General features: G+C 48.0%; 2 protein-coding genes across 2 annotated transcripts; both read right to left on the bottom strand.

Moving 5' to 3' along the window:
* Nucleotides 1-10,446: 10,446 nt before the first annotated feature.
* On the bottom strand, nt 10,447-25,345 carry LOC116834156 (5-hydroxytryptamine receptor 3A). The gene is made up of 9 exons (XM_032796069.2): nt 25,266-25,345; nt 18,222-18,388; nt 17,423-17,467; nt 16,330-16,439; nt 14,650-14,819; nt 13,855-14,015; nt 13,138-13,348; nt 12,231-12,464; nt 10,447-11,583 (listed from the first exon to the last, which is right to left on the bottom strand). The coding sequence occupies exons 1-9, from the start codon at nt 25,330-25,332 to the stop codon at nt 11,285-11,287; spliced, it is 1,464 nt and encodes a 487-aa protein (XP_032651960.1). The 5' UTR covers nt 25,333-25,345; the 3' UTR covers nt 10,447-11,284.
* Nucleotides 25,346-40,144: 14,799 nt separating this feature from the next.
* On the bottom strand, nt 40,145-49,061 carry HTR3B (5-hydroxytryptamine receptor 3B). Its single transcript, XM_032796134.2, has 6 exons — nt 48,952-49,061; nt 48,061-48,230; nt 47,297-47,454; nt 41,813-42,023; nt 40,567-40,764; nt 40,145-40,476 (listed from the first exon to the last, which is right to left on the bottom strand). The coding sequence occupies exons 1-6, from the start codon at nt 49,059-49,061 to the stop codon at nt 40,205-40,207; spliced, it is 1,119 nt and encodes a 372-aa protein (XP_032652025.2). The 3' UTR covers nt 40,145-40,204.
* Nucleotides 49,062-70,763: the final 21,702 nt, after the last annotated feature.

Raw genomic sequence — 70,763 nt, 5'->3', positions numbered from 1 at the left:
CGCACGACCCCACGTGCGGTACCCTCGCCAGGGCTCCCGAGCCAATCCGTGGAGTTCTGGGAAATTAAAATGCGGTTAAATGTTAATTACGGGGAAGCTCCAGGGCAATTAGTGTCACTTAATGTAAAGTGCTATTTATATTTTAAATGATTGATGAAATACGTAGTCATTATCTTGGGCTCCAGCAAAGCATAGTGTGTTCCAGGGTCCTGCATTGTTGTAAACAAGGTGAGGAGCATCCTGCCCCAAAATCTACGCCCAGACCGCCCAAAGTGCCCTCCGGGGATTTGGTATCCCCTCTTAACATCTCCCTGCCTCTGTTGGTTGTCGTGTTTCAGTCTTCATGCTGAAGCATTTGGGGATACCGCCCATGCATGGCGCTGTGTGAAGTGTGACAGCTTTGTCTCTGCGTGAGAGGCCTGTGCTCAGCACCTTTCACAATCAGGCCAGAATTTCCCGAGTGCCTAGTGACTTTGGGTGCTGAGCAATAGGACACCTGAAAAGAGCAGGTGCTCAGCCCACTTGGAAAACCAGGTCCCCAAGCCGAGTGCCCAGAATCATGAGTCATTTTTGGAAAATCTCAGCCCAAGGACTTAATCCCAAGCTTTGGAGGTTGCTAAATATCAAGTCACACAAGAGTCAGTGGCAAAGAACCCATGAGTCCTGACTCTCAGGCCTGTGCTCTACCTACCAGTCCATAGCTTCCCCGGAGGTGCCGATAGCCAGGAAAAGAGACCAGTGCCTTGCTGGGAATGGACAGTGAGAAGAGCTCTCCCCCAGCCCTCTGGCTTTGGGCCTTGCAAAAGAGAATAGTCACCTAGCACGTTAGTGCCATTCTTAGTGCGCCGCCCCCCGAATCTTGCTGGATGGTGAGGGGGAGCCCCAGCCTGGCCCCTGCAGCCCAGCATCCCAAGGAATATTTCCATGGGCCTCAAGAATCAGCATGGCTCCTCGGAGAAAGCTTCCACCTTCCTTGTGGATTCAGGCAAAAGCCAATGCGAGGTGGCACAATTCCAGCCCAAGCAAATGGCTGAGCAGGCTTGTTTCCAGCAGGCCTCACTCCCCAGGCTTTAGCCCCCAGTTATGCTGCGTTAAATCTAGGCTGCAGCCTTCCCTCTCATGTCCCCTTAATCCACACACACACCCACAGCACCATAATCCACCAGGATCCCCCACACAATGGCTATAAAATCCTTTGGGCTAGTTAGCCTATTAGCAAAGGTCCTTGGGACAGACGCGCGGCTGCCTTGTGCTGGAAGGAATGCAGACTATTTATACTCCTGCTGGAGTGACCCACATTCCTCCCGGAGACCACCCAGCTCTCCGCACAGGCAGGGGCGCTGAGGGAGGGGGCTCGGGCTGGGTGAAACACCCAGGTCCTTGTGAACACATGCGGGGCTGATGGGTCAGGCCTCCCAGCAGCTCCATGGCACTTGCCACCCTGAGCCCGTTTGTGGGGAGATTGTATTGCTGAGGCTTCTCTGGAGCTGGTTATTGTAGGGTTGCCCTGTGGGGTACATGAGCCGGTTTGTTTATTGTGGGGTGGCCCTGTGGGCTACCTGAGCTGCAGAGGCTAGTTCTGTGTTTTGCCACCAGGCCATAGTGCCCAGCTCTGGCCAGAGCCTCTGGCCAGAGCCCCTGGCCAGCTCCAGTGCCCACAGGCACCGCCACAGCCCAGAGTGTTTTCTCTCCTCTGGTCAGTCCCACTGGCACTGCGGCTCCTGTCCTGCTCTGGAGAAATGCTGGGCTCCACTGCCACCGTGTGGGGAAGGAGAGCAATGGTGTGGAAACACTCTGGCCTGCTGGCGAAGGCCCGGCAGGAGACAAGCAGGCCTGTGGGTTGGTGTTTATTAGCATTAACTGACTCAGTGCTCCATTCACATTCCCAGTTAGCTGCTGTTCTGCTGCACAGTTTAGACCCAGCTGCCCTGGAGGCTGGGCCACTCAGCTCTGACTGCAGCATCCAGAGAAATGAATTTTTCCCACCTCCCCTGGGCTCCTACAGATTGCAGAGTCGTGGAGGGGGGAAGGGGGCAGTCCTGCGACACGGGGTGCAGATTGCAGGGCTGTGAAATGCTCCGGGCTCTGGCGGGGTAGAGGTCTAAGTCTCTGCTGGCTGGGCTGTGGGAGCAGAAAGGAAGCTATAGGGGGCTGAGAGCTAGGGAGGCTGGTGCCTCTGCTCCAGGTTCAGGTGCTTCTTTCAATGGCAACTTTGGCATGCAGGGGGCCACGGCCTCATTGCCTAGAGGAGGAGCTGATAGGCTGGCGTGACCCAGGGATCCATAAGTACTAGAAGTCTGAGGGGCTCACTGCATAGACCACTCCCCATCCCACATACAAGTCAACTGTTTCCTTGTGTCCATCAGCTGCAAAGGCTGATGGTTGAAACCAGCTTTCGCACCTTACTCTGGGCCACAGCCAGGACAGAAACCAGATGGAGAGGGATCCAGGAAACTCTCTGTATCTGGATTGGTGCCCAACTGCTCAGCATTCTGGGACCTTTCTGGGCCCGTCAGTCTCTGCATAAAAAATGGATCCACCAATAAGATGAGGGAAAGACATGATGAAGTTCCCCCTCCCCCCCCCCCCAGTAAATTATAATCAGACAATATTAGCATTGCTGCAGATAATCCCACTGTTGACATGGAAGCCATGAGACCCCCAAGCGTGGCTGAGGAGCACAGACCCAAGCAGAGGCTGGTAGACAAGGGGTTAACGCTCTCCTAGCTAGAGGAAGGAGGATAGCTGCTTGCCCTGAGTGCAGAGCTTTGCTGGGTAGCAGGGCTGGGCCAGCTGTGGGCAATTAATCGCCCCTCACTGCCCCTAAGGAAGGGTGCTGTGGGGGGTTGAGTCTGGCAGTGAGCATCAGGGCGCTGGGATTGCTGTGGCGCGGGAGAGGAGAATTAGGACGCACTCCCTTTTCCACTGGGCTTGAATGCAGTGAACCACACTAGACTTCTGCTGGTTAGTTTGGCTGGGGAAAGAGTTCTTGGCTCTTAAAAGGTCAGTGGATTTTCTGCTTCTCTGCTTCGTGGCAGAGACTTTGAAAGCCTGCCTTGCCACACCCACATTTGGGCTGGGGCTTGTCCCATCGAATCAATATGCTAGAGCCATCGGGTGCTGATGATGTCCCACTCAAGGGCCAGACCTGACATGGACTTTGCATTCTGGTGACAGTGGAGCAGTCCTGGACAAAAGGGGTGACCTAGATAGTGCATTGCTTTAGCCACAGTGGAATCTGGAACAGCCAGTCAGACTTCTGGGTGAATGAGCCTTAACCAGGGACCATTAAAATCCCAGCCACTCAGAAACCAGTTTAACTTTCCAGAAGGCTCTTTGATGGCTGTCTCAGATTGACTGAAGCCAACTGGAACACACGCTGTCAGCCAACTCGAGGCTAAGATATTGCCATGGCAGGTTATGTGAAGATGGTCTAAGATCAGCCCTTGATCAACAGCCTCTTGGAGCTGCTTTACCATGAAGCATTTTCCTATAGCCATTTTGGTTAGAAAGTTAGAAAATTGTTCCCTGGAATGGGGCAGTGGCTAAATTAAATTAGGCTCAATGAGCGACTGGCTCTCTGCTGCACCAACCCCCCTTGGAGAGTGGAGATGAAATCCTTCCAAGCATTTGGCCTAACAGAAAGGAAGTTATTATAATAGGGACATTGTCGTAGGATCAAGGCTTTGTCTGCGCATTCACGGAGCAGCTGGGAGCGATTATTCTGCGACAATGTTCTGTTCCATCAACATTATGTCCTCATTAAACCTTTATTAGTAGATTAGATTCAGATTTATTGATTTTTTTTTTAAGAGGAAAATCCAGGCTCGTGATCTCAAGGAGATGTCTCCAACTTTCCCTCCACTTTGAACTTTTCCAAATTGTCTAGAAGGGAAAAGCTTAACCTTGAAGAAAAACATCAGAGCCCCTTGTGCAACCTTGGTGCCCGACTTTCCATGTGGGGCTGCCCTTGGAGTAGATATGTGTTAATAGCATAACTGTTTGGCAGTGTTTCAGTAATAACCCTTGTATTGAGGGAGACGCTATGGTCTAGTGGCTTGGGCACTGAAGTGGGACGCAGGAGAGTTAGATCTAATCTCCGCACTGCCACGAATGTGGTGGTGGTCGTACAAATGAGTAACCTAATGAAGAAAGGTCATTAGTGGTCTCCCTATACAGATGGAGAAACAGAGTGGAGAGGTGACTTGTTTAATGTCACCTGGTGGTCGATAGCAGAGATGATCCACCAGCCCATGCTGACGCCCTTAGTAAAACAGCATGGTTCCAGTGAGAGCAGTTCCTTGTGGAGAGGAACTGGAGACAAAGGTTGTAGCTGTGCGGGGGTTGCATGAGTTATGGGGGAATGGACGGTAGTTTGAGAAGCAGATGCAGAAGATCAGGGCATGCTCATAGCATGTAGGGGACAGACCCATACAGAGCAAGAGCCCCAAGTGGAGAAACAGGAGGGGGTCAGGTTGTGGGGGAGGAAGATGAGTAGCTGGGAGGGATGAGCACCAAGGGGCAGGTTAGAACTCAAGTAGACTGAGTTTGGCATTGGGAGGAAGAGGACAGGGAGCTCACGTCGGATCTTGTTGGCCTTTCCTTTGAGAAAGTCCCTGAGATCTTGCTTGGAGAGGGCCAGGGCCTTGAATCGTAGCTGTAGTGTGTACGTAGCTCCTTGCACCGGAGGAACCAACTCCCATCCCCACAGATAGAGATTCTAGTGGTCATGGGACCACGGGTTGGGGTCACACTTGGGCCAGTCTGACTTGACATCCCTAGCACTACTGGGGATTCTGGGGTGAGGAGCATGCTCCCTTGGCCACACGGGGCTCATTGGTGAGTGTCCCTGGGAGTGCTACTTGGGAACAAACGCACAGGATGCTTGCTGCTTAAGCAGCAAGGCACAGCCTAATATCACTTCCCCGAGCCAGATGTGCTCGGAGATTGCCATGGTTGGGATCTGCTCCAAACACCTTGGTATGATCACCACTCTTGACCCATCTTGAAAGCCCGGGACTCCTAGAATGGGCCGTGGGCCCCAGGAGCCCACAGAACCATCTCAACTCCTTACCTCTCCTTTTGCAGCACCTTTTGCCCTGCCAAGTGCCCTCACTTGCTCTGCCTGCCTCCTTTCTCTGCCCCCTGCCAGTTCCCAGCCTGGTAGTTGGGATGAATGGGAGTTCCCTGGGGGTGGAGAGCACAGGCTGGGGTTTGGTGTGGGTTCCTACAAGCAGGGGAGGAAGGCTGCTCTGCTCAGAGACCAGCGTGAGAATCAGGCAGTTGGGCAGCAGGGTCCAGCCCAAGCTAGAGCCTGTCCTTGTTCCCTAGCCTCAGTGGGTTTGTCTATACTGCAGCTGGGAACGAGGCACCCAGCCAGGTAGACACAGACTCAAGATAGCAGTGTGGCTGTTGCTGCACTAGTGGAGACTCAGGCCAGGCACCAAGCGCAGATCAGGTGTAGCAATGTCCTGCTAGCATGAGCCCCGCTGGGACAAGTGCACCTGCCTGTGCTACCTTCAAAGGGGAGTTCAGTCTCCATGGCTCATTCAGCCATTGCTCTTTCTGCTGAGGCTACCAGCGAGGGGGCAGCTGGTGCCACTCGGGAGGATGGACACCTGCCTGCTGCGTCTGGAGATGAGGCACTCTGAGCACAGGCCAGCACGGAGATTCTCGGATTGTGAACCTGGCCACACCGTACAGCTAAACAGATCCTTCCCTAAGTAAGCGATTACCAAGATGGACTACATTTTGCAGCTGTAATCCTGCTAGCGATATAATTGCTCCGTGGCTCCAGTCTGAAGAAGGGTGGATTCCTGCCCCTCTGTTTGTTCGGCCGACTTGTCCCACACAGGAATGGTGGTAGCACATGGCTATGGACTTCTGGCATGGCCCTCCCGTGTGATGCACGAGGGGCAGGGATGGATTCTGGCTGAGCCTTGGTTCTTTGAGAGCTTGAGCTGAGCATGGACAGCAGCTTTCTCCTGAGTAGGTGTGAGCAGGGCTTGTATCAGAGGCCTTGGTGTGGGTGAGAGGTGCATGGCATGGCTCTGATTTGTCAGCCCTCTGCAGTGGGATTAGCACCTTCCAGGGGCCCTGAGACCAAGCAGAACTGACATGATTCCCACCATTTTCTTTCTTTTCTTTCTTTCTTTTACCCCAGTGTCTACTAAAAGGTGGGTTAGCGTTCTTCTCCCAGCCTAAGCCCACATGACAGGGGCAGCTCCTCAGAGACCTGTAAGCTGCCTTGGGTGGCAGTGGGGATGGGGCCTAAAGCCTGTCCAGGAGATATCTGCTCATCCACTATCTGACTTCAGTGGAGTCGTTGGCTTTCCTTGTTGCAGCTGTATTGTCTGGTTGCATGGACGTGCACCTATAACAGGTGGTTTGGACTCCCTCCATCCCTTGCCCCAGATGCCCTGAAGTGGGGTACATCCTGGCTGCATAAGCACAGTAAATATTATTTGGGGTTACTCTCGTAGAGCAATCAAGTGGCTTGGCACAGAGCTGGTCTTAGCATTTGAAGGCAGCAGGTGAAACATGCTTCCCCTCCTCCTCTCAAACATTCCTGCCCCCTAAGATCTGGCCTGAGCATTGTGGGACTGGCTAGAGGATGGTTCCTTGGGTTCTTTCCAGGGTACCCCACAGCTGTGGGCTTTGCTGGACAGGCAGCACCTGGGGATGTTCCAGTGAGGTGAGTCCCAAGCGTCTCCTTTCCAGTCCCCAAAGCATTCGCTCAGGTGGCAATTATCTGCTGCGCAGGGGAGAGGAGGTTGGAGCCAGAAGGGTGGAATGTGTCCCTGTTCCCATTTTACATGGTTTGCGGGAGGCTAGTGGGAGAGGTGAGTGCCCAAGTAAACAGGAATTAATGGGGGCTGGGGAAGGAGATTAAAATGTCTATTGTTCTAGTTAATCTATAAAAATTCCTCTCCCAGGGTAGCAAATGCAGCCCCCAGAGTCCCAACTCAACCCAGTGCCATAGGAGACCCAGCTGTGGGGGGAGACTGGGGCCTCCTTGTACATCAAGGAGCTAGAGCAGAGTCCGCATGCCTGCTCTGGGTATCCGCGTAGGCCGTGCAGATTTATAGTCCCTGTGGTGGGAGAGCCTGGTTCAGTGGGCCGATTGGATTTGTCCATTGAAGCATTTGATGTTACATGAAGGCAGCTCATTCCAGAGGATGTTAATTGCCCATTGCAGTGATCAGGTCTGTAGCACCATCGATCTCACCAGGATCAATGGGCTGATTTAGTGTCTTACTAACTCTTTAGCTGGACACCTCATCAATAGCCAGCCACTTACCGACCATCAGCACATTAACACAGGTCATGCTGCCAAGAACCCATTCTGCCCTGGTCCCCAGCTGTCACTCATGGCTGAGTTTTCTTGCAGGTGAAGGCTTCAGGAGGCCATGTGCTCAGTGACCTAAGCTATGGAGCCAGGCCAGCAGCCATCCCACAAATGGAGATGACACCCAGCTGAGACCAGCTCACTGCAGTTTCTCATGGCTCCCCTGGAATAGCTGCTGCCTACGGACCACGATGCTTGAGAGTGAGCTACATGAGCGCTTGGGGGAGACCCCTGAGGACCTGGAGACTGGATGGGGGATAAGGTGGCAGGCTAAGTTGAGGAAGAAAGGGCACGGATGGGAGCAGGAGGATCTGGCCCGTGGCCTTGTCTTTGTTAAATAAGGGGTCCCCCCGGCGTGGCGGACAATAGCTCAGAGTTGTAAGCTATGTGTCTTCAGGAGCACTGCACTTTCTCCACAAGCAGTGTTCAGCGGCTATGACCCTGGAGCACTGACAGCATCAGGCAGCACTGGGAGCTCAATTGCCTGAGGACTCTTTGCCTTTCTGATTTCTGCTTTGTGCCCACAGTGAGGAATGTCGGAGGCATATGGGGCTACTCATGTACCAGGTGATCAGCAGACAGTGGCCCACTCCTCAGGGCATAGCTTCGAAAGGCTGGGGTTTTGGCATAACCTGAGGTGGGGAATTTGCATTCACCTCTCCCTAGAGATGCCCCAGGAAAACTGCTTCACGCTGTTGTGTTCTTGTCTGGACCATTGTTCAGTATAGTCCTTTTGAGCTGCCAAGTCTTGCATCTATCACATCTGCCCCCTTAAGAGGTTACACAGGATCCCGGCCCACAATAATATGTAAACCATTCATTTAATACAATGGCCCCCAAAGATACTTACATGGACTTCAATAAGGTCTCCCAAGGATATGGCAAGAAATTGTCATACTTGTCACATTCTCCTCAGCCTAGAATGCTAGGACAAACTAGAGTGTGCTTCTGGAAACAAGAGCAGGCATGTCCTTTCATCTCCAGTCTTTTTGTGGATAGCCATGGTTCTGGGAGCTCAAGTATGTGGCCAGTGGAGTGAGCCGTGTATGAGGCTTCACAGGGTCTAGCTGATACATCCCCATGTCAAGGGCAAATGGCAACAGTCTTCCTGGAACTCTGGGAAGTTTGACAGACCCTGAAAGGCCCCAACCTCATTCATTCTTGTTCCTTCTACTGCTCCCCTGCCCAGAAGTGTGTGCATGGATCTGAGTGGGCCCTAATGACTCGTCCTTTGGAGTCTTGGCACAGCTCCCTCCTTTGGTGCTGCACACAGTGGAATTACCTCCTCAACCCAGGGCAGCATTGCACCTTGGACCCGGAGGAGATGGAGAGTGATCCTGTCAGACCTCTGATTTGTTAAGCTGAGTCTGTCATCACTCTGTTAGTGCTTTCCAGCTACCATACAGCAGAGTGAGAGTCTGAAGGGGTTTTGTCGGCCAAGCACGCAATACAGGCAGGCGGGGGAAAGAAACATGCAAAGCCTGGTGAGCAGCTGGTTCTGATGAAATGGCAGGCAAGAGAGGGTAAGAAACAGGCCCAGGTGCTTTATTCTGTGCTGCTGGAATTAGTGAGAGCACCCACAGGACTGCAGCTGAAGTGAATGGAGTGAGGGGAAGGAAGGGACACTTGGGAAGGAACTGGGCTGGCTATGCAGGCAATAATAGATGCTAGGTGGGGTCGGTAAACAATGAAGAGCACTAAGATGGGACAATGGGAGGCAGGTCCTATGCTCCCCATTCCCACTTTGCTCCATTTCTTCCTGCACTGGCTTCAGCTTTGGTCACCTCTGGAATGTCTAGTCCTCTCCACCTCACTCCCCATCCCACCACATAGCCTCACCCCTTACGGCTGCAGAAGGCAGATCTCTCTGAATCAGCCTTGTGAGACAACACGTAGATAGAAAGCCCTGTCTCCAGGGACTGCAGAAGTGACCTGTGGCTGCAGGAGGCTCAGTGTTTCTGGATCCATGAGAATTAAGTATTGTGTCCTCCAGCTTGGTCCTGATCTCGCCCAACCTCTGCTCTTCTCTCCTTCATGGCCAAAGCAGGTCATTTCACTGTCTGTGCTTGTAGGGTAGGAGCTGCAGGGCCATGTGCCATGCAGGCTTTAGTATAAAGCCCAAGGGTCCCCCTAGTGAGGGTGGGAGAGGGGGCGACACTGTGGTGGTCTGGGTTACATGTGTGAAGTGTGCACTTGGGGCTCTGCTGTGCCAATGCTATTAGGCAGCACTGGGCAATGTGCCAGGTGGCAGAGGGGCAGGAACGGTGGAAGTGACAGCACAGTATTGACCCCAGTCTATGTGGCTTTGAACTCCTGGCCTTCAGCATCCACCTGTGCACATTGCTATGTGGATTTCATGTCCTACAACAGAATCAATGGGCAAAGAGAGCTGCTGGGATAAGCTGACCAAGGAGCATAGAGCAGATGGAAGTAGTGACATACAAGTGGTCTCTCCATGACCAGCACCTCCACAGCCACCCCAAGGGCTTATTCAGATTGTGGTCACACTGAGGAACCCCAGTCCTGGACCAGGAGGCCACTGGGCTAGGTGCATGAAAAGTTGGTCCCTGCTCTCCACCCCTGTGCCCAGCAGTGTGTAAACCTGACACAGCACCATGTCAGTGGGCTGCTGCCTTAATCTGGCTTAAAGGGAAGGAGCAAGAGTCTCCTCGGGAAAGTTGGGAAGCATTTAAACAGCCCTTCCTTCCTCCCCGCCACACCCGCCCTTCAATCCCTGCTCTTCTCCTGTGGGCTCTGTCCCTGGTGCTGAACTCTCCTGGCTCACTCTTCACTCCAGTGCCAGTCATGTAGGGCAGAATGTGCGAATGTGTTCAGCATTGGACTCTCTCTGCTCCCATGGGAGCAGGGTTAGGCCAGTGCCGAGTGACCTTGCTGGAGAAATTTTCCAAATATCCTACCATGCTTTCCTGGGGTCACCTTGCCGAGTGAATTTATCCAACTCCCACGTGCCATTACATGAAGTTACACTCTGTCCTCTTCAGTTTAGTGACTGAAACATCCAGTTTATTATTTAGTTTTCTGAGGTCTCTTGGGTAAGACCATTGCAACTGGTAACAACCCACCATACACAGCACATAGACTACGTGGGATGCTATTGACAAAAGAGCCATGCCATCAAATTACCAGCTGTTCCTGGCAGCATGCAGCTATTGAACCTTCACAGAGACTTGCTTACTTGCTGCACAGTAGCCTGAAAGAAGTACTCAAACAAGAAAATCCTGCTTGCTAAAACGTATGGTAAGAGCTGGGATAAGAAGTGTAAGAGGCTGAAAAAGCACATGGATTGCCATAGATGTCAGGAAAGCACCCGTCAGAGCCAGCAAGGCACTGAAGTGGCATGGACAGGCTGGGGTCAGGTGGCTGAGAGCCTCCCCCCGTAAACAAATGAATGGGTGTGAACCTTCCCCCTCACTTCTGTTTGGGTCTGGACTGGGATTGAGTCACCCTCCAAGGGCTCTGGTCAGCTCAGAGGTGTGTGAGCCTGGGAACTGTGAATATTCAGGCTCCCATGATATTCTCCTGCTCGCGCTGTGGCAGGATGCACAGGGAGGCCAGCCTGTGTGTGGGACATTGTTCTCTGTGTCCTGATGGAAATGAGAGAGGAGCTGGAACAGGACTAGGGGAGCAGGTGTGCGGCATGCGAGTGGGAAGGGAGTTAACTGGAGGCCGGAAAGGGGGTTAGGCTAAACTTAATGTTGACTCAGATTTAATTAAATCTTGTTCATCCTTCTCTAACCATCTCCCGGCCATGGTGTTTGGAGCCCAACCTATGGTACATTAGTGCTGCTGAAGAACTGTTAGGCCCTGGATCTCTGTGGTTAGAATATACAGGGGAGTCTGTGGAGCTGGGAATGACCCCTTTAAAGCGTGGCAGTGGAGCACCCTGTCACTCTTTCCTGCACAGGCCAGCATGGCTCATGCATACTGCCAGACGGACCAGAGGGTGCCCAGCGTGATGCTATAGGCCAGCACAGCCACCAGGTACACCCGGAAAAGCAGCACGTCCAGCACGTAGCCCACCTGGAGCCATTCGCGGGCAATGTCGCGGAACTCGTCGCGCTTCTCCAAGAACTGGCGGATGGCAGAGATCTCCTGCAGGATGCTGGCCATCACCGGGGAGCTCTCTCCTTGTGCCGGAGGTGCCGGCAATGGCCTTGCACCCGCCACTCTTTCATACTCACGGAGGTTCTCGCAGCCGTAGTGGTTCAGCTTGGCTGCAGGAACAAGACAGAGAGGGGCAGCCTCTAAGAGGATCCAGCTCTGCACTGCTGAGCTTGGCTGTGCTGGGCATTATACCATCCCAGAAATTCTGAGCCCCGCTCTCCAGTCTCTGGCCCAGACCAAACAGTCCTGGGCGTGGGCAGGGGGGGTTAAATCCAGTGTGTCCCTTTTCTCTAAATGCTAGGCCAAGGGACTTGAGCTCCAAAGAGGGGTCATGCTCTGGCAAACTTGCCCCGGGGCCAGCAGGGAGTGAAGATGCCAGCGTGCCTTTGTAAGCCTGTGCAATAGGGCCAATGTCCCTGAGCTGTGTGGCCCAAAGGGGATCCTGCTCCATTGCTCCTTCATGTGCCACATGGACTTCCTGGGCAGAGCTGTTCCCTGGGGTCCCGCTGAGAGCAGTGGGGTGCCCCTTTCATGTTTTGGGGCTAGAGGCCTGAGAGGATTTGGGCTGAACACTGGCCCCATCATGCAGGCTCAGATCTTTTGCTGTGCTGCACCATGGTCCAGTTCCACTAGGTGAGCCCTGAGTTCTTTCTAACCCTATGCAGCTTATTCCCCCTTGGTGGTGGTAGTAACGTGCAGCCAGAGTGCCAGCTGCCTGCAGCCCTTCCCCCCCATTTCCCAGTGCCACAACTCGTACCTGTGCTGTCATTGTTCTCCAGGTGCCGGCTGATGTCTGAACTCTGTGTCCTGCTAGGGTAGAATTGCTTCCTGTCACGGATGCAGAGCAGGATGGTGGCTCGTTCCAGCACCAGATGCTTGACCCAGTCGGGGACATGAGGCTGCAGGTCCTGCTTGTGGACCAGGCGCACGATCAGGATGGTCTCGGTCAGGCTGATGACCAGCAAGGCCATGCACACAACAAAATAGACACCTGACGGGGGAAGGCAGCAATGGACCATGGTCAGTCTCTCAGCTTGAGCTAGGCATGGCACAGGCCAGGCCTGAGTGAACTCTCTGTACCCATGTCTTTCAATGACATTAGGTCTTGCTCACATGTTGTACCCACTCCTGCTCCAGCCCTACCAGGACCCCTGGCAGCTTAGCATATCACTTCCGCCCTGACCCAACCAACATCCTGGCTATTCCTGCCCTAGTTGCCGCACACCCAGCTCTGACAATGCCCCTCACTCCTGATGCACCACTCTTGTTGTTCCACTCCTTGAGTGCATCTGGAGCTGTGCAGATGCCCTGTAATTCTGACCCTCAGTAGATCCTGCTACTTCAGTCTTGGCCTCCCTAGCCCCACACGGCTCTGCCAGGACACCTCAACCAGGACCCACAGCCCCCATCTCTTGCTATCTTAGTTCTGGTCGTCTCCCTCCCACAGCTCTGCTAATAGTCCTTATGCCCAAACCACAGCACTCACCCCCAACACTTCTGTCCAGTGCACTGTCCTACCAGCTCCTCCGGCCATACAGTTCATCTGCCCCACACTATCATCACCCAGCTCCTTCTTGGCTCGACTCCGTGAGGGAGACCAATGCTAGATTTCAACCGGGGATGTGTGCGCACCTAGGTAACCATGGTGACGGGCGCTATCGTACTTATCAGTGGGGTCCCAATGGCAGTGGCCGGCAGCGTGTCAGACACGATGATCAGGAAGACAGAGTAGCCCAGCAGGAGGGTGATCTTGAAGGAGACCCTCTCCCCGCTGTCGGGAGGCAGGTAGAACCCCACGATGTCCATGACCATCAGGAAGATGCTGGGGAGCAGCAGGCTGACGGCGTAGAAGAGGGGGCGTCTCCGGATGACTACCTGCCAGCACAAGAGGGGGTGGAGGAGTGTGCAGAGATCCCTATCTGGAGGAGCCCACCTGGCTGAGTGGCTGTTGTGCTCCTCAGGCACATACAGAATCGGCCTTGACGTGTTCCTCTCTGTGGCTGCCCTCCTCATTTGCTGTGGGGAGCCAGCCATAGGTAGGAGCCATGCTGAGTGACCTCATTTGCCTCCCGTTAGTGAACCAGGTGGGAGCTGCACTGGAGTGGACCTAGGCTGGGAGCTCTGTCCCCTCGCATGGGTGATGTGCTGCACCTTGTGTTGCAACAGTCCTTGCTATCCTCACCATTAGTATGCTGCTCCGCACATACTGTGGGGTTCGCTTAGCAATCCCTCTGCACACTTTAGAGCCAGGAGATCAATTGCACAAGTAGAGAGAAAATGGCACAATTTGCCTTCTGCATCTTGGTGCTTCCTTCCCCCACTCCACGCTTGCTCTGTTCTCCCCTCCCCGACCCCACGCCCAAGCAGGGGAGGGGCCTTACATAGAACTTCATCTCGGCGTAGCTGTCGCTGCCCTTCACACTGAACTCCTGGAACTGGCTGAGTACATAGAGGAGCTCCCACTCTCCCTGGTTCATGAAGACGCTCTTGTCAAATTTCACCAGCTCCGGCTGCCGCCACAGCGAGATGTTGATGTCGTGGACTGTGGGGTGGAAGAGAGGTGGGCATCAGGGCTGGGGGCCTGAGGGGAAAGGGCATGGTCCCCCAAAACTGCTGGTGTGCTCCATGCCCACAGCCACCCTATGAGATCTGGTAGCTTCACACTCCTCCCTTCCAGGCCACATTCCTCTTCTCTCCTTGTTCTCAAGGATGGATTGGCCTACGTGTGTTCCCTCTTTACTAGGGCTGTTTAGGGGGGTGAGGCATAGCCTGCACTGAGCCAGCGTGCTCCCAGAGGCTCTGATTGCTCCATTGCCACCTTCCACCCCACTAGCTCTTGCCCCGCTCTGTCCCTTCTTGGGCGCCCATGGGCTGGAGGCAACAGCAATACAAGCTAACCCCAGGCTGCCTGTGCCAATGAGCCCCAGCACTGACCCAGTGAGCCCAGCCAACTCACTCTTTGCTCTCCCTGCTGGTAAGAGGGCCATTTTGTGCCTTTTGCAATGTCCACTGGGAATAAAAAAGACCCGCCAAGTGGCTGAGCACTATGGAGTCCCAGACCAGGTCATATTGACTCCCCACACAGCTGGAGGCTTTCTTAGGTGGCCTGATCCCTCTCTTCTCAGGCACCTGGAGGGCAGGGTGCAGCGGGGAAGGCAGTGCAACCCGTCACGTACTGTTGTGCAACCAGCTGGTGAAGGTGAGCGAGCAGTTCTGCACGTCGAAGGGGAAGTTGTAGATGTCCAGGCTGCAGGCAGTCATCACCTGGATTGGCTTGAGGTTCTGGACCTCCCCGTGGTAGCTGACGTAGACGTATGGGATGTCCGGGGACTTGCCCACGTCCACGCTGAAAGGCACAAAGAATGGAAACATCTCCATCAAAAAAACCAAAAACAACAAAAACACACAAGGTGGAGCCCTGTGGCTCTTTTCTACCACGATGAAATGCCGGCAAACTGCAGTGGCTGGGAGCGCCTTGAGCGCAGCTAGCCAGGACAGCTGGAAGTGCCTCTGTTAGGAATGGTAGCAGCTGTGATACCTGCTAGTGTGACCCTCGGGTTCCTGGCAGGGTACTGGGCAGTCTGAAGTCAGCAAGCAGAGGTATCTGTTTACAGCCTGTGCTGCCAGCTGAGTCCTGCCCAGGAATCTATCCAAGAAGCCAAGCAGCCCATCCTATCCTTTCCCCAAAGAAACCTGCAGGTTTATTGACTCTCCAGCTCTGTGGACCCGTCTCTTCTTTCCCACCTTAACCCTTCCCGCAACCGGTCATCCCTCATCTTCTGTTACCAGCATCACCTCCACTCAGCCAAGCTATAGCACCGAAGCCTCTCTCAATGGGTGACTGGTCTATTTCGACTGTTAGCTCTGCAGGGTAGGGCTTTCTGTTACTACCTGTACGTACAGCACCCAGCACTGCGGGGCCTCGATCTCAGCTGGGGCTCTAATACAAATACTTCTAGTAAACACAGTAAACTATGGCAGACTCCCTAACGTTCAAAGGACAGACCCATACAACAGTTACCTTTGGTGACAAGGCTCTCTGATGCGTATGGGGTTACTGGATTTGTGTCTGTCACATGGTTATGGAAGGAAGGAAGGAAGTGGTGCCAAGGAGAATATCCTAGAGGAAAGCTGTGTTCTGGGTCCTCCCAGCTGGCTGGGGTTGGAAAGGCCTCGGAGGGGCTGGTGAGCTGATAGTTGGGGGTTGATTTGTTTTGGTTTTGTGTCATGTGTTTGGAAACACAGTAAACCTTGAAGAAAATGACTTTAACTGGGGCTTTTTCTTGTTCTTTTTTTTTTTTTAACTTCCCTAGCTGGTGAGTTTTCACACAGGCCTACACCATTGCATCTTGTTAGCATTACCATAGGACTCTCTGTATGGACACACTCCCTCTGATTAGTACCGGGAATGCCTCACTGAAGTTATCACACTGCACATAGCAAAGCTGTAAAGTTTTTAAAGGGTGGCAAGTTCCTGAGATCATGGAAGCTCCTGAAATCTGAGCAGAATACAGATGGTTAAGAACAATAGATTTCTTTCCCAAGGAAGGGTTGGCAGTTCTGCAGCTGCCCCTGCATTGTGTTTCCTGTACAAAACCTTCCTCTGAATATCTGAATTCCACCCCAAATGCAGCAAGGGTAATTATGAACATTTATAGTCAGCCAGCATTGGAAATGTCCCAACTCCTGAGCTATTCCCATCTGCAGTGTATGGTACGCGGGGATATTGCCAGCTCTGTGCACGCCAGCAGCAGTGCTGGGAATATAAAATGGGATGTAAACTTGCGGGGGAGGAGGAAAAGAGTTAAATCTCCCAGGACCTGAGGGTTGTTGCCTGAAAACTTTGCTGCACTTACAACTCATTGATGAGGATGTCTGGTACCCAGATGCTCTGGGTGGGGAGGGACATCTGCGTGATGTTATCAAAGTCCTCTGGATTCCACCTGAGAAACTCGTCGATCCAGTGCTGCAGAAGTGAGATAAGAGGGGACTTAGGCAGCAGGATCAATTCCAGGCCAGTTCCCCACCTCTGGCAGAATATTATAATACAAAGCAAAGCCTGTCTTCCCAGTTACTGTACTTGCCCAACTGTACAAAGCTTAAAGCATTCACCCTTCCCCTCTAATCCTATAGCTCTGTCCCCCACATGCTACTTGTTATCGTCTGATGGTTTTGGCCTCGCTGCACTAAGCTAGTACATTATCTTCCATGTGCACACACTCTCAACCACCGGTCTCTCTGCTTTCCAGAGGGTGCTGGGTTTTATATATTGGCTACACACTGCATAAGGGGATGTCATCTTGGTCTTGGAGCAAGTCTGTGCACAGTTTTAATCTTCTGGAGACATATCCATGTCCCAGCTATTCATTTAGCTGCATTGCTCATTTTGGGATGAATTAGGTTAGCTGATAACTAGCAGGAGCTCATAGGGCTCTCTCCTCCAGGCAAATGCATAGCCAACGAGAAAAGGATGGTGTGCTCAGGGAGCTCTGGGTGAAAAGAAAGTGAGAACTCTCATGTGGATGCCAAGGGATATTCTCCACTGATTTCAATGTCCCAGTACTCTCCTTCTGTCCTGGAGTTGTGGGAGTTGGAGTAAACTCCCTCCTCCTCATGTGGAAAATGGATGTTGGAATACAAGTCGGTAGCTGGCCAGATTGTCCTTGTCAAGTGATGGCTGCTTGAGCAGCAGAGGTGCCTGAGTTTCCTTTGGTGAAGCAGGCAACATGCCTCCCTTCACAGAGGCATTGACAATCTCCAGTAAAAAGTCCCCGCAAGCCAGCACCAGGCCAGCGTCCTGAGAAATCGCCATGTTCTGTGGGTGCTGCTGCTGCAGAGATAAAAGCTACTAACTGTGGAAAGGTCCTGGGAAAGTCCCACCAAAGGAGAATGGAAGAGAAAACCATTGATTCAGAGCTTCATAAAGCTGGGAGGATTCCAGCTGCTCACCTGCCTGTACCAGATGTAGGTTGTCAGCACCTGATTTTTTTCATCCTGTTGGAAATAAAAAGCAAAGGTGAAACTGGCAAAGGGCATTTTACAGCTCAAGGGTTACTGATATTGACATTAGCTGTTGTTAATGCAGAGGGCCCAAAGTTATCAGAAAGGGTTTGGATACAAATGATCACCAGGTTCCAGATGTCAGTGGGGATCAATTGGCAAGAACACAAGAGGAGAAGGTGAGGAGATGACAAAATAACAAGCAAAGGATCCTCTGATTGCAGATCCTTTGGGACACTGATGGACCTTCTTACGTTCTTCAGCTTTTCCCACCAGAAGGCCTGACTGTCCTCTAACTGCTCTGTTGGCAGAGGAGCCTTCAGATACAGTCACTGATCCAGCACATTTTAAAGCAAACTTCTTTCAGTTAGGAGTAAGGGGCGTGTGTGGATGGCTTCTTGTAGCAACTCAACCCTGTCTGTGGTCAAACATTTCTGGGATGGTGCATTGAATATTATTAAATTATACACAGAGCCAGGTTTCCAAATCATCTCAGCATGTTGGGTGCTGAGAACTTTGGAAATCTCACCCTTAATTAGGTGCTTAAATGGTTTCTGAGCACTTGAAGTCATGGCTCCAAGTGATTTGCCCTAGTTTACCTAAACAGGATGTCTCTCCTCACTTCATCCTGGATGTGGAAAAACTTAGTGACATATGAACCCTCCCTAGGCTCAGAGGTACCTACCCTCACTCCTCAGCCCCAGAGATGTTAGGCGTGCTGGGCTCTGTGGCAAAGCAGAGGACTTACCACGCTGAGAATGGCATATACCATGACATCAATGGCTACATTGGTTGTCCTTCTCCAGTCCTGAACTGGCCGGACACCCTTTCTGTAATGAGTCAGCAGGTAGTCAGAGAGCTGGAGCAGGGCTGGCTTGGCAGAGTTCAAAGTCCTGTTGTTCCCTTTCCGAGCAGCTAAGGGGGGGAAAAAAATCACATTTCCCTGGACTCATTTCTGGGCATGAACCCGCTCAGTGCATCACCTTCCCCATTCCCTCCCTCTCTATGCTGCTGTACAATCTACGCAAAGTGACTTGGCTCATGGGAAGCAGACTCCCAGCAAATCATGGCTCAGTCTGACTGAAGTAGCTTCCAGCCAAGACCAGCTCAGTGCAGCGCTGCCTGGTCAGCTCAGATCAGGAGTGACTCCCACCCAGGACTGGCTCGGTGTGGCTCCTGTTGACTAGAGAACAGAGAAGCACTTTATTGTCTCACCATGTGGAACTGCCTCCCCCATGGCACATGGCCTGGGCTTGAGACCCTGCAATGCAGTCTGGCTGCGGAATGGGGAGCTCCACTAATCTGAATTAGTGCAGCCTACAGCCTGGCCCCCAGCTGCTCAAGGTACTGCAGGCACATCTCTCTGCCTCTTAGATCACTTTGGGGCATCCTTGGCAGTGCCCCACACATACTCAAAGAGGTTTGAGCTTTCTTCTATTCAAAAAGCATATTGCTGGCGTAACAGGGTGGCCTGCCTCATGGGCTGCAGAGCCTGGAGCAAAGCCAACCCTGATTATAGAATCAGCCCCACCTGAAAGGAATCAGGTGATTCTAGTACAAAAGGAGCAGGAAGCTGCAGTGAAGAGGAAGCTATGTCTGCAGCTGCTGGAGGGTGTAAGAAAGCTCCTGCCGGGCTCTGTGTCAGCAGGAGAAAAGCTCAGAAGCAGGGCAGAGCGAGTGCTCTCCAGGCAGGTAGGCCTGGGAGAGACCCTGTCCAAGCAGGGAAAAGACTGCAGTAGCCCAACTGGAAAGGACTGTGGAGAAGAACAAACTCCAGGCAGGAGGAGCTGCGAGCAGAAAGACAGGCACTTAGGGTGGTAGGGGTGTGCCCAGCTGAAACTGGGAGGAAGACTGAGTTTGTGTTCTGGTTTTCTGAAAGGTTCTGTGGGGTTTTGGATCAGGAGAGACACACTAAAGTGGGGTTGGGGCCTGGAGGTCCATCGTGTACCAGAAGACTAAATAAATAGGCCCCTTTGTGGCGATTGTTTGAACTGCCTGTGGACTGTGAATTTCTCCAGGGCTCTGAAGAGGGGGAAACAGAGGCTGGGTGTCTTAGAGGGGCCTCTGGTCACAAAGGGGCACTCGGGAGGTGGCTGCCTATGTTACCAGGATTTACAGGAAGACTGACCGCATGGTTAATGTACATCTTCTTTCCATAAAGCCAGCCTGCTAGCTCAGTGCGTGGATAGCTCCAAGCCCTTCTCCCTGGGCTCTCTGTGGGAGCTGGATGCAAGGTGATGTGTGAAGGACCTTTTGGCTTCCAGATCTGTCATCTCCAGGTTCAGCATGGACAAGGATCAATGGGCAGAGGTGAGACTATTCCCATCCGGGGATTATTTAAAATTTCCCTCAGTATTTTTTTTAAATAAAATTATCCCAGGGAAATGGAGGGGGCAGGAGTAGGGGGAAGAGGCTGAAGTTAAGAGAAACCAAGATGTTTAATTCATTTACCTTTTTTAATTAAAAAAACAAGAGTATTTATGTAACTGAAGGCCTGATCTAAAGCCCATTGAAGTCAATGGTAGTCTTAGCATGGACTTGAATTGACTTTGGATCAAGTTCTGAAAGTTTCATATATTGTGAAAGCTTCCAAATGGTCTTGGCCAAAGTTTTTGCAGCCAGACTTTTTCTTGGAAAGCAACAGCAGAGCAGCTGGTTTTCCTGGATATTGGTCAAATATCCACTGCTTGGCCAGTTAACTCCCTCCTTGGCTGCCCCCATAATCAGCTGTGATGTGGGGGTGGTTTAAGGTCTTGCTCTGGCACCACTGAAGTCAACGGGAGCCTTGCATTTGACTCCAGTGGTGCCTCATCAAACCCTGGGAGCTTAGATTTTCTACAAGCCATTTCCACACAGCATCCTGGCTTTCATTACTGCTCAGCAAACATGCTAACTGGGCTCCTCCTCTCCTTCTGTGTTGAACTGAAAAAAGGAAAAGGGCTACGGATTGTAGCTCTCTTTGCCTAATACGTGTTAGCAGAGCTGGTGTGATTAAAAAATGAATGAGGGACCCATCACAAGTTGTGATAGCTGTGATTTCATGCCTTAGCAGGGTAGTAATGAACACTGCTCCCTGGATGGAGTCTTCACACCAGTCAGTCGCAACATTACCATCAATCCCCCAGGAAGAGTCTGGCAATGGGGCGGGGACAGGGATAGAGAGAGAGAGAGAGTGAATTTCCAGGCACTGGCCTGCAGCAAAAGGCTGTGTTTAAGGAAGCGTGGCTTGGTTGGTTTGTTCCTGCCAAGAAAGCTTTTTCAAATATTGCAGCAGAAAGTTGAAGCGCAAGGACGGTGTTGTGGTTAAAGTGCTGGTCCGGGAATTCCAGAAATCTGGCTTCAAGTTCTCCCCCCACCACAGAATCCCTGTCTGATGCAGGCAAATCACTTAATTTGTGTCTGTTTTCTAGCTGTAAAATGGGGACAATAATCCTTCCTTCCTTTCTCCCACCCCAAATGCAGCAAGAGTAACTGGTGAGGCATAGCGAGTGTGAGAAAAGGTTATTCTGCCACTGCCTGCACTGTACCTATCCTGGACATGGGGATCAAGTTCTCACTTACCCGTGCTCTCAGTTTGGAACCTTTCAACTCACTTTAATACTTAGAGTTGTTGGTCTCTTGAAAGTCAGGTCTCTAAACAGTCCTGCAAGCTCTCTGCATTAATGCTGTGATTGCCCCCAACACAGCGCTCCTGTTTGCAAGGCAACTTGTGATGTGAAAGTCAAGCCAAAGCCACAGAACCCTGTTTGCAGCTCCGCCTGCAGACATGACTGTCTAACACCAGAGCACAATTCACATGTAACAAAAGGAGCTAATTGGAATAGATCTGCGGGAACTTGGGAAAAGCTGCCTGTGAAGGGGCCTTTCATCTTTCTTTAAAAAAACAAAAAACCTTTACATAGGAGCTATAATGCCTCCAAGTTAGCTGGGCTTGCAAGCCCCAGCCAGGTCCATAGAAGACAAAAGAGGATGTGAGGGGGGGGTGAGGAAAACACAGGAGAGCTGCAGAAGGAAAACAGGCTGTTTGGTAGTTGTGCTGTAGACTCTGTCGCATTCTCTTCCAAGTGACCCTTAATGGTGCAGCCGATCATAGTTGGCTCACAAAGGTTTACTTTTGGGGCTTGCCCTGCCAAAGTCTGCATTTGCAGGGTTGTTGTAGCCTTGTTGGTCTCAGGATATTAGACAAGGTGGATGAGGTAATCTCTCTTACTGGGCCAGCTTCTGTGGTGAAAGAGACAAGCTTTCGAGCTCCACAGAGCAGTTCTTCATGTTAGCTCTGGGTAAGCTCAGAAGAAAGAATTTGGTAGAATTCAGACACCTCAGTAGATAACCTAGTCTTGCCAGGGGTGGGTGCGTGTGTAAGAGAAAGAAGAAGAAGAAAAAAAGCTGTGTGGGAAATGATTTCCCATCCTGATAGTTCAGAATTTGATTATTTTTTTCTTTCTTCCTGAATGGGGGTGAAAAATCAAAATCCCAAGTCAATCTCCTTCTCCCTCAAATGTTGAGGTGAGTCAAAGGGTTTAACAGCAATCATTCTGAAACACTTTGATTTTTGAATTGTTTTTCATTATTTCAACTTTTTCCCAATCTAATTTGCTTAAGTTTGGAAATGAAAAGTTGTTTTGACCCAGAGAATTGAAATTTTTTGTTTAAAAAATGTCAAAACAAAACACTTTGACAAGGTCAAAGCTTTTTATTTCATATCGGGAGTTTCCACTTAACACTTTTTTGCCTTTTTCATTTTTTAAAAAAAAAGCCATTTGTCAAATTCCTGACTTGCTTTAGTGTTGAATCACCACACATTGCCTGGTCCCAGAGGGTGTGTCTACACTGCAGCTGGGAGTGAGCCTCCCAGGCTTGTTAGCAGAGCTGGTGTGCTAAAATAGCAGTGTGTCCTGCACTGCACCTTGGGCTAGCCATTGAAGCTCAGACCCAAGAGGCTGGGCCTGCTTGGATTTGGATGGCTGCAACATCTGCATTGTTAGGTTTAGCATGCTAGCTTGGGCAGAGCTAGTGCTTGTCTAACTACTTGGCCTGGGAGGCACGTTCCAGGCTGCAGTGTAGACATATCCTGAGTGATCAGCCCTGCCAAGCTGAGAAGTTCCAGTCATCAGGAGTTTTGCCTTTGGGCCTTTACCTCTTGCATGCAATTTTGGTATGAAAACACATGATGCCAGCCCAGCTCTTCAGCAGCCTTGTTGCTGGACAGCTCCCAGTGGCAGCTGCCTGGAGCAGCAGAGAGGGAGGGAAGCCAGGACGCAAAGACCACACAGAAGCCCTAGGAGACAAAACCAGTCAAGGTGGCTGCGGGATAACTTCTCATTTACGGTGACAGTGACTCCAGTGCTGAAAAATTAGCCCACACCCTATGCAGTACTTACATCCTGTTTAAGCCTTCAGTTAATGGTGCATTGGCCTCAGGTAGCATCTTTGAAGAGGCGAACCCTTTGTCAGCCCCCTTTTTCATTAGACTAGAGTTTTGGACCACAGATCTTTGCTGCAGAATTACTCAAATCAAATCAAAACTAATCAACCACAATCTTTCTGCAGGAATAACAGCCTTAAACTTGCACCTTTGCAGGTTCATTAGATTTCTAAAGAAACACCAAGGTCTGATTTGCTGGGACACTTCTTTTTTTCTCCATTGCCTAGCTATGTTGGGAGAAATCTCACTTTTCCGCATCAATCTCAAAACAAAGAAGCAGCTTTTTTCCTTCCAGGTGTTTTCTATTGTGGCTTCATGCATAGGTCTCCTATGTGTAGAAATGAGACCAATTCAGGCTTATTAGATGGTGAGTTTTCCTAGAAAATCTGTATTGTTCATTGGCACATGTTGGTAGTCCTACCACTGTGATCCTGAGAGAAAATTCAGTTTTCAGTAGCCCTGTGGCTTATCTCATTGTAGGATCAGAAAACAGAAATTGTCAGATGTCATCTAGTCCTGTATCTTGCCTCCAAATGCTTTAGGGGAAGGTGCAAACTCCCAGAATGAACAACGAGGCACTGCAAATGCTCTGGAGTGTGTATAAAGCAGGCTCCATGGATGTGATTTTTTTTTTCCCTCAAGCTTTCTGCTGAAGTTGTTTCTAAAACTCTGTGTTTCCTTGGGTAACCAGAAGCACTTAGGTAACAGACACAAGGAGAGTAGAGCTCAGAAGAAGAGAATGGGCTTGGCTGCACACTGAAGATGGAGGGTAAGTGCTCAAAGCTTATTCATCATTTTCAAGCCAGATGTTAAAACTAGACTTGGCACTAAGACGAGGCTGCGATCTGTATTATCTATGGAATGTAACTGAAAATAGCTTTGCCTGGCATGGAAGGAGGGACTCTGAGCACAAAGGAGGCAGGTCCACAGTACAGGAACTGCATTTTGTGTATGTTTTCTTTTTGGTGAGTGCAAAAAGGCATAAAAGTTGGTGTGAAATTCTTGCTGGTTGATTGAAATTAGTTTCCTCAGACACCCTATGGATCCTGCATATGCCAGTAGGGAGTGGGTGCCTTAGGGAGCTGGCTGCAGCTTCCCAAACTTTCAAAGCGAGGAACACCATGAACAATGTTGGTTGCCGGCGGGGCCGGGGGTTAGATGATATGACAGTAGCTTTTAGCAGAGCAACCCATTAGTGAAACATAAAGTGATCAGGGCTGGAAGGGGGCAGCATTAAGCCGTCTAGTGCATCCTCTGCTATCTGTGTGGGACTCTGACCTTGCTAGACTGCTTCCAATAGGTGCCCACAAGCTGTGACTTGAAGATTCCTGATGATTTTGATTCCAGGGCCGTGACTTCTTAGCTGATCTTGCCATTTTTGCTTTTCCATTTTGTTTGTCTCTTCCTCACCCCCATTAAATAGATTTGGGCCAGAAACTCAGCTGGTATAAATCAGTGTGGGCCACCTACTTCTATGGAGCTACATTGATTTACACCAGCTGAGGATCTGGCCCTTTCCTCTCTGCTTTTATCATTGTTTACTCATGACAGCAATTCCTTCCTTTGCTCTTTTTTGCATCCTCACTCTAATGATAAACTATTGCAAAAGTTTTGGGGGCCAGAAATGAAAGACCGTTTCCAGCCTGCCTTCAAAGGAAATCCCAGACATACCCTTGCTTTGAATCCTTACAGCTGCATTGGTACCAGAATATTGCTTCCCTTGCTCAGGAAAGTGCAAAAACAATAAAAAATGATTCCTAATTAATAATGGACAGTTATGAGAGAGTCTGCACTGTTTGGAAGTAGGAGCATGGAAAACAAACTCATCATCTGTTCTGTTAATTGTTATCCAAAAAAATTTAGTCCTGCATTTTGAAAAACAAAGCATTAGTGGGGAAATCTATTTACCAAGCTCAAGTGTTTTGGCAACAGGTTCCAAATTGATATATAAATCACTGTGTTCTCACTCTCTCTCTTCTTTTTTTTTAATCCTCTCTGACTAAACAAGCTTAAACTTTTCAGCTCTGCAGCCTTTTATTACTGAGTCTAAAATTGAGCAGTACTAAAATACTCAGCCTGTCGCAAAGGCTATAGCTTATTTCTCTACTCCAGAGCTTGATCTGCATTTCTGACACTCTTTTGAACATGAAAAATCACAGAACACTTTCCATAACCTGTTATGGGTGTTTCCCCTTCATCAGGCTGTATAGAGCATTTGTGATACCATGGGTGTCCATTTAAAAAAAAATTCCTGTGCATGAAATACACCAACTGAAGCCCCAGGTTTGTATTAAAATACTTCTACCCATCTCTCAACACCTACAAGAACCCCCCCAACCCCCATAACTTTCCCATAAGTTTCCTTACCTTCACTTTGAAACCTAAAAGTGAACAGCAGCAGAGCAAGAAATGCCCAAAGAGCAGAGGGTGTCATGGCTCTGATCCAGAGGGTCACAGTCTTAGTTCCTCTTCACAATGATTCCACATGTAGGACTGAGTTTTCTGGTTCTCCTCCGCTGGCTCGCCTTTTCTACTCCCCCCCCCCCCCCGGTTCCCCTTCTATCCTTTCCTCTGCCGATAAAGGGAACCTAATCAGGGCAGCAGGTACACCTTTTGCTCGCTTTCCCCACAAAGGTCAGGTTTTTGAAAATGCCTAATAAATCTTGGAATCAGACTCCTCTGCTGCCTCAAATTTCAGGCTGGGAGGATAAAAACAGAACCTACCCACCCGGACTGATGTCACACAGGACAAATGCATAGTGCCTCTTAGTCTCTCCCCAGTCAGGGAGGGCACTGGCATGTCTGCATGAGGTTAACCAGGGAGGCAATTTGTTACCTGAGACCTGGCTAAAAGCTGTTTCAGATAGAATTGATGGTGATGGGTTTTCTATAATTTGTTTTAAATGTCTCATCTTTGCTGTAGAGAAAACCCTCAGATTTGAGATTGGAATTTAATAGGGATGCATAATGTTAACTATCTCTCTGCTAGTGTGTTGAATGAAAAGAGAGTGAGGTTTCCTGCAGCAAGATGTATTAAACTGCTGTAACGTATATATTACAGCCACACAATGAGACCTGTGTTAAGGATCACATGGCCAATATGGGAGCACAGCTACTTTAAAGTTTACCCACCCAGTTTTGATCAGTCTTCAGATAAGGAGCCACCTTTAGGCAACTGATGTGTGGTCACTAAGGGTTGATTTCACACTGTCTGTTCAGTTTAACTGGCTAAATAGATGCAGCTGAATTGATTGCTGTGGAGTTTGGTCTGCTTATCCCACAATGAATTTGGATATCTCTATTCAGGCACATACGGAAGAAAGTGTAGATATGTGTGTGGTTGGGCTAGTGTCTAGAATATTACAATTTTCTGATTACTTTTTAAGTTTAATTTTTCCTTTAGAGAAAAGAGGAAGTTTTTGAGTAAAACAAATTCATACAGATTTAAGGACTCATTAAAATCCCTGGGCTTGGCACCTGTATAACTCCAGTGACTTCAGTGGTGTGACTTACTCCTGATTTACACTGGTGTAAGTGAGGACACAATCAGGTTCTTTGTTGCATTTCAGACTAAAGCTGAAAACATCTCCCCCATCCTGTCCATTGCTCTTAATACCCATCTGCCTCTATTTCCCTGCTCTTATGTAACTCAGAGGTTTATTCCTAGATTCCAAGGCCAGAAGGGGCCACTGGGATCATCTAGTCTGACCTCCTGTGTAACATGGGCCTTAGGACTTGCTCAAAACAATTCCTAGAGCTGATCTTTTAGGAAAACATCCTGTCCTGATTTAACCATTTCCAGTGATTGATGGAGAATCCACCATAACTATTGCTAAACTATGACCGTTAAAAATCTATACCTTATTTCCAGTCCGAATTAGCCTAGCTTCAACTTCCAGCCAATGGACCATGTTCTACCTTTCTAAACTAGATTGAAGAGCCCTTCTTAAATATGTTCTCCAAGCAGATACTTGTAGACTGTCATCAAGTTTCCCTGTAACCTTCTCTTTGTTGAGCTAAATAGACTGAGCTCCTGAGTCTGTCACTGTAAGGCATGTTTTCTAATGGTGGCCCTTCGCTGACCCCTCTCCAGTTTATCAACATCCTTCTTAAATTGTGGACTCCAGAACTGGACACAGGACTCCAGCAGTGGTTGCACCAGTACCAAATACAGAGGTAAAATAACCTCTCTTCTACTCCTTGAGATTCTCCTGTTTACACATCAAAGGGGAACCTAAGCGCTCAGTGTGATGCAGTAGCCAAAAGGGCTAATGCGTGGTATCACGTTAGCCCTTTTTGGTCATACTTCGCACTGAGAGCTTTCTGTTCTGCTGATTCTCCCACATGATTTTTGGGTTTCTGAGCCGTTTGCACAACGGAACAAAGCTGAACCACCGCTTCCAAACGGCAAAGCACGAGAGTTGATGTGTGATGTCACAACCTGCAGTGTGGCATGTAATGATCAATGAAACTGGGTATGCTTTGTTAAAGAACTCCCTTCACAAAGGCAAATGGCAAATAAATAATATGCACCGAACAAACAAACCCTTAAAGGTGCCATGCAGTTAATTCCCCAGAGGCAAACAAAATTTGAAGAGCAAAACAATCACTTGAATGTTTCTAGGACAGTCTGATTGTGTTTATAGGCTAGCTTAGGGGAGCTATCGTAGCTAGTCGAGTATTCCATTTGTTAAGTACAGGTAGTGTTCTCTCTGGGTCTTCATCATTAATTATTATTTTTATGGCAGTCACACCCAGGAGCCACAGTCATGGACTTGCCAACCTGAAGCATCCAAAATCATGAGTCATGCCTCAAAAATCATAAGATTGAAAAATCTCATGATCTTTTTTGGCCAAAAATATTTGGTCTCTTCTTCTTGTTTTTAATTTTTTAGGGTTTTTTTTCACTGAGGTGAAATATTTTTCTTAAGCATGAGGGATAGAAATTATTTCGAAAAGAAAGCTGGCCTTCTCCCCCAAAAGAGGACCTCAGGGGCTGGAACTTTGAGAAGCCCCAAATATCATGAGACTTGCAGGAAAATTGCAAGGGTTGGCAGCTGCATTACAGGTGGGGCCTCTAGACATAGCTGCAACTGAAATAATCAGTATTAAAATTGAGGCGCAGATAAATAACAATGGGAATGGCCGTTAATTGTTTAGTGAAAGACTATCTCCCTTTTAATGCTCTTGTGCACTTTTTGGCGTTGATAAAGTTTTTTCAATTAAGGGCCATGCTGGTAGGCGGACTCCTAGGTGAGCATTAAAGAACTGGGCTCCTTCTGTGATGATTTAACTGAAGGGAGCAGTCCGGGACCCTGCAATGATAGTTATCACCAGGGTTGGGTTTTTGTTTTGTTTTTGTTTTTTGCTCGCAGATGGTACAGCAGTCAAGCTTTCCCTGAAGAAATTTCCTATTAATGGAACTGATGGCAAAACAGATAGGCAGGAATTGAAGCCCTTGGCTGCAGCACGGTGCAAATTGCATCAGATTGCAGCGTGGAGTCACTTAAACAAGATAAGAATTAGTGCAGGGCCCTGATGAACTCCCCCTCAGCTGCCAGGAGTTGTGTCAGGGAAAGAGAGTGCAAAGCCGGGGCTAATTTGATTTCTCGGCTCTGTTAGAGGACTGCAAGTTCCCTCCTGGGGAGTGCAAACAGCTTGGAGCTGTTTGCTGTTATTGAATCTGGATAATAAAAATCACAAGCAGCACTGCTGTAGCAGAGCTAGGGACCATGCCCCACGCTGCGGATGCTGCCCAGCTGAAGGTGAACCCATGTGGTACGCACAGCTGAATTTGAGGATGGGCATTGCTAACACCTGGGTGTAGCTACTGCAAGATGGCCTCATTTGGGAATGATGCACAGTGACGGGCCTGGAGAGGAGGATGAGGGGAGGGGGCAATGCATCCAGCAACCATCTCAATTGGCACTAATTGGGTCCCATTGTTGCCAGCTTCTTCAGAGACTGAGGAGTACATAGGCCATGTGGACGGTCTGCCTCCTTGCCTCTTGAGGCTGGCAGGAGATGGTTGGTGTGTAGGCAATGCACCACTGATCCTTACATTGGCCCACTCTGGAGATGAGGAGAGGTCATCCACCCTGGCACCTTGCACACTGAATTCTGCTCCTGTCATCCTCACATCTGCCTCATTCCCGAACTCAGTGGGGTTGTCATTTCAGTAACTATCCCAAAGGTTAATAAAGCCCGTATTCTTGCTCAGAAGCATTAGCAGATCCCAAGGCCTTGGGGCTCATCTTGTGACGGTTTATGGCAAGTAAACTGGAGAGGAGGGGAAAGTGTGTTCCTGCACCTGAGTCATTTTCCTTGCTTGCACATTGGTCGCAACATCAGGCAGGGCTGTATTGGTCAAGAGCAAGGACAGCCAGGGCAGCCTAGGGGTGGAGGCCCACTATGGACCTGAGAATCAGGGAGAAGGTGGCTTCAGGCCTGGGCACAAAGGGTGATTGTGGTTCTAGGCCTGGCATGAGGGGAAGCTGCATTAGAGCTATGGTAGCAGCATAATTAACTCTGAATTTTCTCCCTTGGGGTTTATGTCTTCGTCTTGAAAGAGATTTTAATGTAGTTTCTATCAGCCCTTCTGTTATCAGACGTCTAATTAGTGTGATATATTACAGCCTCGTGTTACACGCACAAAGAGACTGTACATTTGGGGCTGTTACAGGACGCCCACTGTAATGGATATGTTTTCCTGGAACGTCTGATATAAACTGGCAGCATCCAGATCAGATTTACTTTCCGAAATGGTGTAATGGGATTTTATTAGCTCTGTAATCTGCTGCATGGTAATTGCTTTTCTAGGAATCGAAGCACTTGGCATCCAGAGACTTTCAGAGCCTCGAGAAGAACTGCTTTCCATCACAGTTAGCTCTGTAACTAAACCTGAGTGGTACCTAGCTGGACCTGCTCTGGATGCACCACAGACAGAGTAAAACTTCCCAAAGCTCTAAGTGCCAAAGTTGTTTTGGAAAATGGGACTTCTGAAAATGTTAACCTTGGTAGGTTGTCCAGACCAGGGACAGGTTAGCCTGAGCCACAGTGGCGGAAATGCGCAGTGATTCAGAGTGATGGCGTAATAGTAAAGAGCAGGGCAGGAAACAGTTTTCACATCCCATGAGAAACTGAGTTTTTGAGAGGGGGAAAGAAAACACCTGTCCTGAATCAGGACAAAAAGTTGACACCTTGAACATTTTCACGAACCACAAATATGCAGATCAGGTCAATCAAAATGTTTTGTTTCAATTATGACCTTTAAAAAAATTAACCTTTTTTTAGTATAAATGAAATAAAATTTCCAAATGAAAAGTCATTTCAAACTGTTCGTTTGGAAGTGTTGAAGTAAGACTTTAGGCTATTCTCAAACTTTCAATTTCAAATTCATTCCCCGCCCCCCACCACCAAATTTAGAGGTTCTTCAAAACTGGAAAGCATCTGTTTTGAAGATTTTTTCCAATGGAAAAACATTTTGTCAGAAAACCCCCAGCTCAGCTCTAGTGAAGAACTACTTGGATTTCCTTTCAAGTATTGCTAACTTTTATTAGACACACTAGCAAGCGAGAGGAATCACACTCCAAGCTATATTCAGCATTCAGAAGCAGTTGTCTATAGTGGTTCCTAGTCTCCTGGGTTGTCCTGTATCCAGAGAAATTAAACAAATTCCTATGCAAACTGCAGTATTGGTTGCAACAGTCTATCCATGCTGAATACACTTTTGTTCTTAGACTTAAGCAAAGCAAGAAATTGCTTCAAATGTGGCAAAAGCGACTTTTACGTCCAGTTTGCAAGTAAATAAATGTTTGTTTACAAGGGAAACATCAGTCACTCAACTGAAGACTCTCTCCCTGACCTCAGACTGCTTGTCATTAATGCATGGATGATCCAATCTGGGCTTTTGTATGGTTGCCTTGGGGCTGCAGAGAACCTACTAGAGTCTCTAAGGACTTTGTGGAAAGCCCGTCAGCAGGGTGTGCTGGGTGATTCCCCTGGGTAGGTTAAATCTGCATGGTTAGCTCCTAGTGGAATTAATGGAAGCAGGGCCGGCTCCAGACCCCAGCGCACCAAGCGCCTGCTTGGGGCGGCATGCCGTGGGGGGCACTCTGCCGGTTGCCGGGAGGGAGGCAGGCGGCTCCGGTGGACCTCCCGCAGGTGTGCCTGCGGAGGGTCCGCTGGTCCCGCGGCTCCGGTGGACCTCCCGCAGGCACACGGAAGGTCCACTGGAGCCGCGGGACTGGCGAGTGGCAGAGTGCCCCCCGCGGCATGCCGCCGTGCTTGGGGCCGCGAAATGGCTAGAGCCGGCCCTGAATGGAAGCATCCTCTCTTCTCCCATCTCCTGTTTTGAGGCTGTTTCAGGTATTCTTTCTCCCCATGCTGCAGAGAGTTTTTTTCTCATCAGCTTTTCAGTGTGAGGATCAGGCTCAAGATTTTTGATTGAGGCAGGTCATGATCTCAATGGTCTTTAGTTTTCCTCCCCTCACATTTGTTTTAGAGCCCCCAGCCACCATAAACTATGAAATTCACTTGGAATTAAACTCTCTCCTCGGGCCCCCACAGCTCTCAACGATGGAACATAGCATGTAGTTTACTTTTGCATATAATCTCAGAAATGACCGTCCTTGAGCTTCTGTGTGGAATGGCTCCAATTATTAGTCCCCTTTGGAGAGTACCTGAAGAACAGTTGAAGTACTTGTTAAATTTGCTGGTGTCCTCACATTTCCTCCACTGTTTTCTTATAGCTTTTTTTCTTCTTTCCAAATTTTTGAGTGAATTTGATTCTTGTAAAAGTATTGCTCTGAAGAGTGATCGAGGTAAAGTCTGGTACAGAGCAGGCAATGGCTGTATAGTGCTCATTCCCTGCTCTGCTGATGTACCTCTGTCCTGACCTATGCCCCACCCCTGTTATGCCAGTCTGACACAGCTCTGCCAATGTACCTCAATGTTATATGCCTCCCAACTGCCTTATGTTTTCATTGTTTTGTCTCATATGGGGAGAGGAGTATGATGGAAAAGTTAGAGTAGTAGATAGATAGTCATGTCTTGACTCCATTCCCAGCCTGCTCCACGGACTTGCTCTGTGACCTTGGGCAAGTTACAGCCCCTGTCTGTGCCTCAGTTTCCCCATGTGTACAATAGGATTAATTACTTGCCTCTGCTACTGCAGCTCACATTAACGAGTTGAGGATGAATCAATGGCTTGCAAGGCACTTTGCAAGGCCCATAAAGCATTTGAAGGAGCTACAGAAATGCAAAACTGGGCCTAGTATTTGTCCAGCAAGATCAGTTTAAACTTTAAAGTGAGGATCTACTTTGAAAATTGTCCAGGAAAGGGGCACCCTGCAGTTCTGCATTTATCTCACAATAATGTCTTGATCAAATTTCCAAGGAAAACTCCCACCTGCAGCCATGCACAGTCCAGCTGGGATTAAAGCAAAACAGGCTTTGGTATCCCCGCCAGGGATAAAGATCTCAGGGGCCAAGTTGGCCTCTGTAACCTGTGGAATTGCAGTGGGTGGAACCACTGGTGCCTCGCTCCCTGCAAGAAGGGATGGAACAGAATTTAGCCTGCTCTTCCCTAGCAGTACCAGCCCTATAGCCGGCAGTGAAATGAAACACAGGCTCTGGCTATGCAGAAAGTTCTCTGCAGAATAAGAGGCCTTTGTACATAGTCACTTTTCTAACCATAGCTCCATGGTAAGGCCCCAGGGCAAATAAACAGAGGCTCTGTGTAACAATGACTGCAGGCCAGAGAAGTAAACTCAGTATTTCCTGAGTGGCAGAGCCAACATCCATATAGTTTTACCCTCTGTTTCCCTCAGTGCTCCCTATTTATAGGGTGCCTACTGAAGACCCCATTCAGCCCCATACCCCTCAGGTACCTGCATAGTAACCCTTTGCTTTACACTCTACCTGGCCTGTTGCTGGCTCCATCCTGAATACAGTCTAGCCACAGCCAAGAGGGATTTTGGCCACCAAGGCAGTAATGTTGCTTGGGTCATAGTTTAAAATGGCAGCAGCCCTGAAAAAGGAATAAAGCAGCCTCTCTGCTTCCCAGAAGGTGGGACTCTGTAGGAGATGGAGAGCCAGAGGCAAGGGGCTTGAGGAAGGACAGGGGAATGGGGAAGTTTAAAAATGAGCTGAGGGTGTAGCAGTGGTTTGTAAATTGCAGAGCACGGAGCCATTTCTTGTTTATATGGAGACAGCTTCCCATAAAAGCTAATAGGTTTTTGAAGGATATCGGGCATGGGAGGATCTGCTGCACTGTTAAGTCTTTAATTTAGCTTAGGGAGCCGGCTGGCGTTCCCACAGGGCAGGGGAAATTTCATGGCTCCAATGCTCCTGCAGACACACAAATGGCCTTGGACTCATCTAGGCGCTTGGGGCTGTTTTAGCCAATCAATACCAGACAACAGGAGCTGAGCTCAGGCTGCAGGCTGAAGCTGCTGTGGTGGCAATGTGCTACCCTGCCCCAGCCTGCGTGGAGCTCCTTTAGGATGGTCGCACGCAGGTACCTATCTCCAGTGACACTGCATGTGGAGTGAAGCACTGGTGACAGGCAGCGTCTGCCCACGGATCGGGGTGAAGCCACCAGCTGAGCAGCATCTACCACAAGAAGGAAGCTTCAAGCAGAGCTGTTCGGAACCAAGTAGGCGTCAGGGAATCCCCAGGTGGATTTGCATTCTGTGAGCTCTGCTTTAACCATGAGGTTGGACAAACCCCAGATTCCAGTGAAATGGAGGAGAAGCCATTGGGTTCTGCCTGGGGCTGAGGAGAAGCACAAAGCAGGGGCCTTGCAGATCCTGCAGTGTCTCCTTCTGGGTGGGGCAAGTGGCCTAGCCTGGGACTGAACGTCTGTTTGAATTTCTTCTGGTAACAATTTACTCTGCAGTGGCAGGTGGCTCTAACTCTGGAGTTCCCGATCCACCCTGTCATTTGCTCTGCTTCTGAGAAGAGGGAATGGGGTGAGGCAGTTTGACCCCTCCCAGCCAAACACACCCCACACTCCAAGCCTGGGGGATCCATAGTTGAACATGCTGGTCAATGCTGCCCCCTCAGGAGCACTGGCTGAAGCTGCTCACACCAAAAGGGCTCGTGATACATCTCCAATGTGGCATGGAGGAAAACAACCCTGCCTGGCAAATACCGGCAGCTTCCCATGGCGGATGTGTAGGGAGAGTAGGACATGAAGGAAGCTTGACTCTCAGGTTTTTCCTTTCTCTCTGGGCTGCCAGCATGGCAGTTTCTCAGCCTTCCAGCTGCACTTGCAGCTTTCCTGGCTAAGCTGTTGCAGGGGAGGAAGGGTGGTATTGATGGTTCATTACTTGCATTGATAGTTACTGACAGATGCCAACCAAGCCTTGACTCGACCGCCTGATGCCTCGTATCTGCTCAAATTATTAATTCATTAATCCACGCTTCGTTCTCCAGCCTGAATCCAGCCAGTTGAGCGTGAAGCCTGGGGTGGAGAACGTGTCCCAAAGCAGGAGAAGAGAGGGCACTACCTTGGCCTGCGTTGAGCTGCATCTGGACAGTGATGCTGATCTGAACACACAGCTCTGGGTGTGTCTACATGGCATGCTATGCCCAGCTCTGTGGACTCAGTGTTGCCAAGCCCGTGCTTGCATGTCCACACTGCATCGCAAAGCTGGGTTTCAAAAGGCTGGACCCGGGTCCCACAGCCGGGATAATACGTCCATACTGCACTGTGCTGACTGTCTGACTCAGATCTGTGGCTTGAGCTGTGTCCACGCTGCAAAATGGACCTGATGGACCTCTGCAGGACCTGGATGCTGGGTCCTAGGCCCCTGGTCCTGAGTGCCTGCTGACCTAAGGCAGGTTGATATGCGTGTGGATGGAAAGGCAGGGCAAGGGGCTTGAGCTGAAACCTGAGTCGGAGCCCCAGCTTAGTCTGCAGGGTAGATGTTTTCAAAGGATCTGAACACCATGCTGGACCCCTGGCTACCTTGGGCCTGTCTCTGGGGTCCACTGACCCCCTGAGTTGTCCTAGTGATGAGCACACTGCATTGAAAGTCTCTCCTCTGCTGTAATTGCTCCTTATGAGAGTTCTGGGTACATGCATATCCCTCTGCCTCACCTCTGTGTTTCCTGGGACTGGAGCTCCCAAGCCCCTGTGACCCAGCTCCTGAGTCCTGCCACTACTGGCACTGCCATGTGTGAGCTCCTTGGAGCAGAGGCCGTCTGCCTTGTACAGCATCAAGCACATTGTTGGCACTTGGCCAACATTAATGAGGGGTGGATGGGCCCAATGGTACCTCTGGGGAGGGGATTATGGGACTGAAGATCCTAGCCAAACCTCGCACCCTGGTAATGAAGTTTTCCCTGAGCACCCCTTCAGCACTCGCCATGCACAGACCAGGGCAGTGGGAACCGTGGAGAGCCACCACTTGCCCTGAGCAGCGGGAGCAGAGAAGGAGCCTGTCTCAAGGTTGCCAGAACTCCCATTTCAGAGCGTATTTGAGGCCTCAAAATCAATAAAACATTATTACAAAGCCTATCTGGCCCTGCCACCTGCTAGGGAACCTCAGACTCCTCAGGACTGCACGTCTGCTGTGATTTGATGCTCCGAGACCGGAAATAAACCCTGGGCTGCGTACAGAGTCAAAGTTCCTAGCTCCAGCCACGTGTTGCCTGCGTGGGTTGCTGGAGCTGCCGAGGGTGACCCTGGCGATCTAGCAGGCTCTGTCCAGATACTAGGAACTAGGCTGGCACAAGCCTGCCTGTGTCCTCTTGATGCTGCTCCCTTGGCTCTTCTTGGCGCCGATTCTTCACTTGCTGGGGGTCTGTCCTGGGAGCCCACCTCCGAAGCACACATCCCTCTCTCCCTCGAGTGAAGGGCCCATGCTCAGCAGCTGGGGCAGCAGCAAGCAGACGGCCTCTTATCCAATCCAGTCCTAGTGGAGAACAAAGGTACGCTCGGCCAAGTGTGAGAACCTTCTCGGTACCTGCCAGCATCTGGAAAGCTCTCCCTGTGTGTCTTGGTCTCCTCCTTTGAAATCTCAGCCAGAAGCACCTCCTGTCCCCTTGCTTCACTGCGTCTTAACCTCTCCCTTCCCTTGCTGCTGTTCCTCTGTGTGGTTGTATTACTTAGTGCATCTGTGTTTTGGGATGCAGCACCCACAAGCTCGATGTGGCCCACACAGCTCCTGGGTAAGACTTTGCTGTGATTCATAGAAGATGAGGGTTGGAAGCGACCTCAGGAGGTCATCTAATCCAACCCCCTGCTCAAAGCAGGACCAATCCCCAACTAAATAAGCATTATGGCCCTGCCAAATGAAGCACAAACTTAAGTACATCACCTCCTTGATCTGATCTGCGGAGGCTGGAAGCTGATTTTCAGTGTGAGGCTGAGCTCGAAGCTCAGTTTCACATTTCACTAATCAAATCACTGTCATGGGTCATTTCAGATCCTGATGGTTTTGCTCTGTGCTAAGAACCAGGCTATCATAAACGCCTCGGTGCTGCATTGTCTTACTAATTATGGACACATAAATGTCTCCTTAGGTAAATAACTCACAATAAATAGAGGTGGACTCACAGATGGGTGGCTTACATGGCTTCAGTCATGTACTCTGTGATGGGAAAGCCACCGGGCTGTATTCATGTGCACAAACCAAAGCAATGTGAAGAATCAGGCTCTGTTCTGTCGGATTACATGTGGCTTCTGTGCCTGTGGGATCCAAAGCAAACCATGCTCTCTCTTGCAATGCCGCCTGCATGAGGGCAGGTCAGTGTTCAAGGCAACTCAGTCCTTGACTCCTCTACTGTGACTGCAACTCTGCAAGTGAGCGCTGGGTCTCAGCTGGTGCCAACTGGCAACTTGGGAATCTTCCCCACTGCTTAGGGGACCATCAAACTCGTTTTACATCAGCCACTAATCGTAAAGAATGAGCTTTGGTCTGTACCAGGGAGGGCTGGATCTAGACAGGTATCTGAAGATACAATGCACTATCTCCCATCACTGGGTGCCTGAGCCATCCAGCCCCCCAGGTGTGGCTTGTTAGGCTCCTCTTCCATCACAGAGTCTAATCCAGGGGTAGGCAACCTATGACATGCGTGCCGAAGGTGGCACACAAGCTGATTTTCAGTGGCAATCACACTGCTCGGGTCCTGGCCACCGGTCCAGGGGCTCTGCATTTTAATTTAATTTAATTTTAAATGAAGCTTCTTAAACATTTTAAAAACCTAATTTACTTTACATACAACAATAGTTTAGTTACATATTATAGACTTATAGAAAGAGACCTTCTAAAAACATTAACATGTATTACTGGCACACGAAACCTTAAATTAGAGTGAATAAATGAAGACTCGGCACACCACTTCTGAAATGTTGCCGACCCCTAGTCTAATCAAAGGGACCCCTTTCTGCCGGACTGCAGGTGTGACGGAACCAGGACAAGAACCTCCCTGCCGCACCATGGCAGACAGTCTGCTACAAAGGGGCAAAGCAGCTGTGAACCTAGTGAGGAAAGGCACTGCCGATGGCTTCAGGAGCTTTGTTTCGGCCCATTGTAAAGGAGAACAGTGCAACCAAGAGAATGGTTAGCAGTTCCCTATCTTTTAAAGCAGCTGTACCAACTTACCAGGCTCATCGCTCAGCTGGACCAGCCAGTGTCCCTCACCCCCAGTCAGTGTGCTAAAAGTTCAAAATCAATTTCAAATTGGGCCCCAAAATTTAATAAGAATTTTTTATGTTTAATGCACTAAGAAATGAAAATGTTTCCATGAACTAATCCAACTAGAACAGTTGTTTCTAAACGAATGGTTAGCTGCTACCCTGACAATGCAGTGCTGAGAAGCTGTCTGGGAAAGTGACAGTCAGCAATGGTGTAAGTTCCCACAGTTTGCATTTCTCAGTTTAGACAATCATCTAGAGGCTGCCAAGTAATTTGAACTTTTTGATAGTACATTCACTTTTAATATTCTAAAATGAGGCAAAGCAATGTATCTGTTACCAGCATGTGATTTCTAATCAGATGGCGCCCCTTAGAATTCAGAAGCTTGATTTCAACTGAAAGGGAATTAATCAGATGTATTTCTGCTGGACAAAGTACACTCACCAGAAAAGTTCAATAACCTTTGATTCGGCCCAGCAAGGTGATGGGGCTTTGACAGGAGTTGGTAGTGTGAGGTTTTCAGTGGAACTCAAATAAACTTTGTTCCTTTTGTAGGTACACATCTGAAGTGAGTGTCTTCTGCTCTCTAGGCAAAGTGCTTGACTGTAACAATGATGGCCAAATGCTAGCAAAATATCCTGTTTGGGATGAGGAGGAGACCTGAGCATTCTCTTCCATCTGTGATTCTCATTGGCTTTATTCATCTTTCCGAGGGAGTGTGATTGTGACAGGTGTAATGGGTCCAAATGTATAGCAGCAGCATTTTGAAAATAAGATTTTATTAGCGCAATAAGAAAACTGCCCTACATTGTGTTCCTATCCTTATAATAAAAATAAACAGGGGAAATAAATAACCAGCATCTCCATGGGAGAGAAGATGGGACTTTTTCACCATTCCACTATATTTCATTGATTAATTATCAGCAGCACAAAGTTCTTGGCTGCCTGGAGGGGACAGTTATAAATGTGTTACTGTTTTTTTAAAAAAAAGCAGCGCTCTGTGTAATGCACACAAACTGGGCTTTGGCATAAGAGAGTGTCTCCTCCACACTGAATTCTGTTTAACCTCATTTGAATAGCTCTCTGTTAAATGATTGCCACACTGGCTCCTGGCACGGTGATATTTACAGAAGTGGGGAAAACTCCACTTTAAATGTAACAACTTTTGCAATGTCATTTTTTAGCATTTGAAGCTCTTTACCCACAAGCACAGAATGGGGATGTAGACAGGTGAGATCTTCCCACTAGTTGAAATGGACTTGCCTGGGTCAAAGGCGGAAAAGCAGACACTGAACTAATGCCGTGGAGGAATGGCTTATTACAAGCCAGCCAGAATATTGTTTGTACTGGATGAAATGCTTTACTCTCTGCATTGGTACTGTACATCAAGACAGTAACTCAGCATCAGAGGCCAGAAACAGGGCAGACTGGTTGTGCGTTGGGTTCTGGGAAGAGTTGAGCACTGTGGGTTGGAGCTGCTGGGGAGCTCCAGCTGCATTGCAAATGCTCCCCAGTCTTGCAGCTCACTCCTTGGAAGCAGGTAGCTGGTGGGCTCCATCTAACAGAGCAATAAATCATGCAACAGAGCGATTTTCAGTGGCTTGCCCGAGACCACTCAATGGTAGAACTGGACATCGAACACAGGACTCTGGACGCCCAGTTCCCCTTGCCCTGACGACTGATGGCAACAATGCGTGTGCTTAAGGACTTGGCTGACTATGGATGGACTTGAGCATGTACTTAATACTAAGCATGTCTTGATGTGTTTTGCCAAATCTGTGCCTGAGAGCTGCGGGCCGTTTGTGATGCCGCTTGGCCCTGTCAAAGGCAGGATTTACCACTAAGGATTGATGTTTCCATAGCTGCCAAAGGTCAGCAAGCCGAGGTCCCGTGGGGCAGAAAGGACTGGGACATACCTGCAGTTCTAGGCATGGTGGGAATGGACTCTGGGTGCACCTCACCTGCCCCTCTCGCTGGATTGCGAAGCTGAAATGCCTCCGCCAGCTGCTGGGAGCAGAGAAAACTCCACGGGAGTCTGTGAATGCACTTTCTGGGGAAGCGCCTCCCAGTTGAAATTAGGGGAGGTCAAGACAGAGAGGTTATTCCCACTGGTGGAAGGGGCTGGATGGGGGTGGTTCAAAACCTGTCTGATGTTCTTCATTTCCTTAATAGCAGTGGAAGCATTTCATGGGCAATTGGAGCTAAGCACTAGCCCGGCGGTAACGAGCGGCGAGAGACAGCTGCAGGTAAAGGCTCTTTGTGGGGTTTCTGCTTTTTGTTTCTGCATGAATTTAGTTCTGGAGGGAGAGTGCCAGAGAGATGATCCTGGAGACCAAGCACTCCACAGATCCACAAAGCCGGGATGGCCTCCTGGAGTATGAGCTGGAAGGTGAGGGGGTTCGGTCCCAATGGGCCACGTGATCATTGGCAGAGGGTAAAGATTTTAGGCCCTGCTCTAGATTGGAAATGATGCCCTACAGGGGGAAGGTCTTGTCCTCCCATCCCCAAAGAAGCCAACTCACCCCTCTGACCTGGATATGGAGCCCAAGAGATGGACACTCAGTAGCCCATTCCCTGCCCCTGTGAGCCCAACCAGTCCCCACCAGCATTGAATGTATCTGCATCTCTGATGTTCACTTTGTCATGCCCCCGCTACCATTACTGGGTGCTCCAGACCACCCACAGGGAGCAGAGTGTGACTGCATACACCCCCAGGGTCAGGACGTACACCCAGAACAGCAGTCTATCCAGCCTGTAGGACAGCGTGAGCCAGTTGACTTCTAATCTGTTGGCCCAGTCTAGTGCACGGAGCTGGGAGCTGATCAGGAGGAGCTCTGCCAGGATCTTCTCCACTGGGGCCTTCCGGGTGCTTGTCACTTTCCAAGGCCCCTCTCCTTTCTCTTCCTCCTCTTTCCCATGCAACAAGGGGCCTGCAATGACAGCAAATCATGTTCAGCAAGGCAGCAGTTCAAGGGGCTGTATGTGCACAGAGTGTGCCGAAAACCCAGCCTTGCATGTACCTGCAATATCACCTGCTTGCAGCCTGGGAGCCTGGGGTCTCTCACCGGGGCTGCCTCTGTCTAAGGCACTGCCCACCCAGCAGCCAGAGAAGAGCCTTTTCCGTACAGAGTCTTCCCCCAGATGAAGGAACTTTACTAGCAGGATAGACTTGGACAGGCTGAGAATCAAGAAGGCCATGCAAACCGTGAAGAACACGCCTGAGGCAATGAGGGAGGAGAAAGGAATGTTACTGAGTGGGGCAGGCAACCAGGACACCAAACTGCAATAGCTGAAATAGTCTGTAAGAGTGTATCTACACTGCAGTCATGGGGTGTGACTGCAGAGCATGTAGACATACCCAAGCTAGGTTTGATCTAGCGAGGGCAAAGCTAACTTGAGTAGCAACAGTCAGGAAACCATGGTGGCAACATGGGCTAGCCACTCAAGCATGTCCCTAGGGTCCTGCATTGTGGGGCTAGCCTGTACTGCCACAGCTTCACAGCTAGGTGAAAGCTAGCTTAGGTACGTCTACACGTGTTGCAATTGCAGCTCCCGATTACAGTGCAGACATATCCTAAGGCTCTGTCCACACTGGGGCTTTGAAGTGTTTTCAAACCATTTTCAAATCCTCTTACTGCAGCCATGCAAGGTGTGCATCCACCGTGTTAATAAAATTACTACCCTCCATAAACCTGATTTCCACTAGCACAGTGGTTGAGAAATACAAATCTAGTCCACTCTGGGCTGAAAATCTGACACAACCATGCTGCTGAGCGCCTAGCCGAGCCATGCAGGATGAGTGTTTGGGTGATGCCAGGAGGGTTTGCAGTGCACACAGGGTGTCAGCGGCACTGTAGTTCTTTTTCCAGAGATTCTTTTGTCAGAAGATGCACACGTCAAATCAGGGTTAGCAACAGGTGTTTAAAGAAGAAGAATGGTACTGGCACCCAAGGGAGGCCCCACCTGGTCAGAGTAAGACACCTGGTCAGCAGGGAAGAGATGGATGAATGTCCGTCAACATTTCCCTGCAGTGAGAATGGTTAGACCATGGAACTTTAGATTAGACCAAGGCAGATGTCCCATTACTGCCCAAGTCTGCCCATTTTAATGTTAGTCTGGAGAATGAATCTTGGCTGGATAGAATAAACTCATGAATCTTCACCATCTCTGACCTCTAGTGTTTGCAGATTTACGTGCTCCCTTAGAATAGAGGCCCTACCATAACAGCACAGCCCGTCCAAGATGCCCTGGCCAAACCCAGCTCACCAATGAGGGGAGTGCTGACCGCAGTGCCCGGCAGCTTGTCTGACATGTTGACTTTGAAGACAGTATAGCCAACCAGCACGCTGGTCTTGAAAGTTATCCTGGTGCCACAGTTGGGTGGCAGGTAGAAGCTGGCCAGGTCAATGACCATCAGGAACAGGCTGGGGATCAGCAGACTGACCACATATAGCAGGGGGCGTCTTCGGATAACAACCTGGGGTGGAGAAGAGAAGTCAGCGCTAATTTGAAGTGTAACCTAAAAACAATGAGGCTTTGGATTTTTAGCATCTTTTAAGAGGCAGATACCTGTTGAGTAAGAGCACTGAGAGATGTGGGAGCTCCTCCATGCCACTCACCTAAGTGGTGCAGGGTGGGCTAGGAGCGAGGGATTGTTACATTGGCCAAAGAGAGATGTGACCAAAACTTTTTTTGAATTCACAACCAGCTTGAATTTTCTCCCCACAAACCTGGAATGTTTTTGAGGATGGCAAGAGTTTGGGGAACTTCTCTTCATATATCTCTCCACATGATCCCTTTGCCTCTGGGCTTTGCAGATGCAGACAGAAGCAGACATCCCCAAACACCAAGAGTGGTTGGTTTTGTGGTATTTGTGATCCAAGTAATGAGACAAACTCACCTGCTGCCTCCCTGCCTTTCATCTTGGAGGAAGCTGTGCAAACCTTCATGCTGCAAAACCGGTAGCCATGAGAATTCACCTAGTCTGGGCTTCAAATGGGGAAACACAATCAGTTGTATTTCATGCAACAGTTTTTAGGGCCCTGCAAACCTTTAACAAAAACTTGAAGCCAAACATTTTGCTCTCTGTAACTGGGTCCTTCATGAGATTTCTAGGTGGTGGCATGATAAGTTCTGGGACCAGTGAACTTTTCCAAATCTATCCGTATTGCGGATAGAACGCAACTTGTTGGGTTTGGTTTAAGTCTGACCATTGCCAAAATGGATCAGAAGGAACCTGAAACTTTTAAATCAAAACCCCTGGGTGTCAAAGCATGTGATGAGACAACGATTCCTATTAAAAAACTGTTGCAAGGCAGAGAACAGTTTTCAGCGAGACTCAGTTCCACTCAGAGTGCCGAATGAAAATCATGAGGGAAGAAATTAAGCCTAGGTAGCCCATTCCCCCACCTCCGCGTCTGAGTGTCTTGAGCAGTCCTGATCTCATTGCATCTCGGATGTCTCTGGCCATTCGTACCAGGCTCCTGATTGTGGTGCTCTTGAAGAACAAAGCATTGGCCCAGTGGGTCATGTTGCCATGTGAAGGTCGTAGTCTGGATCTCACCCTTTCCGGCAGGGTGCAGGAAAAGGGGGAGCCTTGCATGAGTTCCATGAGAGAAGCAACTGTAATTGGCTGGGGTCTTGCACCCAGGTTCACCCATAGCACAATACAACAGACTTCTATCAAGCTCATTTGGTAGCCAGATACCAGGGCAGACTTAGCTAGTCAGTGGAGCCCCCAGCCAGATGTGGGACGTGCTGTGGCTGCATCCTGTGTGCTACCTGATCCAAGGCTCAGAGCAGGAGCCGGGTGGTACATAAACCCCAGTTCTTCTCGCTGAGCCACCAGGAGTCAACTGGGGTTACCTCCTCCTGGCTAGGCCGGTAGGACCCACGCTGAGCTGGCCTCAGCTGGGAGTCACTCTCTGCAGATCTTACACCAGCCAAATCCCATCCTCTCTAATAGGCTAAGAAGCTGATGCCTTTAAATGCTCCAGCAAAGGGAGGAAAGCACTTTAGTTTCAGTTGTGTTCTCCATTAGACACCCTTCAGGTGTTAGCAATATTATGCCACAATTTCATTATCCATTAAAGCCAGGTAATAATAAGTACACAAAGGTATTTGCAGCCCATTGATGTTAATGAAGGAGATCAATCTCATTCCGAGCATGTACAGCAGCCGCACATTGGAGATGGAATATTACCCAAGGTTAGGCATGAATTGTCTCCTTGATAGCAGACCCCACCAGCACTTAATTTTGCATGACTGTCTTTATGGCACAGACAGAGTTTGACACCCAGACACAGGTTTGCCACTAAGTTGGCTACATTCTCTCCCCACAGCTCTGTGATTTCTCTTGCAGACGGGAAGGCTGCAATTTTCTCCTCTCACCTGGGCTACCAGGGCAGTAAGGAGTCAAAGGTGACTCTGGCTGGAAAGCTGGTCAGGTAGCGCAGGGCTGTTTTGTGCTTCTTTTCAGATCAGACCTGCTCAGTGCCCAAGGTCAATGCCCAGTGGACTCCTGTGTGAGTGATTCTGGGCACAACTCCCTTCGCCTGCTCTTGGGGAGATGGGAGGGCAATACCCAGGGTGCCCCTACCTGTCAGTGCAGTGCTGCCCATCAATCCGCAGATTCCCAGGGCATACCCCATAATCTCAGTGTCATAGTAGTCCACATATTTTCCTGCTGTCCAGGACCCCAGTGTGTTTCTGCTCTAGCCCAGGCTTAGAGGAATATGTCCTGCTGTGGCTGCTGGAATGGGTCCCAGGCTCAGAACTGACATCCTTGCCATGACAATTGTCTTCACGTGGGGTCCCCCTGCTGAAAGCAGCCCTGGCTTCCAAACATTGCCTGAGCCTTGCGACATGCCCGGCACATCCCTGGGGCAAGTGCCAAGGTGATGGCTTTGCTGGGACCGAACAAGGCAGCAGTGAGTCTGCACTGTAGGTACAGGGGCAGGAAAGAGGGGTGCTGTGGTGGGGACTGCTTACGTAGAGGGGGTATGCAAGTAATTGTGTAACTTAAGAACAGATGGCTCAGCACTAACTCAGTGTAACATTCACCCTGCCAGGACAGCACTGGATTTCCACGGGGCAAGCCACACCCCAGGATCTCAGCACCAGTGAGAGAGTCTGAGCCACCAGAGAGGCTACCACTGCTCGAGGCTACTGCCTGCTCCCCCACGGTCCCAGGTACAGTACTAGGGGCACTGGAGGAAAGATGCTAATGATTTTTTGCAGAAATGTAAATATATAAAAAATGTTAAATTCCTCCTGGAACATTTTTAGTTCTTCAACAAAAAAAAACTTAGAACCAAAAACTGAAATGCTTTGGGATTTGAATTAAAAAACCTGAAACCTTGTTCCTGAAAATGGTTTGTTTTTATGAAAACCTAGAAGATTTTAATAGTTGAAATGTTCCATGTTTTCTAAAAGTTTGAAAAATGTCACTTTCTGTCAAAAATAATTTTTTTACAAGAAAAACTGGCAGTTTACTAGTTACAAGGACAGGCTGGGGTGTCCTCTGACTGGCGAGCAGTTCTTCCAAGGCACTGAACAGTCGGGTAAGGGCTTTCTGTGAGTGCATTAAGGTCAGCCATACTGGACCTGATTCTCCTCTCGGAGACACTTGGGTAAATCACAGGTGATTCCACTGAAGTCAGATAAAATACCTCCCAGACCAAAGCTTGGCCCTAAACTCAGTCACTGTTAGTAAGATCCTTGTGCGAGGTCTGATAAACCACCAGGTACCTGCTTTTCCTCTGTGTTCCCCTGGTGTATGAAAGGCAGGGAGAGAGGCTGAGCTTGTGGTGCTTAGCAAGGGGGTCCTGCTGGGAAACTGGGGAGGGCGGGTCTGCAGTTGGGGAGCTGTCCAGCCTGCAGCCTGGGGCCCAGGGGGTCTGATAAGTTTCTGAGAGGCCTTGGAGTTCTCGAGGCCCCGAGTGTTGAGTTTGCTGCTTCCACCCAGTGGGTATCTGTTTCACCTGAGTGCCAGATCCGCAGCCCACCCTGCAGTTGCTTCTCTTTGTGTTTTTCCCTTTAAATGCTCTTCATTATTTGCTCTGGCATTAATAATGTTCGCAGGCTGCTATCTTCAAAATTAATGAGGTGTTTAACTCTTAGTCAAGAAGCTCATCAAAACAAAAACACATTTTCTTCCTCCAGCAAGCGGTGTGGACAAATTAGCTGCTTCCCCTCCACACTCCAGCCTTCTCCAGCAAGGAGCCACAGGCTGCTGCTTGGAACGTAGGTACAGCTGCCAGTTGATTTCATGAGCGATGTAAGTGTCCGTGCTGGTGTGACAGAGGGATGTCTGGGGCAGAGCACCTGCAGCAGCCCTGTTCAGTGTCCACACTAGCCACTCTATCCGTGTACTACACAGTTACCACCTTAGCATCCGGAGCCCGAAGTCTGTGTGTACAGGCGTGACGATCTGCAGGCCTGGAAGCAGGGTCTGCTGGCTCCTGGGCGGCTGCTGTGTCCACATGGCCACTCAACAGCTCTGACAAAGAAGGGAACAACAGCCTATGCACTCTACAGGTTCAAGCACCCTGGCTGTCCCACCCACAGAGGTCCTGGCTGGAGGAGTCTACGGAGTGCCCTGACTGGCTTAGGCATTCTATTTAAGGGACAGGGGAATCACCTGGAGACTGTCTGTGCAGTCCTGATAACATGACTTGCACCTAGTTCCTGACTTCAGCTCTGCCCCTGGCCCCGCTTCTAGTCTTGGTTCCTTGTCCCCTCTGTTCTGCTCCTAACTTTGCACCTTGCCAACCCTACTTTGGCTGACCTACTGGCCCTGGGCCAGGATGGTTCATTGACCTCTACTCCGACCAGCCCCTGTGGCGTGGCGTGGTACAGAGCGCTGCTTCTAGTCTTGACCCTCTAGACCGGGGTAGTCAGTTATTCTTTGTCAAGGTCCAAATTTGTTGGTCATGGTATAGTCAAGGTCCGGAATTGAGAGAAACATTTTGATGATAAGAGAAACAATAATGATGATGATAATAAGTAAATAAAAAGATTTTGCGGTCCGTTCAAAAGCATGTGAACTTGGACTACATTCTTGATTTGACTCAGACCTATACCCCCTTGGCTGGGGATCCTGGCAGTAGGTCACGGTATGGTAGCCATTGCTGTACCGGGATCAGGTGCTAGCTCAGAGCTACCAACCTCAACATTGGTCTAAATTTCACATTCTCTTCACTGGAGTATTTGAGGACCAGGTCTGAGTTCCTGTTTTCAGGCTGCAACTGTTACTTTTCTGTCTGGGAGTTCCCTGTCCTGCCTGACGGACGGGGAGCCTGCATGAATGTGAATGCTGACTTGCTTTGGAGGTTCATCTCCAAGAGCCCTGCCTCTTGCGTTGGACCATGTGGGATCCAACCAGGGATGTTCCCAGCATCCAGCTGGTTGTGCCCCTCTTGTCTACCTCATTCCCAGTGCTGGTACCGGGGAATTTTACAGAATGACTTGCTTTCTCCCTTGCTAACACCCTCATCTTGGCTTATCCTCCATGTTGCAGCTGCCCACTTGCCAGTGGATCACAACCCATCGATAGCTGGGAATTGCAGCATGTCGCGTGTTAGTGAGAATGTGAAGCACAGCAGAGCCCATGTGCTCGTGATGGATTCAAAGACTCTGAATCCCAGCACAACTCACTGAGTGGAAAAGAAGAAAAGGAGGGAAAGTGGAAGGTGCCAAATAGAAAGATGTCCACGCATTAGAGGCAAAGGAGAAATAGCTGATACCTACGTTAAATTGAATCTGGGCGAAGCGTCCAGTCTCCATGTGCAGAACCCGGGGATGTGAGGGCACAGAGAGCAGCTCCCACTCACCATCATCCAGAAACAACATCTTGTTGTTCTTAATGTCCTCCTGACTTCTCCAGAAGGCGAGGTCCACATCCTCCACTGGGAATGACACAAACAAAGGGCTGTGACTCAGGGGAAGAGAGTCCTGTGAATATGGGATGGTTTCACCCCATTTCTTCCACGAGCTGCCAGTGGCCACAGGGCTGGGAAAAGAGCTTCACTGGCCTTCTCTATGCCCCTGAAAATGATACGAGCCCCATCAGCTCAGGAACTAAACTGCTCCTTTATGCAATATGGACACTGCCTGTACTGACTGGAGCCCTAGGAGACCATTCCCATATCCCTCGATTGGCTTTTCTGTCTCTCCATGCCGTGGGATCTTGACTGTGGCCATTGTAGATGCAGTTGGTCACTTTTCAGCCTGGGTGATCTCTAGGGGAGCCAGTGTAAAGGCAGAGTCAGACTTACAACATCCAGCGTGAGATGGAACTGGCTACCTTGCTGCTATAGAGCTTGCCTGCTGACTTATGAAATGCCTGGCATTGATGCTGGCACCAGACCAACACCACATTCCAAAGGGAGCACTCAGTGTGGCACCTACCCTGGGCAGCCCTGAGCTAAGTCCTGCAACACATGCTAGTCATGTTCCTCTTCACGCTCCCCAGCTGAGCATCCCAAGCCTAGGGTGAGTCCTGTCATGCTCACCTGTGTGCAGGATGCTGCTGAAGGTCAAGCTGCAGTTCTGGGTGTCGAAGGGAAAGGCGTATGCCTCCAAGCTGCAGGCGGACACCACCTGCATGGGCTTGTAGTTCTTGATCATCCCAGCAGCATTCACGTAAACATAGGGGAGATCGGGGGACCTGCTGACATCCACGCTGTACAGAACAGGAGGGTTTGTTTCACAGGGAGGGTGGGGGAAAGAGACCCGACTAGTTCATTGCACAGGATACAGGCAGTGAGGTTTTTTTGACTGTCCAAGCAGAGTGGCAGAAGCTCAGGATTCCAAGCTCTCATGTGACACTATAGGTATAAGGGTGGTTCAGCGGCCAGGGCATTAGCCTGGGACTTAGTAGACCCTAGGTTCAATTCCCTGCTCACCCTGTGTGACCTACAGAAGTTTCTCTACACCTCAGTTTTCCATCTGTAGAATGGACATCAAAGCAGCACCCTGTCTCTCTCCCACAGGTACTGTGAGGGTGAAGCCATTAAGATGGTGAGGTGCCCAGGCAGTACAATTGTGGGAACCAGGTTAAGTATCAGACAGAGTGCCTGTGGCACTCAATTTACGAGGCTTAGAAGAATGAAGCACCAAGCTGACCCTGCTGTGTTTGGAATCTCTCGCTCCACAGAAGCTAAGTGTCTCACACCTGCGACTCAGACTGTTAATCCATCCCCTGAAAAGTCTTTAAACAGCTTGTCCAGAGCCATTAGAAACAAAGATGTTTTTTTTCTTCTTCCCCCCCATCCTCCCCCGGATGGAGCCTTTTGTTCTTGCTGTGGGCAGAGGCAGAGCTTGCACTGATCAGCCAACAAAAAACCCTGAACCCACCCCAACCTACTGGCGTGCAGTAAAATTCTGACCCAGTCCAAACTCACAATTCGTTGATGACGATATCTGGAGACCAGAGGGTGCTGAGTGGCAGGGAAATCTCCCTGATCCCATCATAGAGGCTGGAATTCCAGGTGAGAAACTCATCCTTCCACATCTGTGGGAGGGAAAATGGAGTGTGACTGCCCGGGTGGTTTCCCATATTGTGACTTGGCAAGGCCGGTTAACCAAGGTGCCACAGTGAGTTTGAACCATTGACTTCACGATTTAGGGGATGGTAGGTACAGAAAATATCACTGCTTTGGGAATGTGATAATTGCTTTATCCCCTGTGCTAATGGCCAAGAAAGAGGGGCTCAGGCAGCAGTGAGTCCTACTCTGCTTCCTGCAGGATAGATTTTTAGGGGTGCGTAAAATGGATATTCTCATCAGAACACAGCTGCTTTACCTGTCAACAGGAGTCTGTATAATCGGTGCTGATGCAGGCACTCCTCTTCAGCTCCACTATCCCCATCTCGTTCACCCTGGCCAGGCTGGCTCAGAAAATGCATTTCTCAGAATCTGCAGTCTCTGAGACTTGCCTGTGTCCACAGTAGGTTGAAATATGAAAAGGACTTTTTTTTTTTTTCCTTTTTCTGGCGCAGAGTGTCAAAATTTTGAAATAAAAAAATGCTAAGTGACATTTTAAAATATTTTCAGTAGCACTACATGTGTATGTCTGGTTCATCTACCCTATCTGATGCTTTTGAGGATGGTGGAGAACCCGTTTAAAACACCTGACTGATTTTTTTCTTCAATTCCACATGGGAAGGAAAGAAAGACCCCACTGCAGGTGAATGTGCCCTAGCCCCTGGAAGATATCCCCCAAGATGTTGTCAAATAATATCAAAGGAATACGTTTTGAGAAGATCACAGTCAGATATTCCACAAAGGGAAGAGGCTAAACCTATCACATTAATCATTATGAATGATTTTTTTTCAGTTTTTTCAGAAATCAAAGTTGTTACAGGGACACTAAAAGTATCAACTCCAACACACACATGCAAGACTCCAAACTTCTTTCCCTTAAACTCACGCAGATGGGTACAATAAGAAGATGACATTTAGCACTAAGATACAGCACTATCTATTGGTGGAGGTGCACTCTGCATTGATCATTACAATATTAACTGAGTCAGAAAGCAAACGACCTAAAGTAATGTATAATAAATGCTACAGAGCAATTAAGGTCTCTCTCTGCTTCAGCATCACATGTAGTTAGAGAAGAAAATATTCATTTACCTGCCGAAACCAAATGCTTGTTGTTAGCTTTTGATTCTGTGTATCCTGTAGGGGGGAAAACAAAATCAAATGTTTAACAAATTACATAACTGGCTCAATGGATCATAAAGAGTCATGACAACTTAAAAATCACTCTGCTCTCAGAAAGGGTAGGCTCTGTTGTACCCATTGGTGTTACACATAACATCTTAAAGTTGCTCTAGATGAAAGAAATTAGATAAGTATTATTCATTATTTCTTTAGTGTGATGTTTTGTACATTTTGCTCATTGGGAGTCATTGGGGTTTTGTGCCCTAATCCATTAGGTGCTTTTGAAAATCTCTCCCACTCTTTGTATATCATCAATTTCAAAAATGTCCTGTCTATGATCAGGTAGACCCTGCAATAACCTGCTCTCAGTTGTATATCTGTGACAGGGACAGTCCCATTGGCTTTTCCAGGATTTCTCACTGTTGTAAGCGATGTGTCTGGTAACAGCTATTTGCAAGAATGGGACCTGAGCTAGTGAGCTTCTCCAGTGCTTTGCATAAGGCTTTCACGCAGTAAAATGGGATAGAAGACCATTTATGAAACAGGAAAATATGGTGTGCAGAAATAGGCTAATAAACCCTTTAAATAGCTTGTGAGCCCTCCAGTGGTGCTCAGTGTGTTCTGTCTTTTAGCAGCCATTGAAACCAGCCCTTTGTATACAAGTTTGTGTATATTTAGTAAACATCTTTCTTTTGGACTCAGTTATGCTCCTGTGATTCCTTCATATAATTTTCGTTGTGTGAAGAGCTAAAGAAACAGAAATTGTGATTGTAAAATCACCAGGCCTGCCAGGGGGAGCTCATGGAAGACTTTTAGCTCATTTTTTTTTAAACTGACTAGATTACAATTTGATTGCATCCCTTTACATTTCTCTCTGATGAAACCAGGCCATACAGAAGGATTCTGAGGTTTGTTTGGCCATCACCTCACTTCATGCCAGCCTGCGGCTCCCATCTGTGCAATCCTCACTACAGTAAATTATCTTTGATAAAATAGTATTTGGCTGCACTTGACACTCTAAATGAATCATCAGTCTCTCTCTTGCACCCTAATTAGTTACCGTGACATTAATCAGGCTGCTAAGTATAATACCATATTCTCGGCAAATCCAGGGCTAAAAATGCAAGGCTGAGCTTGTATTTGTAATCAGGATATTCATAATTTTTCAAAGGGAGTTGTCTCAGCTGCTACAGGCAGCCATTTGTGTTAAATCTTTGTGTGTATGGATTTTCCTGCTCATAAAACAGAAGTGTGACCTCAAGCTAGGTGTATTTTTTATGACATACAGCAATTCCCTACCTTTGTACATGCTTAAGTTTAGGAATGTGAGCAGTGCTGCTTCATTACTTGCACGCTTCAAGTTGGGCACATGCATAATTGTTTGTAGGATCAAGGTCTTAATTCTTGAGGCAAAAGGTTTTCTCAAATGACTAGTATCTTGGAATGGAGCAAAAGCACAAGTTGAAGAAAGAAGGCTCCTTTGGAATACAGGAGATCAAATTTCTCCCAAAAGAGATGGAAGAAAGACACTAGTTGTTAATGAAGTGTGACTCCCATCTTGATGGAATGAGAGAGACTAGCAAGAATGCTTTGGGTTTGCTGTGGACTCGGAGCTTGGAATTTGTATATCCGTGCCATCTTGAAAGTGTATTAAGCTCATTTCCCTGGAAAAACTGGTTTAGGAAATCGTTGGAGATGAAAAAGAAACAGTAACATGCTTTCCAGAATCCTTGGATCATTGCACAAAAGGTTGCATTGAGAAGAAATGAGTCAGCCCTATTCAGACACTTTTGCACAAAGTATGGATGACCTGTTTCTATAATGTCCTCTAGGGGGAGGCCTGCATCAGCATCTGAGACAGGACTTGATTCATCTAAAAGAAAAAAATCACTTAAACCTTTTGTTTGGCCATTTGGCTAAGTTCCTTTGTAAGGACTGAATATCCAATATGTCCTCTCCTGGGGGACTATAATCTGCCTGTTGGAAGGATGAATTCAGTGATCTAACAGGTTTTTTTCCCCACAGAGTGAACATCTATGATCCCATCAACATGTGTCATCTGTAAAAGGTGAATTCCAGGTTAGATGACCTTAGCCTAGGGGGAGCAGGCTGCCGTTTGGCTCACCTGATAAACTTGCCTATTATGACCCATAGTAATAGTCTTATGCAGGATAGATGTCAGGCCAGTTTCAGATTTGGACAAGGGATGGACTCAGCTAATGATTAGTCAGCATGAGAGATTGGCTCCCACGGTTAACTTGACTTGGAGATATTGATTTTGTTGCAGAGAGCAACATTTAAAGCACCTTCAACCCTCATTAATCCTTTTTGATTACGTCTTAAATCAAAATGATCAACTGCAGGATCGTAGGCCCACAAAATGGGGGAGCAACTGGACAACACCATCCTTTTGTGGGTCCACTCCTTCCATCACTCTTGCTAATGCTTATAGTTCTTGAGCATGCCTTCGCCGTCTGCCACGATGGTGCCACCACCCTTGCCTATTCCTTTTGTTCTTACCATAAAAAGCTGTTTGTTGATGGCTGTCCTACACTTACTGCTAGATTCTCCATTTGGCCCTGACAGATATCCCAGTGTTAGAAGGGCCCGAGGTGAGCAAGGAGGAAAAAAGACATCTAAGGCTAAAACTTGAATCTTTTTGTCAAGTGAAACAAGAAGTTTCTCAATGCCAGCTGGCTGGCATAATTGGTTCTCTTGTGATATTATTCACAGCTCTTCCCTCTTTCTTTTTCAGCTACCTTCCATCTTGCTTGTTAAAAGCAAAGGATATTTTCGAGAATTGGAATTCATTAGTCTTCCTAACAGAGGGAGACTACTTAGACTTAAATTGGTGGTTAGCAAATATACAGATAATTCCTACACATTCTTATTTATTGTCTCCAGTTCGGCAGACTATAGAAACAGATGCCTGAGCGTCTGTCTGGGAGGCTCTAGTCAATGGAGTGGAATACAAAGGTATCTGGGATTCGGAATTGACGAAACTCAATATAAACAAATTGGAACTCTTCTCCGTTGACTAGATTATCTCCCTAATCAGATTTCCCCAAGGTACTCATAATAACTTGATATTCTCAGACAAGACTAGTCTTTTATGTACATGAAACAGGAGGCAAAAGATCACAATAGAAGTCAGAGGCAGTGATGAAGATGGGGTGAGAGCTCTTCACACGAAACAATGGTTGCTGAACAGTTCGTCTATTACTACATGCACCTGCTGAAGTCTCTACTGCATCAAGCCCTTTAAAGCCTACAGCTTCTTGATGACATTGGCTCTGGAGCCAAGTCTCTGATTAGATTTATCTGATAACATGAATACCGATATTTTGAACATGCATTTGTTATAGCCAAAAAAGTAGAGAAGACCCTGATTAAATATACTGCTCTCCTCCTGGTCTGGTGTAATCACTTCACCCAGACCCTGCTAGCTGGCATCTAATGGAGTAAAGATGATGAATTCAGAAAGTGAAAGCTTTGCCTGCATGCTATATAATTCACCACTTCCTACTGTGTACAAAAGATAGAGAGGGACTCATTACAGTTAAGATGGATAAAAGCAAAACCCTACTAGAGCTGCCGTTAGAGCCTCTTCCTTTTAGTTACTGTAACAAAAAAGGCATTTTCCAACTCTGCTCTCTCCCATTTTCTCCTTGTACAAGGATGATGGAAGGTCCAAGGCAGGAGGAAGCAGGTTCTGATGTGCTAGACACATCTAGAAAATGAGTGTGCCTCACTCCCTTGATGTACACCCAAAGTTTGGATCTTTACATCCTCTGAAATGCAATCTTGGAGCACCAGCAAGGAATTAAACAGCTGCAATATAAGAGGTAATTACAGTGCTTGTAGCTATTTGTTAATTCATGTAGCATATTTAATATAATGAATACTATGCCCACACTTTGCCTATGTTAATACACTTGCCTGCTCCTCAAACACATTTCAGCAGTTTCCAGAATATCAAAGTGGCTCAGGTAGTCTGAGGAGGCAGTTTGATTGCACAGAGCTTCTGACTGTGCTTAAACAGTCACTGCCAAAATCAAAATTCCTATTCTAATATTTCCCCCGATGACTGATATTAAGAACATTTTTGGCTTGTTAAAAAGGAAAGAATTCTATAAGTCAAATTTAAATCACACTGGCTATTTTTGTTGTTTCTTTTACTACTTGTGTTTCATTCTGGATGGACGGTGTCATTGGGTTGCTCAATTTTAATTTGCTTATAGTCAAGTTTCTTCCAGGGATATTGCAGGAAATTGTCACATGTGTAACAACTCCATTCCCAATGAACCAGCCCATACGTGTTCCATAACAGGGAACATGGTGCAATTATTCCCCCTGTGCTCTGCTTCTGAAATACCAGGGGATGATATGCTGTGACTATTGAGTTTGATCCCTGCAATGGTATTAATCGTACCCAGGGAATATCTACTCATAAGATCAATAGACCCTGAAATACCAATGGAAACAAGTGATTCAGTGACTTTCACATCCTATCCCTTAACAGACAAGCGTTGGGATTCTCTGATCTGGTCTGGCAGCGGAGGTTTCTTAACGGAAAAGGCATAGAGCATCTGTTGCTCTCTCACTGGCACTGGGCACTTACATGTAACACACACAGCACATTGGGGCTGATTCTATCCATTCTGTTCCCCTCTTTCCAAATTCCCTATAACTTGGGTCTTAACTTTCTGAACTCTCCCCCATCTGTATCTGTTCATCGTTTTCTGATATCCCAACACACCAAATTTTCTCCAAAAGCACCAAAGCCCTTAAGCCAATGTTTATTACATGGTAGCCCATCTGCTCTGAGCTCTTGGTTAAAATGTCCCTTCCTGGTTCTCTTAACTTAGCACAAAGCTGTTTGAATGTGGGTTTCCAGAACTGCACGGGAAGCTTTAAAACTGGGATATTCAATGTAGCTTAAGGGAGTTAACACTCAAATCCCATTTATCTTGGATGCTGGACTCCTTTAGGCTGTTTGGTAAATCCTAGGCCTCAGTCCCTCAAAGCTGTTCTCATGGAAACTGATCAAAATAGAGGATTTACAAAAGTCTGTCTGTTTGTCCAACCTTTTGCAAAACAACCTATTGTTAAAAAATATTTCTTCACTGAACTGAGTTGTCAAGGATTATTTATACTTATTCTCAGCCTGAATTAAATCAACTGGGTCACTTTAAAAACTTCTTTCTAGCATTTTGAAATCAGAAAGTCTTATTCAAAAGGAGCAGGAGCAAAGTGGTTTGTCAATAAACAGACAGCTCCTTCTGCTGAAAAGCATCACACACAACCACTGGCATCCATTCAACTCCAGTCTCCAACTAGCAGATTCTACTGTATTATGAACAACAGGACACTGGTTGTAAATGAGCTTGAGATTCTGTTTACCACATCCAGCACTGCATGGACAAAGAGATCAAGGTAAACGGTAGTTGCCTTTGACCAGTTTCTGACAGGTCTCACTCCCTTGCTGTAATTCAGTAAAAGGTGCCTGGTCAGACGATGCAAAGTAGAATTTCTGGGCCATTGAGCATCTGTGGTCGAGCTTCCTGAAAAACAAATGAATTTGTGTAATTAGACCTGGCAAGTAGAAGAGGAAAAGTTGTTAGCTTGTTGTTGCTGAGGCTGGGTTTATTTTTGTATGGACTGATTCATTGGGAATGGGGGGAAATCCAGCTTGTGTCCTGTGACAGGACTCCATGGCTCTCTGAGCGATACAGGGGGAGGTAAAGGAGAAATGAAGACCAGCAATTGGAAGTGACACATTTCTGAGTGTTCCCTCTGAAATGCAAAATGATATTTTGCTCACGAGCTTCGCCAGACCTTGGGGAGCACAGCCTCACCAACTCATTGGGCTGAAGTAAATTGCCAATGCGCATGAATGAAATCTAATCTGCGGTGTCCTGTGCATGCAGTTGCCTGAGCGCTCAGTGCTTTTGATGGCTGTTTTGATGAGCTGCTGAAGGTACGAGAGATCCAGCAGGAAACTGTAAATGAGATCTCCTTTCCCCGCACACCGGGCCTGCTCATACCCATTCCTTTATGAAGCATGTGGTGTCACTAGCCACCAGAGGTGGCAATTTCTATGATTTGTCAATGTCACTGAGAACAAAATGCTAGCGATTATGCTGTAGGTGCCCTGGCGTGAGTCGCGGAATAGTCACCTTCGATCTCATCAGAGCTGTAAGCCAAATGAGCATTTCGTTCTCTAGCTATGCTCTCAGGAGCAGCCTTGCCTGTTGAGCACCCTGCGAGGGCCCTCCCCCCAGCTGAAACTGTAATTTAAATAAGAGCAGTGTGTAAGATCGCAGCTGAGACCCCCTTTACCGTGGTTCCTGCCAATTCAGCCAGGGGATAGGTCTCCCAGCTGAGACCAACTCCCTGCAGCTCCTACTGGTTCAGGTCAGGAGGGGACAGCTCCCACCTGAGTCCCTTTCAGTACTGTTCCTAGTGCTGCAGTCCAAGGGATGTTCCTTTTGGGCTCAGCAAGTGGGGATGCTGCATTTTGATAATAAGGATCTCCTTTTGAGTCTGGGCTTTAGAATGCCCATGCCATGTGCACAGTTGCCTGATGAGGGACCCCACTTTTTGGTTAAGTCAGCGCCAGCATTTAGACCCTGGAGATAAAATTACACTAAATATTACCTACTGTGAACTGGGATCCCTTCTCCCCTGGCCAGCAGAACCTGTAATGCAACCAGAACATTCACTGATACATTCTGGGATACAGTGGGCCAGATTCTCAGCAGGTTTAAATTGGTGTAGCTCCACTGCAGTCAATAGGGGTTCGCCAATTGGCATCTGGTAAGAATCTGGTCCAGCCCATTTCAATGTGGGGGTCTTCCTGTGCAATCTCCCATTGCTTGTTTTTACTTCTGTACAGCTGATGAAGACTAGACGTAGCTCCTTGCAGTCTTCACCAACGTTCTTCCCAGTGCTTGCTTGAGGGGGCACTGGACAATGACATGAAACAGAGTATTCCCTCCAGGAGCTGATATTGCTTCTCACAGAGGCCCGGAGAATAAGATAGCCCCAGGGGCTGAGTTCTTCCAGCTGGAGATACTGTCATCAGCTGCTCTGCCTTGGGAGGGAGCTTAGAAATTGCCAGACCAGAGCAGACTCATCCATCTAATCCAGCATCCAGTTTCTAACAATGACCAGCACCAGATGCTTCAGAGGAAGGTAAGGGTTAGGCAGATGTGGGATCACCTGCTCTCTGTGAAAGTCCCATCCTTATCCTTAATAATTAGAGATTGGATCAAACCCTGCAGTGTGAGATTTTATCTCCATTCCAATATGCTTTACTGTTAGTATAAATTATTCTAACTCTGGATATTCTTGTTATCCACTAAATAGTCTAATCTCTCTTTGAATCTTACTACATTCTTTGCTTCCATAACATCATGAGGCAATGAGTTCCACAGTCTAATTACACAGCAAGTGGGAAAAAATATGATTTTATCCATTTTGAAGCAGAGAAAGCAACTTCAGGACTCCCCTCTCCCCCACCCTGCCCCATTTAATCTTTCAGAAAACAGACTCAATAAGAAGATTGGGTGTTTATTTAGATCTATAAGTTACAAAATAATTGCACTTTTGTTATGAAAGCAAATTGGCCAGAGGAGGATTAATTACGGCAGAGACAGATTCGGAATGTACGTGACCATTAATTAACACTAAATTAATCCTCTGAGAGCTAATGTGACATTCACATGAGCATTAGACCAGTGCCAGGTCAGCAATGTCTCAACAGACACAGAAAGAATCCATCAAGAATGGCTCAACAAGGGTTTTCCCTGTGACTTCTCAGGGCGTAGTAATATAATGTAATAATACATCATTAGGAAGTGTCACCTGGAAATGGAACATGTTTATATCATTCTGGGTGGCGAGTGGGGGTTGGATGTGAATGGAAACAGGCTGGAAATAAGCCTGTTTTCTATTCCATACGACCGCCTGTGGATACTTCAGTTAATCAGTGTTGTCTGTGTGTATCTCATGCTTTTTGGCCCAGATCCACAAGGTATTTAGGCTCCTAACTTCCATTTAAATCAATTTAGCGCAGCTTGGAGTTGCAAACAATATTCTGGGGGAGGCTAACCTCAATCTGATGCTGCATACAGCAGGATGTAGCATAGATTCTGATGGGGTGGGGAGGCAGCTGAGCTCTCTCATACAGATCAGGACATTCCTACAAGGTGCACAGCCCTGATCAAGGAAATCACATGCTTAAGTCTCATTGATTTCCAGGCCAAAGGGGCAGATTTTTAAAGGTGCTTATGTGCCTAACGTCCATTAATTTCAATTGGTGTAGGGGGCCTAAATATCTTTTAAAATCTGGCCCAAAGTCCTCAGCAGCTTGCAGAATTGAACTCATCAGGAACGAGTGAGCGTGCAGTGCTTGCTCTCCATATGAATTTGGGGAATGACACACGTGCGCACATTTCATTGCCCTGTCTTAGGTTAGCTCTCTCTGGACCACACAACAATAGGTGGATGTTAATGTCTGTCTGAATGGGATGTGATTTCCATGAAATTACAGTCCCCATCTTCATCAACCCTGCACAAGTTCATCATATTTAGTGAGTACAATGCATGCCATAGGTTTGCTGCATAATTTCACAACCATGATGATCAGCCCCTGGAAACGTCTGGATACTGCCAAATCCTCAAACCAACACAAAAATACAGCACAGACAAGGAGCAGAAGAATTAGTGAAATACAAGACCTACTCTGACAACAGCCGCCAAAGCACCCTCCCTGCTCACACAGATTACATTGGTTTTCAGGTGACCACTGATAACAAAATCAAGAAGGAAGAAAACTCTAGTGCAACTGGTGAAAAGCACAGTCGGATACATGCAGATACACAAGGAATTTCTGTAGATCTCTGCCACTGCCATGAAGGGAGGAAACTGAGTCAACCTTTCTCCTGCCACAGAGCCAGCAAAGTCACGTTCTGTAGAATTCTTCCAGACTGTAAATAGATTCTGAAACCTGTGCTGCCTCTTCTCGACCCTACCAGCCAGTGCCTCTCACTGCAAGGACCTATCTTCTGGCTTCATAGAGCATTGAGACACCTGGGTTTGAGCTTCATTTCTGTCATGCTTTTGCTGTGTGACCTTGGGCAAGTCACTTCCTCTCTTTTGGGCCTCGGTTTCCCCATTGTAAAATGGAGCTAATGATACTTACCTTGTATCTCTCCATCTGCCTGTCAATATTATGCTTATAGCTATGTTATCTCAGTTCATGGGGCATTTGTAAAGTGATTTGAGATCCTCAGAGGGGCGGTTATTAGTTGTCCTCTCTCTCTCTAATAAGACATGCACTGTGTATAAATTGTAAACTCAAAGGGAACCTGCTCAATGTCAGAAGGCAAAATCTCTCTGCAGGTTCCATGGGGAAAGATCTACTCGATGGAGTTAATGACAGCACTAAAAATGATCAATTGTAGGATGCTTGCTTTGAGTCAATGTTCTAAGACTCTGCGCCCACTGTCACCATTGTGGCAATGAATGGATGTGATACCACTGGCTTGCATTCCAACCCTAATTATGGAAACATTGTGGACTGAAACTGAAGTGAGTCCCATTTACAGCCCTGCACGGATGTGGGATTCCAGCACAATCAGGATTCCTGACCTTAGCAAAGTCTCCCGTTCAACTGTCAGAAGACATATTAAAACCAAAATGAAACTCGTGTCTTATTTACAAAGAGATCTAAAAGAAGCAGCTGCTTTGTGCAAAGGCTTGGTCCAACCCTGTGGGAAACTGATGATAAATAGTTAAAAAAAACATGGGGACTTGTCAGTGAAATGAATATCATTAAAAGTGAGATGTTATAATTCAGGGAAAACAGACAAGACCCATACAAACCTCCCAGCCTGAAAAACTGGTGATGAACTTTACATAGAAAATAAGTTACCAACCCACTACATTTTTGGACCCTTTCTTTTCTCTTACATACTGTAGACAGTTGCTGCTACATGCATCACAAGAGACTTCTCTGCATCTTTACCATGCACGTCCTAGCACACTGTAGATCTCTGAGACTTTGGTAGCTTACCCCTTGAAAGCACTGGCATTTTCTAGACTCCTAGTCACATGAATGCTTGCAAAGATCTTGCTCATCTTAATTATATCACAAAATTGGACCAGCCTGAGAGGAAGCAGCACCGTCAGGTCACCTATTCATTGCATGCTGTCAGGATTCACACAAGATGATCCCCTATAATATATATTCTAGTCTAATTGTATAGGTAGGGAGTAAATAGAGTGTGTGTGTGTGTGTGTGTGTTTACACACACACACACACACACGCGCGCGCATAAACACAGTGTTTGCAGGCATGGGTTACAGCATTGGTTTTAGCAAATAAACTTACCTGAGACTAAGAGATTAAGGAGGAAGAAGGACATGAAAACAGCTGCCATCTCATCATCTGGCTTGGTCCAGCGCTCCCACCATTAGAGGCTTTCTTAAGTGAAGGTTAACAGTGTCTGTCTATCGGGCTCCGTTCACCACTACAACTTCATTCCCTCTAAAACAAACAGGGGCCGAGGCGAACACAGCCACTACCTTAACGTTTCTGGGCTCTCTGCTAGTTCTGAAATACCCCAGTCCCTTCCGATTTGGAATCGGATTATAGGCAGCATTTTAATTTCATTGGCATTCTAGCGCTAAGTGAATAATGGAATCCGAGTCTGGTCCCCAGGAGAGGAAATACCATGCTAATATGATTTCCTTTAGTGCTCTTACCTGAGGCTGTGCCTGTCGCTGATTTACAGCATGCTAATTCCATTAATAATTGAGGCCCAAAAAGCTGCTTTAAATCAGACTTGTGCAGTGGCGTCTTCAACGTTTGACAATAGTTACTGCACTCTTGAATTACCTTGGATAATGGAAACCTGCTATTGTTCAATGAAGAACAATCGCTAACAGTGCGGGGGCGGGGGAGGGGAATCCTGTCTGCTTTTTGTCTTTCCTGACTCTTTAATTAAAAGATGGATTACACTGTGATTAATGGAAGTGCTTGGGTAGGGGGTTATTTGGCACATTTTAGAAGGGGAACAGGACACTCCCTGGCAGCAGGATTATTTCAAAGGCTGTTCAGGTCCCTTCTGAATTGTCATCTGCAAATGAAAAGGGGATTAAGTAGCATGAATGCACTTATTCTCTGTCCAGGTTTATGGCAGAAATGGGCCTGGATCCAAATGCCCCTTTAACTGTGCAGCTTGGGCCCATTGCTGGGGTTTATGCTGCTGGTTAAATCAAGGAAATGACACTGTCCAGGCAGCTGCAGTGTCTCTGATGATGGTGTCAACCCAAATGGAAGTAGAGCTTCTAGTTCTGGCAGTGGAGTTCCCCCTGCATAGTGGGAGGCATGTTTCCAGTGCTGGTTTGTATCCCCATAGGCCACCACTGCAATGACAGAACGTGCCCTCTTTCTAAACAGCTCTTTTTTTCTCTAGGAACCAGGCATGTATCTGCAACCATGAGGAATCCACCTGACCCTTCCTCTTGTTTAGTAACATGCCCTGCTACTCCAGAGCCAGGAGTGAATGGGGGTCAGGGCATCTTCTGAAAGGTAAGAACATAAGAACGGCCATACTGGGTCAGACCAAAGGTCTGTCTAGCTCAGTATCCTGTCTTCTGACAGTGGTCAATGCCAGGTGCCCCAAAGGGAATGAACAGAACACGTAGTAATCAACTGATCCATCTCCTGTTGCCCATTCCCAGCTTCTGGCAAACAGAGGCTAGGGACACCATCCCTGCCCATCCTGGCTAATAGCCATTGATGGATCTATCCTCTATGAATCTATCTAGTTCTTTTTTGAACCCTGTTATAGTCTTGGCCTTCACAACATGCTCTGGCAAGGAGTATCACAGGTTGCAGGGGTGGGTCTAGGTATTTTGCCATCCAAGCGCTGCAGGCAGGTTGCCTTCGGCGGCTTGCCTGCAGGAGGTCCCCGGTCCCACAGATTCAGCAACATGCCTGCGGGAGGTCTGCCAAAGCCGCGGGACCAGCGGACCCTCCGCAGGCATGCCACCAAAGGCAACCTGCCTACCGCCCTCAGGGCGACCAGCAGAGCACCCCCTGTGGCTTGCCGCCCCAGGCACACACTTGGTGTGCTGGTGCTTGGAGCCATCCCTGACAGATTGACTGTGTGTTGTGTGAAGAAAAACTTCCTTTTGTTTGTTTTAAACCTGCTGCCTATGAATTTCATTTGGTGACACCTAGTTCTTGTGTATGAGAAGGAGTAAATAACACTTCCTTATTGACTTTCTCCACACTAGTCATGATTGTATAGTCCTCTATCATATCCCCACCTTAGTCGTCTCGTTCCCAACTGGAAAGTCCCAATCCTATTAATCTCTCCTCATACGGCAATCATTGCATACCCCTCATCATTTTTGTTGCCCTTTTCTGAAACTTTTCCAAGTCCAATATATCTTTTTTCAGATGGGGTGACCACATCTGCATGCAGTATTCAAGACGTGGACATACCATGGATTTATATAGAGGCAAAATGATATTTTCTGTCTTATTATCTAGCCCTTTCTAAATGATGTCCAACATTCTGTTCACTTTTTTGACTGCTGCTGCACACTGAGTGGATGTTTTCAGAGAACTGTCCACAATGATGCCAAGATCTCTTTCTTGAGTGGTAACAACTAATTTAGACCCCATCGCTTTATATGTATAGTTGGGATTATGTTTTCCAATGTGCATTACTTTTCATTTATCAGCATTAAATTTCATCTGCCATTTTGTTGCCCAGTCGCCCAGTTTTGAGAGATCCTTTTGTAGCTCTTCGCAGTCTGCCTGGGACTTAACTGTCTTGAGTAGTTTTGTATCATCTGCAAATTTTGCCACCTCACTGTTTACTCCTTTTTCCAGATCATTTATGAGTATGTTGAATAGGATTGATCCCAGTACAGACCCCTGGGGGACACCACTATCTACCTCTCTGTTCTGAAAACTGAAATGGGAAAGGCCTTCTTTTTGACTCCCCAAGAGATAGCTGAGTTCACCAGTGTCTGATAATTTACCAGGATGGCGCACTCAGACAGGACAGATGTGTCTGTTCCACTGCTCTCTGTTCAGACACACAAGCCTCTCCCTCTTTCTCCACTTCCCCTCTTCTTCAGGATCACCAAAGGATCACAGGTTCGTTGCAACATCACTGATCTGCAAACTCCTCTTGTGTCCCACTCCCAGTCACTCTGTTTTGGATGCCGATTGTCACCAGACAAAGATAAGAGCAGGTGTATATGAGGGATTGAATATACCTGCATGAATGAATGTGTGCAATATTTCTGTACACAGAAACCTTCTCAGGGTATGTCTACACTCCAGTAAAAGACCCACAGCATGGCTGCAGCTGACCTGGGCCAGCTGACTCAGGCTTGGGCTGCTGGGCTGTAAAATAGCAGTGTCAATGTTTGGGTTCAGGCTACAGCCTGGGCTCTGAGACTCTACGAGTTGGGGTGAATCTGAGCCTACACTCCAGCCTGAGCCCAAACCTCTACACGACTATTTTTATCCCTGAAGCCTTAGCTCACCAAGCCTAAGTCAGCTGCCCTGAGTTCTGAGACTCAGTATGGGGTGTTTTTATTGCAGTCTAGGCATACGATTGTAGGCCCAAATCCTGCAGTCCTTACTTTGGCAAAACTTCCACTGAAACCCCTCCCAGTGAAGTCCATGGAGGATTTCCCTGCATAAGAGTGGCAAGGTTTGACTTAAAAGTGCAGGCATTTTGATCAGAGTATCATACCTTTTTAAGTCCAGGTTCTCTTTGTTCTATTCCACAGTGTCACTAGGTATGTATTCATTCTAGGGCTAAGCTGAGATCTGCACAGAGATATGTAGAAAGCCTCTTGTCTGCCCTTCTTTAGGATGTTTTCTTGACCATCTGCCTGTCACCAGATGGCCATTGTTAATGATTTACAATCCATCACAACCTTCATTAACTAAAGTACCGTCAGCCTCGGGATCCTCGGCATTAGAATTCTTAGCAGGTAGACAATTGCTGCTAGAGCATGTGTAGCTTTTTGGTGACATTGATACCAAGGCAGTTCAGTGGGTGCTAATCCCACTCTGTCCATCCTTCTGGAATACACCATGTGAGCTGGTCTTCCACTTCTGCAGTCATTTGAGTCTGCAGTTCTCTTCTCTCCATGCTGCCTCTCTCTAAGTCGGTCGATGTCTCTGTTCGTCATCAAATTGATGCATGTATGTCTTATGAACATTCTTCTCCTGGACTCCTTCTTTAAATCCACCCTCCCTAACTACAGAACAGTCCTCTCCTCCACTGACCTTGGCTGTGATGGGGGGAGATCTGCCCACCCACCACATAATTTTCTTGTGCTCTGTTTTCTCTGTATTTCTTTGGCTGGATTAAGGAGGGGAAAAGGAAAGGCTTTGCCTATGGTAGGCAACTTCAGGAAAAGGGTCTGCTTAGCTTTGGAAAATAGCAATTCTGTACGTATTCTCAGAGACTGTGCAAGGGCTCCACTCCCTGGAGAAGGCATTACATGGAGTCACTATTGCATGCTGAAGACAGGGGAAACTGGAGTAGGTATCTGTAAGGGCCTCTTCTTTAAGCACTAAAATGGTTTCAACTAGAACTCCATAGAAAGGAGCCAATGGCCCTGAGACTGTGCTGAAAGGAGAGGAAGGATGCAATGCTAGGAGCCTGTAAGAAATGTGAGGAATTTGGTATATGTCATAGAGCAGAAGAATGGGATTCACTGGGATCTGCCTGCTGTCCTGGGTTCCTTTCCTATTCTTCGCTTCCCTGGATGGCTGGACAGGCTGGGGTATGTGTCCTTAGTCACTCAATGTCACCTGCTGGTTGACACAATTGTTCATCCTCTTCTACACCCAACCTACTTCAGATTAGTTCGGTCAACTTGGTTTTGTTCTCGGATACACTCCAGACCCATTTTCCTTCTCTTGCCCTCCAGGTTGCACCATGAAGTCACCCTGTTCCCCTTGCTTTGAGGAGCTGGCTCAACTTTCTCCAAAGCATGTCAGCATCACTCCTGAGCTGACTGGCTGCAGAGCTGTAAGATATATCCCACCCCGCCGCCAAGGCCAGAAGAGATCTGCAGACGAGCTGAGGTGGGGTGCTGGGGAGCTTCCTAAGAGACACTGAGTGTGTTGCCTCGTGGGGAGACAGTGTCACTGTCTTAGACACTCCAGCACTGGGAACCTGGGAAACACCAGACACACAGAGTTACATCTACACTGCATTGAAAGACCTGTAGCAGGCTCATGGGGCTTAGGTTGCGGGGCTAAAAATTGCAGTGTAGCTGCTCAGGCTTAGGCCTGGGCCTGGAGCCTGAACTCTGGGACCCATCCATCCCTCATGGGGTCCCACAGCCTGGGCTCCAGACCAAGCGCCATACATCTACACTGATTTTTAGCCCAGGCCAGCCACAATCATGCTACAGGTCTTTGATTGCAGTGTAGACATACTGGTTGGGTAACTGCAGGGCAACAAGAGACATCTCCCTCCTCCAGGAGTTGGTTGTGCTGCCATCCCAGAGCTGTGAAGAGCCATGAACCTGCCCTCTTGTCTACTGCCTGGTGAATTCTTGCCAAGGGTCCAGGGTAAGCTCTGCTGGGAATTCTTCCTTTCATCTCCTGTGCTTGGTTGCCTGCTGCATTCAATTCACTAGGAAGGCAGTGATGTAGCTGTGGCCCCTCCCAAATGGATGGCTGCCTTAACAGGCTGCAGAAGTTTATTATGTAAACGTAATAACCATAATAAGGGATGTGTTTATTATGCAAACAGCAACTGAGTTATGTGTCTTTTAAGACTACTAAATAGTTTTTAATTACTGCTATATCAGTAAATCCCATAAATATGCAAATGCAATTAGTTCACAAAATAGGCCCTAAATATCTTTATTTCTCTCCAACAAAGTTCTTTGAAGTTAATCGCCAGCTCTCTTTGTTCACTCCCTTGGCAGTTGTGCTGAAATTGATGAGAATTATGACAGATGTACAAATTCAGAGGTACCAGATTTTTTCTGAGTGGTACATCTGGACAGGCAGGGATGAAGACTGGGTGGGGAGGGGGTAGCACAGGGAGGTTGAGGGGCTGTTCCCTTCCAAATAGTAAGCTAGATCATCTTATATTTTACATGCTGCATTTGTGTTCCGTGCTGTTCAAGACACGGATCTCAAGATACCCCTCTGCAGTACACAGGTCATAACTAGAGCTGGCCAGAGGATGACAATTCTGGTTCGGGACAACTTTTTGAGGTCTCAGAACTTGTATGCTTTGCATTGGAATGAAAACAGAACCTTTCCAATGATTGCATGAAATGCAAGTGTGCCAAAAAGGACAGGCTTTCAAATCCTCTCTCTTGCTCTGGTTAGAAATGAGCAGAGAGCCCTGGACCTCAGAAACTGTCTCAGCAAAAACTTAGTTGCAATTGACGTGTGTGTGGGAAAACATTTCAACTTGGACAAAACAGCACATTTCAACAAAAATAAATTTAGTCAAAAATGTTCAAACCAGCTCTGCTCCTAGCTTACGAAAGCAATCACAGAAAAAGATGACACACTGGCAGTAATTGTAAGTGTATTTTAATACTCTTATGAAAGGTCATTTTTCCTGTTCTTAGGCATTTGGACTTCCTAAGATATTCCGTATCTCCAGATCAGCCCCCTATTCCTCCTGCCCCTTCTTTCTCAGTGTTGTACACGTCTAGGTGGAGATGTGCCTTTCTGGAACCTGCAAGTCCTCTAAGTAACCAACAGGAGATGCTCCTTCTGGAATGTGCTTTATTTAGTATCTTTGGGTCAGATTTTTCTTAAAGCATGCATTTAAGCACCTAAAGATGCAGACAGGACACACAAAAACACATTGGTCTCTAACTCCATGGGAGTTTAAATACCTTTTAAAAATATAGCCCTTTGTGTTGTGGAAAGAGAATCAGCTATTCACTATATCTTACCACCAGGAAGTGGTTTCGTGTATGTCTGGACTTACTTATTTCATCTGAGCTGCCTCAACTATGTCTATTTTATAAACTGCCACTCATCACCTGTTTCAGGTAAAGGTGATATGAACAACGGAATTAACACAGTTAAACAAAGCCTGACTTCACTGAGCTCCCAAACTTCACTGAAAGGTGGTGACTTCCCAGGAGCTAAGGCCTGCACCTAATTTGCATAAGATGAAGTATGTGGCAGCTAGCCACATTTTTAACAAGTAACAGCAACCTCTGGGGAGAACCTTTCCCAGAATTCAGTGCTTCATCTTAAGTAGCTTCAGGCTTGAACTTTTCACTCAGATGTAGCTGGAGCATTGCGTGTTGGAAGCAGCAGTTTGCAAAGGATGCACTTAAATACTGTAGAACCTCACAGTTACAAACACACCAGGAATGGAGACTGTTTGTAACTCTGAGGCAGCTGGGCTCTCGGCGGGGAGATCCATGCTTGGTGTCTGGTTGGCTGCCCTGCTCCTGGGGAGCCAAGAAGCCTGGTGTGGCTGCCCCCTATTCCTGGCAGGGGGAGATCCATGCCCGGAGGCCAATCAACTGCCATGTTCCCAACGGGGAGCAGAAAGCTCAGGCGGCAGCCTGGCTGGGAGTGGGGAGCTAAGATCCTGGGGTGCAGCAGGACTCCCTGCGGGGAGTAGAGAGCCCAACCAGCAGCCTGAGCTAGTAGCCCTGGTGGCAGCCTGACTTGGAGTGGAAACAGGGCAGCAGCCTGACTGGGAAGCCGGGAGCTGGCTTTCTTGTCAATTTCACAACTCCAGGATGACAGGCAAAAGATGTAAGTTACATCTGCAGGAACACTGCATCGCCTCAACTACACCGACATAAGACCTATGCCTCTTGTGGAGGTGGCATTATTAGGTCGGTGTAGGAGGCCACTTACATTAGTGGTAGCAAGGCCGTAGGGTATACGCTGACGTAATTAGGTTGATGTAAGGCAGCTTATGCTGACCTAAAGCTGTAGTGTAGACTAGGCCTAAACTGAAAACCAGCTAAACTGTTTGTTTTATGAAGTCAGCACAGTCAGAGTGCCACCTTGTGGCCCTGGTGACAAGCTTGACTTTATTTTCTCTCTTATTTTGTTGCTGCTGTTGTCATGATCAGCCCTGGAAAAATGTGATAGGTCAGGATTTAATTTGATAGGCAGGGTAAAATGGTGATCCCATACTGTGGAAACCAGCTACATTAAACATGCTTCTTTTTTTGTAACAGAAAATCAACAATGATTCATAAGAAGATGAACAAGAGGACTCTTCATTAATGTCTCCTCTTCCTATGTGAGTGCTATTGGATTCTCTGTTGGGTTTATTAATTTATTTTACTTCCCTTCCTGAAATTAGGTTGGTGTGTTCTTCAGGGTACGGAGGATTGGACATATCCCCTTGGCCAGATGCTATTACTGCACCTCCTGGATAAGGCTGGGCTCAAGTAGTGGCCACACATTTTGCCAGGGGTGGCTGCTTAGTGGACTGTATGAAAAGAGCTAGCGCTGAGACCATTCTTCACTGGATAACAGTCCAAACCGTATCATGCACCAATACAACTGTCCCTCTTGTTGTCAATCCCAATAGAGAAGTCCTGCAGCATGAATTCCCCTTTCACTCTTGAGGGGACCCCTCCAGCCGTTCAGGCGAGAGGCACAGGGCAGGGTGCAGAATGATAGGAGTCTGCACTGCCAGTGCTTGTGCTGTACCTGCCCTGTGGAGAAATGGAGAACTTTATATTCTGGGGTTACTTATTTGATGTCTTCACCAGCATGAGATTCACATATCAATTTAAAAGTTAGGTAAGAGTCAACTGTGGCAGCCTCAAGGTAGAGTAGTCAATGATGTAACTTTTCTAATGAAATACCCTGCTGCTAATGAAAAGTACATAGCTGGTGTGACACACCTACGCATCTCTGACATGTACCACTATTCTGTAACTAATGTTCTAGGCTTTCTCCAGGTGGTTGGTGGCATTACAAGCTCATGAATGATCTGAGAGGCTTGACACTTTGAACGAAAGGACAAGGAAAGTCACCCTTGCTGTGTTCCTAGTACTGGTTGTATAGTGAAAGTCAGTCACTAAAAGATAGAGGACAACCTAGCCTTCCAATCATTCAGAACTACCTGTAGTGCAACAGCTTTTAGTCCTCCAGAAAGGCATTTGTCCAAACACGGAGCTCAGCTTCATAAGGCACAAGCAGGAGCTGTCTCGAGGAAGAGAGAATTACTCTAGAAACTAGACTATAATGAATGCTAAGAGCTAATGCAGCTCCAGCCATTTGGAAGGCAAAGTAGGGAGAACACTTCAACCAGAGCTGTGCTGTTTCATGGAATGCTGGCAGATTAAAAAATACAGCCTGGATTTTTTTCTTGATGAAAGGACTTTGCATAGCAACCAGTAGAGAGGAATCTAAAATTAGAGTGCTGCTTACAAGTCGACCACCCTACGGGGAAGGGAGTATCTTCTTTTGGTGCACAGTTTCTCTGCCACATCCCTCTTGCTCCAATTGGTGTGGCCAGAGAAATGTGGACTAGCTTACGCCCACCCCAAATGCTAGCTTACGTCCTTGACTGCCCCAATTTACACCGAGGTTGGGGTGGTACAAAGGTAGCCCAAGTTCACGAGTGCACAGATGGATTACAGCCAGTGTGGCATCCCTTGTTGTGCCCTAGGCCATCAGCCATAGCACAGGATTTAGTCCCATATGTATATTTTTGCAAATACACTTCTTCCTTGCATCATATCAGTAAAACTAACTGAATTTTACCATTCTCCTTTACTTTCCTGCATTAATGTGGGCATGTTTTTCACTTCACTGAGCTGGGTCAGTGAACAGAACAACTCAGTTTCATTTCCATTTCTTTCTGGACACTTTCTTAGCTTTCCCATACTAAGCCTAAGCAGCAGTGCTTGGGTTTCCTACAGGGCAGGGGCACGTTTACAGCCAAGCAAGCACTGTTTTCATTGACATATTTTCAAAACAATTTCATGACACTATTGCTGGGAAGGTGAGATGCTTTCAAAATATTTTATTACAAAATGTCATCTTCCTGCCCGTGAAGGGGTGGCAGCACCAGACTAAGGCATGTTTCAGCAAAGCCTTCAGAATTGCACTTTGTGAACATGAGACGACAGAAGCTCATCCATGCAACAGTTGCAGTCCCATAAATAGCATGTTTAGTCCTCCAGTCTAAAACATCAACACCGCCAGAGAGTTTTCAGGGCTGATTCTCTCCTCCTATTATTCTTTACATTGCAGTAGCAATTGGGAGCCATGGAATATGGGCTAAGCATAAGCTTTCATGGGTGAATACTCTCTGTGTCGGATGCAATGTAATGAGTGCTCAGGTTTACAATGCTCAAAAATAAACATCTAGCCCAGAAGCAAGATCTAAAGAACTGGAGCTCGACGAGCCCGTGCGATAGTTGATCAGCTGAAACAGGGGAGGGGGGTTGGAGGTGATGGTATGAGGTGACCTAATGCTGTAACAGTGCAGTGCAGTGGTGTTTGGACAGTCTGAACTAGA

Source organism: Chelonoidis abingdonii, chromosome 18 (genome assembly GCF_003597395.2).
Source record: "Chelonoidis abingdonii isolate Lonesome George chromosome 18, CheloAbing_2.0, whole genome shotgun sequence".
Classification (NCBI taxonomy): domain Eukaryota; kingdom Metazoa; phylum Chordata; order Testudines; family Testudinidae; genus Chelonoidis; species Chelonoidis abingdonii.
This window is presented reverse-complemented; position numbering and strand designations above follow the sequence as displayed.

Coding starts and splice junctions, on each gene's coding strand:
- LOC116834156 (XM_032796069.2), bottom strand. CDS start 25,332: ATGACACCCTCTGCTCTTTGGGCATTTCTTGCTCTGCTGCTGTTCACT. Junction 18,389..25,265: donor TTTTAGGTTTCAAAGTGAAG/GTAAGGAAACTT, acceptor TCCCCCCCTTAG/CTGCTCGGAAAGGGAACAAC. Junction 13,349..13,854: donor ACGCCGAGATGAAGTTCTAT/GTAAGGCCCCTC, acceptor TTGTGCTGGCAG/GTAGTCATCCGGAGACGCCC.
- HTR3B (XM_032796134.2), bottom strand. CDS start 49,061: ATGTGGAAGGATGAGTTTCTCACCTGGAATTCCAGCCTCTATGATGGG. Junction 40,765..41,812: donor GGTCAGCACTCCCCTCATTG/GTGAGCTGGGTT, acceptor TCATTGCCTCAG/GCGTGTTCTTCACGGTTTGC. Junction 40,477..40,566: donor GCAAGCAGGTGATATTGCAG/GTACATGCAAGG, acceptor CTGTCATTGCAG/GCCCCTTGTTGCATGGGAAA.